Consider the following 72,089-nt stretch of genomic DNA (forward strand, 5'->3'; position numbering starts at 1 on the left):
TGTGTGTGTGTGTGTGTGCTAGACAAAGCGCAAGAGAGTCCCTTTGGCCAATAACACTATTAAGGCTTTGTACTACAAATTAGAGCGAAGTGTTCGCCATTGTCATGACTGATGAATAGTTCATCAAACTCAAATGCACTTTTCTTATGCAAGTGTGCTGTTGCGGTTGTAGACTGGATAACTCTGTGTGTGTGTGTGTGTGTGTGTGTGTGTGTGTGTGTGTGTGTGTGTGTGTGTGTGTGTGTGTGTGTGTGTGTGTGTGAGTGTGTGTGTGTGTGCACACGCACTAGATTTAGTACCGTTACTGTGTGTATATGCACATGCACTAGATTTAGTACCCTATTACTGTGTGTACGTGTGCACACGCACTAGATTTAGTACCAGTTACTGACGCCCTCCTGTCAAACCATGTGGGAGCAAACAGGAGTCAGTGTTGGACTCACCACTCTTCATCACTGATGCTGCTTCTCTTGGCCAGTTCTGCATGAAGCTTCTCGTTCTCCTGAATCACCTGCTCGGAGCGTTCCCTCAACCTCTTCACGTCTTCCTGAGAGGACGGCAGACAGAGACAGGCTCCAGCCCGTTGCATTCATGGCCGGGTTACGGTCGGTCGGTCGGCTTCACCGTGCGGTGCGAACCCGTGTGGCTGCCCCGTGGCGGGCGGGGTTGCCGTGAGAGCCATGCTGTTTCTGACTGACTCACACTTCTGGCACTGGTGTCATGTGATTGGATCATATTTGTTGGTACCAGATTTCATCACCACATGTGATTTCATCACCAAAACCTTTTAGCGCAGTGATGAACACAAGGTAAAAAGGTGTTTGGAGGTCTGTTATTTCTGATCTCCATGCATACGCATACTAGCTGGTTCATATATGTCACACTGGGAGAAAACAACACTGGGAGAGATGTGTTCCTTTCCACATCTCATCCTTCTGGTACAAGTCAGATTGGATCTATTTTGGCTGTACCAAATCTCAAACTTTATGCATATGCAATCTTACTTTCTTGTTCTTAAGGTTTACCAGTGGATTGTACCTCATATGGTTATATGGTTGTATTCCTACATTCTTGGCCAATGCCATATCTACACTTTGAACTGTTTCTGTTCTTCTGAATTGTTCTGGTCTGTTCTTGTTATCCTTCATGACTGAAAGTGTATATATGGGGACCTGCACAGCCCCTAAGTAAGGACCACATGTAGCCGCCCACTTCCCTTCCACACATACACTTTTTAAATAAAACCACTCTACCCACTGGTTCATGACTACACAGACCGACACACAAACTCTCACCTCACAGGATTTGAGGAGCTTGTCTTTCTCAGTCAGATGGTCCTCATAAGCCAGTAACAGAGGTGATAAATATTTCATGTCCAACTGCAAACAAGCAAGAAGACAACAAAAGCATCTTTAGGGAAAGGACAGAATGAAGCGTAACGGAGCTGCTCGGCAGCACTGTGGAATACAGACACGGGCCTTGTCCTTGGACAAAGTCAGTCACAAAGACAAAGGATTAGCAAAACTAAGTGCTTTCAAGTCAGAGACAATTAACGTTTGCTGCAGGACTTCAAATAGTGAGCATTCTTAATTTTATGCATTCTCCCCACACCTGCCTAAACCTATTTATATATATATATATATATATATATATATATATATATATATATATATATATATATATATATATATATATATATATATATCTCACTTCCCTCCCTACATTTTTGATAAGAGAATCAATATTCTTGTGCTTTTTGTCTGCAAGAGTCTGGTGTTCTCTGAGTGACAGATCACAAACTTCAGCTGCCAGCACAGCGTCATCAGTTAGAGGCGCTGGGGCCTTGACCACATTTGTAATACGGACTCATGTCGAGATATGAGGGCGCAGCCTGTATGTGTGGCATATGGAAGAGTCTCACCCACCAGCCACGGAGGAGCTGGTCCTCTGGACGGCAGACCCCTGCTCCCAGCATGCTGAAAACCAGAAGGACAAAAAAAAAGAGGTTTTTTTTGTCTACAACCCAAAAATTCCCCCTATTCTATTTACCATGCTGTCTCCAGCGCAACGCTCTTGGCTACGCAGTCACGCGTCAAAGCTCAGCTGATAACATCCTGCTATAGCCACTGTGCCCTTGGACAAGTCGATCCAAAGGGAATCTCTACATCTGGCTAATGTACTCTGCACCAGGCAATAGGCCTCCTTAAACGGCAGGAGAGACAGCATCACAGATAAGCACAGCTGCTCGTGTGGTGGTAGAGCATTCTGCTGTAGCCTCGGGTTCATTCCCATTTACACTCAAAATGGCCCAAGAAAATCCCCACTGTGTCATAACCTTTTCAGCACAGCCGCTCAGTTGTTGGGCGGTTCTCCCGCCGTCCACTCCGACGCTGCACGCGACAACATCCACTCAATATCATTCTGCTTCAAGCTGACCGAGGCGCCCAAAAGAGTTAGATATGAAAGTCAAGTGTCAGGGTGCTGGGCTTCAAAAGCGTAGTAAGAGGGGGAGGAGGGGGAGGAGGGGTGGTCTGCCGTTACCTGCTCAGGACGGCAGCGATGGTGATAAAGACGTGACATGGGCAACGGGGAACTGGACATGGCCGGTTACACAGAGAAACATCAGCAACAGATGGTAAAACAGATGAGCAAAGAGCTCAGTCTACTGTTTCCCAGTATGAGGGGTTATCACGTGAGATACTGAGAGGAGTACAGAGCAGACGTGGTCCAGACAGACTGGGTTCATCAGCTGCCTGCCGACACAGGCGTGTTCAGAACGAGCGCCTGGCTTTGAGGACAGGCTGCACTACATGTTAACAAGTGCAAAGATCCAGAACACTGGCGGTGGGTCACGTGCTTCCTTCTCCCACTCAGTACTTTGCACTTGAATGTTGTTATTCAAGTTTTTGTATTTTATTAAATGAAAATATTTCAGCTCAGACGGCTAACATTGTTTCCATCTAGCATATATTTCTTTCATTTTTTTGTCTCGAAAATGTCAGCGCTCTCTCTCTCTCTCCCACACACACACACACACACACACACACACACACACACACACACACACACACACACACAAAACATTTTCTGGATATGTCCAACATGATATACAGCTCCTCCAGTTCATGAATGGAGAAAACGTCATTTCCAAATATGCTTCCTATCATGCCTGAAATGGAACAGTATTTTCCATCTCTACCTTCTGCAGTTCTCCTATATGAAGTCCATGCACTGCAAGTGTGTGTACAAGCCCAAGACTGACAAAGATTAAGACAAACTGGCATTGTAATCCTATATTTTTCAGTGGCAGTAGTTAATGGTTGATGCATTCTCTCTCTCTGTATCTCTCCCTCATTGACACATTCATAGACAGACACACACGGGAAGATATGTAAAGTGAGATCAATAGATTACCCTCAAAATGTACCGTACCCTCAAAATGACCCATACAGACAGAGAGCTTTGCAAGTTTTAGATTATGATCTCTGAAATTAACGGACACTTCCGAAGACAGTTGGAAACACACACAGTGTGTGGGTCCATTTCTCACTATCCACACATCTGATCCTGTGCTTTTCCCTTCATTGACAAATAAAGGTGACATAGCTAAATCATAGGGAGTTTTTCCTCGCCACTGTCGCCTTTGGCTTGCTCATTAGGGTTCTGGACCCATAGTATTGTTAACCCTTTAAATCCTGTAAAGCGCTTTATGACAAAATTTGTTGTGAAAAGCGCTATACAAATAAACTTTGATTGATTGATTGAAATCACCTAGATTCCAAACATCTGTAAACAGCTCACACCTAAACACAGCAAACATTTGCCACCGTCTCTTTTGTGCTGAATTAATAGTGATACCTCATTAATGTTATTACTATTACCTCATTCTGATATTACCATAAGTGCACTGATATGTACACTGTTCTGTCTCCCTCCCTTCCTATGATCCCCTTTTCCATCCTTCCTTAGCGATCCCTTTGGCCCTCGTGTACGGTGCAGTCCTAGGACATAGCTCACCGCGTCTGAAGCACGTTTAACACACAGAATGAGGTGCTGGGCAATTGCAACAGCAATCAACAGTTCTGTGATTAGCCAAAAAAGGAGAAAGAGAAGTCAATCAGCAAGTGGCTGTCAGCTTAAAGGCCCGAGAGTCAATATGTGTGAAGAATGAGCAATTTCAGTTAACTCCCTGCTGACAAAAGAGAGAGAGAGAGAGAGAGAGAGAGAGAGAGAGAGAGAGAGAGAGAGAGAGAGAGAGAGAGAGAGAGAGAGAGAGAGAGAGCGCAGCTGGCAGATTTGAACTGAGAAAAGTAACAGTGGGAAGTGGAGTTCTTGCTTGGACGGGGAATAAGAAGACATTTCTCACATGGAATGCTGCTCATATGCTTGTGTTAATACCCTGGAATGGGCTCCACGGTACCCGGACCACCATGCCACCGATGACACACAGCCAAGGACTCGCCACCTCTACTTGTCTGAAGATTACACGCAGCTTTCAACTTCATTACATACTCAGCAGGGATTCCCCATTGGAAAGCCTTCAATTTGGAGACTAGCTTTAACCTGTACTCAGAGCCAGGGGCGTAGCAGCAAATTCTGGGCCCTGTACACTCTCAATGTCAGTAGGCCTATATAAATGCCAGTAAACGAGGCACATGAGCAAAATGGGCCCCTCTCCCTACTCGGGCTCTGGGTAGTCAGGTCCACTTTCCCCCCCACTACCTTGCCCTTGCTCAGAGCGGACAGATTTTTGTTGCTAGAATGCCATGGTCAGCTGATCCAAAACCTGAGATTTGCTAAAATGGAATAAACATAAATCTCTGACAAAGATACATTGACTGGGGCACAGAAACCTTGGACAAATCATAAAAAGTGATTTAGTATTAAAATATTCAGCCATTTATTCTCTAGACTTTAAAGTGAGCTTAAAATTGCATGTGCAAAATGCCTTTAATGTGCCAAATGGCGTGGTGATGCAGGAAGGCTCAGGCAGTGAGCTTACAAAGCATGTAGTGGGTGCCCAGACTGGCACAGGACGTTACAGAACAACCTGACCCTTTAATTGGTTCTTACTCCTCTTCAGTTCTCCTCTCGGTGGACGGTAACACAGGAGAACTACTGAACAGCACTCTGTCAAACTGGTATCACTATGGTTTCATATTCAGACCTAGCCGAGAGCATTTGTCATCTTCTTGTGCCCTGAACAGAAGAGACCGGAAGAGGATAGAATAACCGTAGTTAGACTGCACTAATCATGCCTAAGCTTTCTCCAGAAAGTTGTAGCTGTCTTTGTACCATTTACATGCAATTGTGCAGTAAGTCTCTACTGTCTCTTAATAATATTAATAATATTCTTGATTTTGCATTGTTTTGTTTTGTGTTAATTTTTTCCTCATTTCCTCATCCTCATCTGTTTCAATGCAAGTGTATAGATACTTAAATTTTATTTTTTTAAAAGTATATTTGATAATCGTATTACTGCTTTTGTCCTTCAAAACATAATGGATTTCACTAATATTTACACAGATGCCTTTCTTGATTCCAGTAACATGTAGACACACATGTAGCCTGTATAACCATATGATTGTGCTCATCATCTTCAAAGCAGGTTACACTGTCTGTCAATCAGAGTTAAAATGCGAAGGATGCCAGTGTGTTTGGGTGAATGTTCTGGGAGGGGCAAGCAGAGAATCTGCACGTAATAGTCTCAGATGTCCATGCTGAAACATTTGTTTGGCCCAACCTTTCTTGCAGGTTAACATGCTCTAAAATGAACATGCTCTAAAGTCATACCACACAACTATCATCTATTGTGCATCAATTAGACATGAAATATATAGTAGTATATCATTACTGTAATGCCAGGGCTCTGTTCAATGCTACGAATTTCAAATGTCTCTGCCTGTATGAGACGAATAGCTCCCAACCAGTGACACACACTCCACTGTCCCTGTTTACACGATGTGGCGACCGAGACTACTCCTCTCCCCATCCAGGTTGGTGGTAGTTATTGGCTTTTGCGAATGCTTAATTAAAATGGATACTCCCAATCCAGTCCTCGTTCAGGGAGGCATCTGGAAAGTCATCCATCATGGAGCTCTACGAGCACCACTAGACCACAGCAGAGTAGCATTTCTCTGTCTCCAAGTTCGAACCAATCTGGTGAAGCCATTAGCCTTATACATCACAATCCCTCTGGCACCGGGGAGTTCTCAGCAGAAGGTCTCCATGCAGCTCTCACCTCTTCTCTGCTTTCAACAGGTCTAATTGCTGCTGTTTCCATATTTAATGCTAGCATTTACAGTTGCATAAGCAGGAATGCACAAGTCAGATGAATAAATAAATTTAAAAAAAGCCTACTAAGGCCCTCCGAATTCTTCCAAAGTAACCAAAAACCTTCTATTTCACTCAAACTCAAAATGTCAATTGCGTATGATTCATGTGCCCTCAGCTCTTGGGATGTATATTCATAAATGTGCATGTTTGTTACGTTGTGCGTTTATTATAGCTGACATGGATGCTATCCATTTTGAGACACAGAGACCGAAAAAACATCAACGTTTTTCTCCCAGTCAGCTGTAAACATACTACTGCTCCATATATGTGGGAACACCTTCTGAACTAGTCTCAGTAGTCCATCACGGAACTAAACTGACAGGATCTAGCTAGCTATGGCTTAGCGTTCAGGGCATGCGTCAATGACAGGCATGCGGTAAGAGGTACAGCATGGGAAATGAGGTGGATTGAATCATCTGGATTAGATTTTACACAAATGACATAAAGTGATTGCCAACATCTAATGTTACATATGCAGAAAGTCATGAATATTCATGAGAATAAACCAGGGGGATGGATCAGTGCCGCACCTCCTCCTTGGTGAGTGGTCTAAAGCGGGCCTGGTATCTGCTCAGCTCCACGTTGAGCTGATGCACAGTCATCTTCAGCCTGTCATTCTCGTCCACCAGCTCCTGTGCCTGCTGCCTCAAACTCTGCAGCTCGGAGATCTCACCTGCACGCACACACACACATGCACACACATACACACACACACACACACACACACACACACACACACACACACACACACACACACACACACACACACACACACACACATCCCTGTCACTATAATACACAAACACTGTATTTTGGCTCACACATGCAGAAAAGCTCCTACATGCTGGGACACATAACCCTGTGTGTGTGTGTGTGTGTGTGTGTGTGTGTGTGTGTGTGTGTGTGTGTGTGTGTGTGTGTGTGTGTGTGTGTGCGCGCGTGTGTTTAGGGTAGCCTCTTTAGGTCCACCTGCGGAGGGGCTCCTCTGGCGGGGCGAGTGTGTGAGCTGATGCTGGAGGTGCTGTATTTGCTGGCCGTGGTCCCAGCACCTCCTCTCCAGCGCCTGTTTCTCTGCAGTGAGGGTGTGAGTCTGCTCCCTCAGCTCCCTCACCAGCTCCTGCTGAAGCTCCACTGCACAGCGGTACACATCGCTCACCTCTGCTCCGCACGACACCACGCGGCACATGGCAACACAGCAGAAGGCAACAGCACACGGCAGACGGGAGCAGCCACAACACGCCACACAACCATCACCACACAGCAGACAGCAACACAGTGCAACACAAAAGAGAGGGAAGATAACAGCTCACATCGCCTGGGAGATACACCATCATCAAAAACCCAACATGGCAACCGGAGTGAAAAGCACAGTGGGTCAAAATTCAGATTTACACAAAGACATGCTAACAAAGCTAAATAGTATGAGAGGCTAATACCCATATATTGGCATCATACAGAGGTACGCCAAAATTATCGCACGCATGCTCATGGTGTTCAGGGGTCTTTTGTGTGTTATCAATATATATAAACTTTTAAAGAGCTGCTCTTTTTGCCTCTGCTATATTTTTGTTTTGCGATGCAACATCAAAATCTCATAAGCAAGTCCATTTAAGATCCATTAACGGCTCAGTGTGGTGTTGAGCCTGCAGGAGAAGTAGAACATGCTGAAGTTTGCATGTTGCTCACAGGTGGGTTTTGTAAAGTCTACAGGATGTTCACAGGTGGGTTTTGTAAAGTCTACAGGATGCTCACAGGTGGGTTCTGTAAAATCTACAGGATGCCCAAAGGAGGGTTTTGTAAAGTTTACAGGATGTTCACAGGTGGGTTTGTAAAGTGTACAGGATGCCCAAAGGTGGATTTTGTAAAGTTTACAGGATGTTCACCGGTGGGTTTCTAACTCATGCTTCTAATAGAATATTTCAACCTGTCCAAGTTCTTTCACAACTAAAGAATTAGGTGACAAAGTAAAGCATAGCAATAAAAATGTGTTAATAAAAATAGGTTAAAATAGATATATTAATGCAGATATATTAGTATGGATATGTTAACATAGATATTTTAACACAGATGTCAGTATAAATATATAATTTATTTGTTAATTAATGTGTTAAAATAGACATTTTACATATATGTTTAAACTGATGTGTTAATACAGACACATTAATATAGATGTGTCACAATGAGCAGACAATAGCTCGGGCCATTGCGGCTAGCAGGACAGTGTTTTGTGGGCTGGGCAATGATGTGTAGACTTGTTAAAGAAGTGAGCAGCTCCAGCACAGCAGGGCCAGCTCTGCAGATGCGGTCATGGCCTGCCTCAGCCGCTAACACACACACATGCACCCATACACACATACAATCGTGCGCACACACATCATCAAGGCTCAAATGTCAGAACTGCTTGACATTAAGATTAATTAAGACAACCACAGGCACACACACAAACACAGAAACACACATGCACACACACACTAACATGCATAAATATACATGCAAACACGTTCATGGACACACTAGTGAGATAGGTTAGCGCATGTTGGAGTGTTAGCACAGACAAATGCTTATGAGCAAGAGTCAGAGGTTATACATTTCTTACCCACTGAATTATGCCATGAGAGTCAATAGCCATGGTGCAGTCATATTTTTTAAGTCTGCAGTTTTTAATAGTCTGCAGTGCCGAAAGATCTGAAGTGGTCAAATTTGGGCTTCAATAGCCTCTACAATGCTCTAAACTAGCCCTAAGCTAAGGTAAACCTAGATGTGTTATCCACTGGCTGACAGCAGGCAGTTTTAATTAAACTGCAGCCCCTTCATCTGGGATCTGCCACTGTAAACAACACTGCAAAAGCAGCAGAGCCTCACTCCTGGACATGACTGGGGTCAAAGTTCAAGGTTCACAACTTTAGTGGAGACTCTCACCTGTTCGGCCTCTCTCTTTGTCCCTTGCTGGACTCTTCTTCATCGTGGAAACCTTCCTCTTCGGTGTGCTAGTGGTCGGACCTTTTGGAGACTGAGGATTCAGCTCTTGTTTCAGATCTAAGAGAGAATGAATATACTGTATAAATGAACAGATAGATGGTTATATTCCAGTATACATAATTTATCCATAATTCTGCCTGCTTTAAACACTAGAGGTGGCATGCAAGCTGTTTACTGATAAATCCTGAATCTGCACATTTCTTAATTTCCTGGTGTGTTTAGAACATTGATTTGCTCTGAGCCAAATTAATAACTGTATCTATTGAAGACATCCTAGTTCCTGTGTACCTCATATTACGACACAAAGACTACCAATGCTAGAACGTTTAGTCCACATAAAACTGGTCAGACAACAGGGCAGTAATCACTTCAAAGAATCACTTCACCTGCTATGAAACACAACCAGTTTCTACAGAATCTCTGCCAGCACTCTTTTAGGGGCAAGGGAACTTGTGTTTTTTTTTTTTTCATATCAAAAAACACCCTTAGGCAGTTGTTTTTAATTTAGCATGAATCTGAACGATGACTCTTTTCTTCATCCTTTCATGATGTGCCTGTGGGTGCTCTGCTAATGAAGGGAAAGTACCACTCCCTGAAGACACAACAGCATTTACATTTGCCCAAAACAGAGGAAGCTACAAAAAGGTTCAACTGCTGAAAAGCTACTTCACCTCAACTTTCTGAAAAGCTGATTTTGAGGCCCTAATTACTTTCTTGCCAACAGCCACATTTTAAGCCCTCACCATGCCGATCACACGATGGACCAGCATGTCACTGATGCTGCGTGGCACATTTGCAGAGAAAACGCGACGCCCACTAGCACACGGTTATGGACTGGGCACCCCATCTCCATAGCAGAGGCTGAAATGGGTGTTCGACTGCCATCGAGGCTGTAGAGTCTCCTGATATGCGCTCTTGGTGAGTTTGGCTAGGAGAAGAGGAACCCTTCCCCCATAGTGAGAGCACGACCTGCTACAACCTCAGGGCCCAACCACCATGGAAGGCTGGCGTGGGGCTAGAGATCGAAATGATCGGTTCCAGCAACAGGACATAGCCTTCTGATGCAACTGGAAAACTCAAAGGTCAAATGTTTCACAACAAGACATTATTGCCTGCTGTTCCCCTAAACACAGTTGAACCTGAAAGGAGGGGGGGGGGGACCACTGTATTGGCTGCAGAACCACTGTACCTGGAGCTGTCACAGTTCTGTGGGAGGGAGACCGTGGTGACACACCCCGCTGTGGAGACAGAGGGAGCCTCTTAAACACATCGCACCACTGGTAGACATAAAATCATTACTATGGGCATTAGAGAGGAGTGGACAGTGCAGCGGCTGCTCTCTAAACAGACTGCTTGCTTCCTCAACACCCCCCCCCCCCCCCCCCCCCCCCACACACACACACACACACACTCTCTCTCCAACCACGCCCCCATTCTCACCAGACCTTTGTTATTAAGGCAGATTTAGGTGCAGATCACAAAGACCCATGTTTCATCTAGTCGGGGGAGGGGTTGAAATGAGCTTTCATTAATGGCTTTCAGCATTTGTATGAATGAGCATACACAGGGCGCTGAAGCGTAGTGTGTCCGGGCAGCAGACAACATGATATCTGTGTGTATGTGTGTGCTTGTGTGTGAGTGCCTATGTGTGCGTGTATATGTATGCACACGCGTGTGCGTGGAGATATAATAGCCTCAATGGTGAGTCAGACTGACCGCCAGAGACTCCTGTTTCATTTCACTATTCAGTTAGCCTCTTAGCAAACATGACAGGGATATTAATAACCCCCAGTCACCACTGCAGGGAGCTGGGGGTGGACTGGAGATGTCTCCGGTCTCCATCTCCCTCCCCCTCCCATACTCACGCTCCTAGCAGTCTCATTCTCTCTGACCCTCTCGCTCTCACACACACATCCAACACTTTTTTTTTGTATTTTCTCTTGACTCTCTCTTTCTTCCCCCTTTCTCTCTCTCTCTCCATCCCCCTCTCCTTCTCTCTCCCTCTCTCCCCTCTTTTTACTTCTGTTTATCCCTCTCTCCATCCTTCTCTCCATCCCTCTCCCCGTCTTTCTCTCCCTCTCTCCCTCTCTCCTCCCCTTTCTTTCTCTCCTTCCCTCTCTCTCCCTCTCCCTCTCTCTCATTTCTCCTCTGGCTACTGCATTGTCTTTCCTGTGTTTGTCTTTGTGGAATCAGTTCTACAGAACAAGTCCAACCCATCTCTCGACCCTCAGTCGCTGCCATGTCTGCAGTGTTTAGGAGAATTAGCTCGGGAAAAACCAAAATCACAATTATTGATCACTTAATTAAATGACAGGTTAAGGGACAACATCCTGATGCTATTACCTTTGAAGTTTCACCTTCTTCCAACTCAGTTTCTTCTGCAATACAGCAATTTTATCAATTATACTTACTAAGATGCTAAATTAATAGGAATAGCATGATCAGAAGCTTGTTTTTTAAACATATTATTTTGATTATCTAAGAAAAACAATGCATTTACATACCAATATTAGTGGCTATAATAAATTGTCATAAGTATGGGTGCATATGGTAATAAATGACAAGTTTCGTTTAAAGTTATACAACATACCTTCCGTGTTTAACGGAGAGACCGTTTCCAAGCCAGAGATGTCAGTATCATCATCCACTTTTAAAGGACTGGAGCACTATGGGGAGACAATTGTAAATTTAGACATTTATATTCAATACATATAGTCTCATTGTCTGCACATAAATGCTTACATCAATTTAGTGTGTGTTTTCAACAGTGAACAATGCAACAGGACAAAGCACGGTATTAACATTCAGCCCCTACAGCATGTAATTTACCGCAATTTGTTTTGTGTGTGCATGTGTGCATCTGTTTTGTGTCCAGAGAACAAATCCAGTGAACATATGGTGCCACCTGCAGGATGCCACCTCAAAATTTGTGGTGAATCAGTGAAATGCCTTGGGGTGAATCAGTTGTTTAATGCCTCATGATGAATCAGTAGGGTAATGCTTTATGATGAATCAGTAGGGTAATGCTTTATGGTGAATCAGTAGTATAATACTTCATTGAGAATCAGTAGTGCAATGCTTCATGGTGAATTAGTAGGGTAATGCTTCATGGTGAATCAGTAGTGTAATGCCTCGTGGTGAATCAGTAGAGTAATGCTTCATGGTGAATCAGTAGTGTTAAGTTTGATGGTGAATCAGTAGTGTTACGCTTCAAGGTGAATCAGTAGTGTAATGCTACATGGTGAATCAGTAGTGTAATGCTTCATGGTAAATCAGTAGTGTTAAGCTTCACGGTAAATCAGTGGTGTTATACTTCATGGTGAATCAGTAGTGTTACGCTTCATGGTGAATCAGTAGTGTAATTCTTCATGGTGAATCAGTAGTGTAATTCTTCATGGTGAATCAGCGACCTTCTTCAGTGGTGTAGCATACTCAGTGTGGAACACTGGAGCTCTGCTGTGTCTCTCCAGGGACTGGTATACATGGCTTTCTTCTCCCCCAGTGACTTCTTCTATATCCTCATGCTCCTCAACATCCTCCTCCTCCTCCTCCTCTTCCTCCTCCTCCTTATCATCATCATCATCAGGATGGGGAGAAGACAGGCGAGGTCTGTCTACCACAGGGTCTGTCCACTGATCTCTGGAAGGACAGCAAAGATATCTTTATACTTCATTTCGTACATTTTTATGCAATATGATATTAGAATAAGGAAATACATATTTATACTTATACTATTATACTATTACATAGTAATAAAATATGTAGAATAATACTGAAAGGAACAATTTCACTGGTTGAAATCCACAAACATTTAACTGGTGGAAATCCATATAAATCCACAGGAATTGTGTGGATCAGGTGTACCCTACCTGATTTAATGGGTCAGAATGGCTCAGCTAATTAACAAACCACTGCCAAGCTGAAACCCAGTTTATCGAACAATAAAAATTCTAGTCCTCCCAGGACTGGAATTTAGTGCTGGTTTAGTGCTGCACTTTTCCAAGCTTGCTCAGGGAGTTTCTCTTCATGAAATCAGTTCACGACATTGTAGTGTTTACACATTTCAGTGTGTGCTCTCCTTAAACAACAACACATAAATGCAGCTTTTATCAGCCAGGTGTGCTGGAAGCAGGCAAAACACTGTAAGTGTTCAGACATTTTAGTGCAGGGCCAGTTATGGAAATGCTGACCTAATGTAATGGGTACACAACTCAAACCCAAATCCTACAGATATACATGCATTGCCCCCTTGATTAGAGACACCTAGCAGTATAATGAGAGAACGGAACTATTTGTTAGCATGTACAGTGTGTGCTAGCCATTCTCTGACTGTTCATTAACAGTGAGCTTCTAAACAGTGTTGATTGGAGGTTTTTGAGTGGGACCATGCTCTCAACCAAGCAGGGACACACATAAAAACTACAGAAACTCTACTGTATCTGACACACAAATACCAGAACAACTGTCATCTCTATATCTCTACCATGCTCGATGGTACAGCACCCAAATGGTCCTGCCATCAGAAACTGACCAATGGAATAAGTGGAATACTTTGGGACTTAAGTACACCTGATGTCTCCCTGATGTACCTGGTGTAGAGGGCGGTGCTGGCGTACGGCTCGAACCCCTCCTGGCTGTCAGCATGTGAGCAGTCGCTCTCAGAGTAGGACCTGTGGCGTGGTGGAGGGATGGCCACCGTGCGGCCAGTCAGGGAGGATGATAGTATGGCCGCTGCCAGGGCTGATCTGGGAGGACCAATGAAAGGAGATGCTGTTTAGCTTGGTGCATGATACACAATCATATGTGTTGTTATATGATAAACTGCTTCAGTAATAGTAGTCATTAGTAACCTGACTTAGACAGGAAGGATTTCTCATAAACACCACAATGTGCTTCAGGGCAACAGGTTAAGTAACACCTTTTCCCATTATTTGGGGGAATAATGTCATCTTATAATTAATCAAAACCATAAAATATTAAAGTTACAAGATTAAAGTACATGTCTTTGCATTTTTTAACTGCAGCAACAAACTTACCATCTAGCCTATAATAAAATTGAGAGACATTTTGAGATTTTAGCTCATACAAGTTCTGACAGAAAAGGCCACGGATAACAAAGCTGCTAAGAATGAATCAAAAGATGAAGGTGTGGACAAGAAGAATACTACTAGAGGTTATAGAAAAGAGTGAAGGTTAAAAAGGTTAATCTGAGAAGCCAATGGCCAATGAGGGAGGGGAAACATTGACCAGGACGTGTGTGAAAGGTGGAGAGATGTAAGGGCAGTGAGGAGCATGTGTGTACCTGGGTCTCTCTGGTGAGGGGTTGGGGCTGCGAGGAGGGGGTGTGCGAGGAACGGCAGGTCTGGGGGCAATGGTAGCAGCCGGGATCAATCCATGAGCGATGTGCTTCTACAAAGACCACAGAGAACCCATCTTAGTGGTCTAACCCATAATCCAGTGGATCCCAGTGGCAGTACTGTACAATCCAGACTCTGCGTAGATCCTTCTAACCTAACATACCTGTTGCTTTATCTATCCAACTAGTATAACTTAGCTACGTTTCACTACAAACGTTGCAAACAGCAACAAACGGTAAATCATGATTATGTTTGAGAGGCTTGGCTGGCTGAACGGTAGTTATCTTATCAGGTATAAACAAGTATTGACAACTTACAAACGTCTTACGCTCCCTTCTTCTGAAACTGAAGTTGAATTTTGACATCATTCAAAAAAGTTGAAGAAAATGAAGATCTGAGCCCTCAGAAAAGCGAGTTGGGCAAATTTAGTTTCGGAATAATATACGTGAAAAATGTAACGTGCGTATAATGAAAAACTAAACATGAAACATTACGCTACTAGCTAATTTGTGACTGAAACTGTATTTAAATTGTGATGTATCTGCTAACCTATGTTTGCTAGCTAGCTGGCTTAACGGTTATCGTTACTGAAGTTCGCGTATCCAGACGCTTGAACTCTGTGTGGACATAGGAGTAAAGCCGCATCCTATTGGTTTACGCATTTTTGAACAGCCATTTGTGTTTGAGCTTCAATCCTCTTAGCAACGCAATCTCTCACGTCTTTGCTCAGAGTAACTTGGTTAGTGTCCAGTAGGGTGCGCTCTCCCCCCAGATTCGGTCCAACACAAACTGTCCATCTCTCACTAACCTGAGATTGTAGTTTCATATACATGTATACGGGAAAGTCTGGAAATAATTGAGTCATTTAATGACGCTCTCTTTAAATATGATCAAATACGATTAGTAAGTTTGATTACTAGTCCCAATTCTAGCTATTGGTAATAAGTTAGTAACACCATCTTCCCTTTTCAGGTAGGCTATGGATGATTCTGCTCTCTTCTCTGGGGGGAACCAGTGAACCAGCATTAGATACCAGTACACTAACACTGACAGCAGTGGACCAGCATTACACAGATACCAGTACACTAACACAAGCTTAATTATTGTAATAATTATGACGCAGGGTGCATGAGCCAGTAGCTAATTATCCAACTTTCCCACACTCACATCTTGCCTTTGAGGCTGGAAAAGATATCTTCTTTTGTTTTGTTAGTTGGCATTCAGATCCTGCCCAGCTTCAAGCACAACATGTAGGCTAATCTAAACTTGTTTTAAAAGCCTTAAAAGGCATGTGAATGCCAGACAGCACATGCACACACGGTTAACAGACAATAGTTAATAGATTAAACTATAGATAACTAGTGAATATGGTTTGTGTGGAGGCATAAACTGTATTTTATGAAATTATGACATCAGTGTGTGACGGCAGCAACCACCAGAGGTGTCAATTCCAGGTTCAGAAAGTAAAAGTCCTCACCAGGATTTTGCTCAAGCTTGCTAGATTTTCTAATTAGTGCAATCCAGGTAAAATTAGTAGAATCTACACAATCCAGAAAGCCTGAGCAAAATCCTGGTGAGGACTTTTACTTTCTGAACCTGGAATTGACACCTCTGGCAACCACACCTGGTCTTGAACTAAACATGTGACATAGACCCGCAAGCTACCAAGGTTGAGGCGCTGGTGGAACATCTGCGCCCAGCTGCACGGCGGGTGTGGAGAGAGAGTGTGAGGACGAGGAAGGGTGAGCCATGAAGAGGAGAGGAGGACGTGAGCCCGCCTCCCTCGGAGCAGTCCGGTGAGACTGTGAGAGGGAGGAGAGGCCCGATGGAGGGCGTTTCTCCATATTCCTCTAAGGAGAGAGCTATGGACTACTCCCGGTGCGAGACCCCAGTGGAGCCCATGAAATGGAGCTCAGGCGGAGAAGAGATAGAAGACAACGCTCCCACCACCAGGCCAGGAGGGCGATCACCGGGTCCTCGGTCCTACCCTGCGATACGCCCCCCGAGGGCTTCCAGAGCGACTGGTAGCGTACCCACCGAGAGGGCTGCAGGAGCGTCCGTCACCCAGCCACCCAGCGGAGGGTTTCATATAATTTAATGAATTGGCAAAATGCTGACAATTAAACTGCAAATGTAGCTATTTCTCCTATTTTAATTTCAGCAGGATTTTGGCACATATACGGAAAACAAAGTGGCAAATGCAGTTTTGCATTCTCATCATTTTATTGATTTAATGATTTTTTTTCCCCTGGATTTCCCTCCAATACTGGGGGGGTAGGAATCCAGCACAGCTGAACACCCCTTATTCAACTCACTGCTTGACCCCCAGGATTAGAAGGTTTGTGGGAGCGAGTGGAGCGCAGAGGAAATGATATGGAGTTCTGTTCCAGGACAAACTCAAGTCTAAAAACATGAGCGCAGTGGCTGAGCAGCTGCAGGTTCTGTCTTTACATCTACCTCTAAGTCAGGTCGATAAGGACCAACTGTCTCGCATGCGTCAAAGTCCTTGCCAGTCAAGGTGGTCAGAGCTTAGTGGTGGTGAAAGCCATCCTTGAACACAACCACCCCCCAGTTAAGGTAAAGATCTCATTCACAGATGTGCAGCTTTCCATTTGAAATATATGCAGTTATTACATATGGTCATTTAATCGGGTGGTGTTTAAGGTGTAAGCAGTGTGAGTGTTGCAAGTGATTTAGTTAAATTAACAAATTTCAATCTGCAGTAAGCCAGAGCTCCCTGGCTTGGGAGTACAATAGAGCAGTGATTCTCAACTGGTAGGTCGCAACCCTAACTCATACCAGCTTAGCAGAGTCTGAAACAGATCCAGGATCAGGTTGTTGGCACAGTGATTAGGATGGGAAAGCAAGGAAAAGGTGGTGCTGGTTAGAATTGTGGTGAGAGTGATCACGTGTACCGATGTAGGTCACACAATGAGGACTTGTATGGGGAAAGCCCACTGTACAATATGATATCAGGTACATAACAGGTACATGAAGGATATTTAAAGTGATTTTATTTCAAAGTTATTCACAAAGAAACCAAGCCAAAATTGTTTATTAATTATTTATAAAATGTTTTATAGCTTTTCTTTGCCCTGTTGGTTTTGAGAATAGTGACAATGTGTGTGTGCTTCAGGTGCTTCAAAGTCAGAGATGCTTCACAGAACAGAAAATGATGAAGAGTTTTTCAAAGATCAGGAAGAAACAAGGTGGTTCCAGGCCGGACCGCACCACAGCGCACAGTTCCAGACTGGACCGCACCACAGCGCACAGTTCCAGGCCGGACCGCACCACAGCCCACAGTTCCAGGCTAGACCGCACCACAGCCCACAGTTCCAGACTGGACCGCACCACAGCGCACAGTTCCAGGCCAGACCGCACCACAGCCCACAATTCCAGACTAGACCGCACCACACCCCAGAACTCCAGGCCAGACCGCACCACAGCGCACAGTTCCAGACCAGACCGCACCACACCCCACAGCTCCAGGCCAGACCCCATCACAGCGCACAGTTCCAGGCTGGACCGCACCACAGCCCACAGTTCCAAGCTGGACCGCCCCACAGCTCCAGGCTAGACCGCACCACAGCCCACGGATCCAGGCCGGACTGCACCACAGCCCACAGATCCAGGCCAGACTGCACCACAGCCCACAGATCCAGGCCAGACTGCACCACAGCCCACTAATCCAGGCCGGACCGCACCACAGCTCCAGGGCCCACAGCTCCAGGCCGGACCACTCTCTGGCTAAGCTTAAACATTATTCAGGTAGTTGAAACAGTAGCGAACCATGACCATTAAACCTGGGCCCGCTCCCCAAAACAAAAAAATTCCTGTTTCCTCTCCTAATTAACTGAAATAAAGAAAAAAAATTGAGACGACAGTAGGCAGTAGGTTCACAGCTCTGTGTTCCTCGGGAGCGGAATATGTAAACAAGGCGCACGAGGGCATCTAAGGAATGAATCGAAACTAGCTAGCGGTGGTACGCTAACGACAGCTAGCGTCGCCACAGCAGGTGGAAATTATCATACAGTTAAGCCCGCCCACTAATAGGGAAGATATGATTGGACAATTTTACTGTCATTTGAAACTGGTATTGCGCTGAATTATAACTGCCAGGCCCTCTGTAAACGAACAGCGGGCATCACACTTAACCCCTCACCTTCAAACACAGATTGAATAAACACGGTTGAATAATTTATTTGCTTATATTTTTGTAATTGTTTAGATGTCGATTGTCAAACTGTAAGTAGATAAAATAAAATTGGATAAATTATATTATATATATTTATGTTTTAAGAATATTTTTAGGCCCTCTGAGAGGGCGTAGAGGGCCCTGACGATTCCCCACTGAGTTGAAATAACTACTTAAATAAAAGCTTCTTTCATTGGTAGCGTTCCTTATTAGAAGTAACAACATTTCTGGAGGAATTAGCTTACAGTTCATAACGTCTTCACAGATGTAGGCATGGTTATCACATTTCTACCTTTTTCCACATTATCCACTATAGGCCTACAAAGTGTCACAGTAATGTCTTCATTGCCATTTTTCTTTCTTTCAGACTGTATAGTGGATGTGCTTGTTGATCAGGACCACATTCTGAAGGGCATCTTCTATCAGGATACTACTCTTCTTCTTTTTTCTGCAATTCCCGTTTAGGGGTCGCCACAGCGGATCAAACTCTTCCATCTGGCCCTGTCCTGAGTGTCCTCCACTGACACACCAGCCACTCTCATATCCTCTACCACTGCATCCATAAACCTCCTCATAGTTCTACCTCTCCTCCTCTTGCCTGGAAGTTCCATCCTCAACACCCTCCTACCAATATACCTCTCCTCCCTCCTCTGTACATGTCCAAACCATCTCAATCTCGCTTCTCTAACTTTATCTCCAAAACATGCTACATGTGCTGATCCTCTAATAAACTCATTTCTGATCCTATCTTTCCTCGTCACTCCAAATGAGAGAATCTCAACATCTTCATCTCAGACACCTCCATCTCCCTCACCTGTCTCTTTGTCAGTGCCACTGTCTCCAGTTCATACAACATAGCAGGTCTCACTACTGTCCTATAGATCTTTCTTTTCATTCTAGCCGACACCCTTCTATCACAGATCACCCCAGACACTTTATTCCATCCACATCACCCTACCTGCACTCTCTTCTTTACCTCTCTTTCACTTCCTCCATTATTCTGTACCCTCGACCCTAAGTAGGTAAACTCGTCAATCTTCACCAAATCAACTCCTTGTAATTGGACCTGTCCACCGTCTGCCCTCTCATTCACACACATGTACTCTGTTTTACTCCTGCTCACTTTCACTCCCCTGCTCTCCAAAGCATATCTCCATCTTTCCAAGCTCACCTCCACCTGTTCCCTACTCTAACTACAGATCACAATGTCATCTATCAGGATACTACAATGCAAAATAATTTTGACCTGTTTCCTGAGGTTCTGGTTGTGACCACAGCCTGTAGGCTGTCTGACATGCATGTGTATGCGCAGCTAGCCGTGGATGGTTATGGGCACTGTGAGCTTGTGTCCTTGTTGGCAGGTGGGCCTCTCTGAGCGAGTGGTTTTTCCACAGGAGGTCACCGCAGGAGACACGGCCGTGCTGGACTCCGCCTCGGACATCATAAATGTCACGGCCACGTCCTGCACCGGTCCGATTGCCACACTCAACAGGTTACCATGCAGACATGTGTTTGCATTCAGGGCGAAGTGTGGCCTGGATTTATTCTCAGAGGAGGGGGTGGCACCAAGGTGGTGTCTGAAACGCTACTGCAGTAACGATCTGCAGTCTGAGCGACCGCAGCAGGATAAGCACCATGGATATGGGGGTCAATCTGATGGATTATGGTTTACCTGTGAATAATCTGTATGATGTATATATTTTCTAATTTCATGGTCATATGATTCTTACAAATTTTTCAGCACTAGCGAGTTCCAATGTTTGTTCTGACTGATTATTATTAATTATAATATTATTAAGTATTAATTTGAAATACCACTTCAATTGACTTATATATTTTTTTGGTAGATTTTCTCCTCGTCTTTTTTCATCATTTTTTTGATAAACGGTTTATAAGGTGACACATTAAACCACTCTGTCCTACTTGAGCGGGAGCTGTTGGTGCAGGGTCAACACTCACTCCCTTGTGCCTGTACATGGCTCAAGATTATTACAGAAACTCTGTTCCACAGTAAGACAAGCACCAAGTCTCTTTGGGATCTCTAATCATCTAAGCTCCCCCTTTTGAAGAATAAAATGGTACAGTCTGCTCTGATGTCTAAGTCTGGGTTTATTGGTGGATCCTGCAGGGCTGTCTCAGGTAGATAAGGTGGTGTCGGAGGTGGATGACATCAGGCTCTGTGGGACGTCCTCGGGCAGGTCCCGGGGAGCGGCGTACTGTACCACGTTGGGCAGGCCCGACACCACGCAACAGCTCAGCGCACTCCGGAAGACACCCATGTCGTGGACCTCATTCCTGCGGGAGGCACAGGGGAGCACATGGGTTCATGGCACCGCTCACTCCACTATCAAATATGGCACATTTCATTACATTACATTTCATTTCATTTCATGTCAGACAGGTGGGAGCTCACCATTCTTGCGTTTTCTCATCGTAGCACTCCACGTTAAAGGTGGTGGTGAAGCCGTTGTATCCACCGACCACAAACAGGAGGTCTTCGACCACCTGTGCAAAATAAAAAATGTAAACATTTGGAACTTTAATATGTTTAGCCTAAATAACCTAAAAACGTGATCTGAATATCTTTTTAGCATGATGCCTGTATCTTAAATATCTATTAAAGGGCGACACCATATGTAATACTGTCCCAGTCATCAGCCACTATGAGTGTGTGTGTATGAGTGTGTGTGTGTATGAGTGTGTGTGGATGTGTGTGTGTGTGTGTGTGTGTGTGTGTGTGTGTGTGTGTATGAGTGTGTGTGGATATGTGTGTGTTGTCACCTCAATGCCGAAGTTGCTGCGTGTGTTGATCATTGCGGGCATGACTCTCCAGGTGTTGGTCATGGGGTTATAGGCCTCCACACTCCGCAAGCGATTGGCCCCATCAAACCCCCCCACCTCCAAAAACAGAAAAGACAGGGCAGATGTTCATTTGACTGTGTCATTTTATAGAGTGAAATGACTTTAATTATAGTTCTTATAGGCAGACATTTTGAAGATACTCCATCAGTAAAAATGGCAAATGACTGCATTATGCTACTATGTGTTATATAGAAGTGAATGTGTGTGTGTGTGTGTGTGTGTGTGTGTGTGTGTGTGTGTGTGTGTGTGTGTGTGTGTGTGTGTGTGTGTGTGTGGTCCGTACAGCGTAGACCTGCTGGCCATAGGTAATCACTCCCACTCCACTGCGTCTGCTCCTCATGGGAGCGATGAGACTCCACTGATTCATCTCAGGGTTGTAGACCTCCGCCGTCAACAAACACTCATGTCCATTAAACCCTCCACAGATGTAGACCTGCCAATCATATACACACACAATGCTGACTGTGTCAACCTTCACTGTCATACAATGTGGGCTACACAATATGATCTTTAAAGGAACATTTCAGTGAAAAATCCAATACATGTGTGGTGTCCACCATTTCTGAAGCCATGAGGCTAATCTATCTAGCAAGTATTGAACGCCATTTCATTCTAAAATCTTCATTGACATTATGTAAACTACATTGTTATGCTTCATGATTTCATATTTAAATAAAACATTTAGTTAAAGAGCTGAAATAATCCAAAGGAACACATTTAAGTTTAGGATGGAACTACTGTATATTATCATCTGTCTTACAGATGTAAGAATATACTCTAGTGTATAGTGGGGAATAAACTCAAGTATGTATGTGAGCATTTGTATGCATTGACATGCAGGCATTTCTCAGCTCACTGGTTTGGTAGCACTGAAATTGGTTGTGTGTGTGTGTGTGTGTGTGTGTGTGTGTGTGTGTGTGTGTGTGTGTGTGTGTGTGTGTGTGTGTGTGTGTGTGTATGTGTGTGTGTGTGTCAGTATGTGTTGCCACCTTGCCATGCAGTGTGGTAGCACTAGCATCACTGCGCCGTTCATGCATGGGTCTGATCATGCTCCATTGCTTTGTTGCAGGTTCGTAGCACTCTGCCGTGTTGAGGCGTATGTGGCCATCAAAGCCGCCCATGGCATAGATGCAGTCGTTTAGCACAGCTACGCTAACGTAGCAACGTGGAACATGCATTGATCCGACCTGCAACACCCACCCACCATAAACAACACATACACAACAATATAAACACTATAAACAACACATACACAGCAACCTAAAAACACACACACACAAACACTAAAAATGCACACACAACAATCTTGCACACATACACACTGTTACTGACCTCATGCCAAGTCCTGGCCACAGGGTCAAGCTTTCTTACGCTGCTGAAGTAATCAACACTGTCAAATCCTCCCACAATGTACACAAATCCATTCAGGTATGCTGCTCCGTGATAGGCTCGTGGACTCTCTTCCTCCAGTGTCACATTACTCCAACACTCTGCCCTCGCATCATAAGCCTCGATGCTATTGGTGGGACCACCACCACTCCAACCGCCTATAGCTAATAAGATGGTGTAGGGCAGGCGTGGGCGGGACAGAGGGTTTCTGAAGTCAGAGTTAGACGCTCCATTCATGTTCAGGTCGTACATGGCCTTCAGCGCATTGATGATGATCGGCTTGCAGTCCTCACTGTCTTTCACTAAAGCATTGCCCTTGACGTTGTTCATGAAGTACTCTGCTGTCATCAGTGCCATTCTCACCTGGATAAAAAAAATAGACTTGCCTTGAAAACTATTACCATTCTTACTTCATTTTATAATGAAGACGTAGACATGTAGGACATTATGCCAGCAATACCACTTTCAGACCTTTGACAACAAGACAGCAATGTATTCCTCCCTTTCCTGAGGCGCATGTGCGACCCAGCGCAGGACGGCCTCAAACACCACCTCTTCCTGTTTGACATTGAGGTCGTCCTTCTCAATGATGTCACACAGCTGGGTCAGCGGCACCTCCAGGAACTCTTCTGACACACGTGCGACCTCTTCAAAGTGATGAAGGACGAACAGGCGGGCTTTCTGCAGCAGGTCCGGGCACCAGTAAGTGTCAGCCAGTTTACAGATGCCTATGCAGTTCTCCACACCCATCTGAGCTTCTAGGAACTGGCAGCAGGAACGTACGAGGCCCGAGACTAAGAACTGGTCTGCAGCTGCTAACAGCTCCTCCATGTTGTCTTCATTTATGGGCACTGAGTGTGTGTAGGCATAATCAACAATCAGCTGCATCATTTGTGGGGAGACACCAGGGATGTTGTAGACGCGCTTCTCTGGAGGGCTCCAGCCACCGGTGAACAGTGTCCTGTGGAGGAAGGATACAGGTCACCCTTAGGTGTTTGAGTTTGTACTTTGATGCCTTTGGAATGAAAAAAAATGTAATCTATTTATTTATTATTCTTATGTTCTGGATCATGAAGTGGGTGCTGGGGGAAATGTAGCTTCATGGGCTCACTGTGATCATAATAAAACTTCACACTGAAAAATAAGCTGTACAAAAAACAAAAATATATTTACAAAAATATATGTGACAATCATTGGCAGTCATAGAAAGTTCTTATGAACAAATTCTAACAGAGAAGTGTTAAGATTTTAAATTTTAGTTTGTAGGAATGCTTAAGTGGTTATCCATGCCTACATGTTTCACTGGGGAATGAATATGAGATGACATACAAGTCTAAGTGAAGTCTCCCAGTCATCCAGCAACCAATCAGAGAATGCATAAATACATACACGAGTTCCAGATTTTAAATGAAGGTCTGGCAGAGTCTGCCAGGAAGCTACAATTGGGCTGAGGTCTGGTCTTTCAGCAGGACAAACTGCCAAGTTAGCATCCATCAGTGGGTTCATGATAAAAGAATCAAGTTTTATCATGTCCATCTGAATCTCCTGATCTGAACCCTACCGGAAACCTGTGGTGTGAATCCACAAGCAAGGACCCAGGACTCTGATCTAGAGAGGTTCTGTACAGAGGAGTGGGCCCAGGACTCTGATCTAGAGAGGTTCTGTACAGAGGAGTGGACCCAGGACTCTGATCTAGAGAGGTTCTGTACAGAGGAATGGACCCAAGACTCTGATCTAGAGAGGTTCTGTACAGATGAGTGGGCCCAGGACTCTGATCTAGAGGTTATTTTCAGAGGAATGGGCTCAGACGCTTGTCCTGGGCTCTCTCACTCCATCTAGCTTTACTGGTGAATGGCTGCTGTTATGTTGACTTAGGAAGGCTGGAGGCTACATAATAAAATTTTAAATGTAGGATTGTCTCACTTTTTATCTGATTTTGAGAATGATGATCATCTTAGTCATTGAAATTTCACTAAAAGGTTATTAAGATTAGTTCTAATCCTAATCATGAAATCAGACTTTTAAACTATTAAGTTATTTTCCATTTATGGAAAAATTTCTTATGGAAAAAACATTATCTTATATCCAATACATTTGGGGTTAATAACAACTAATAACGATACAATCTTTTTTAACACTAGAAATTAACATATGTATATCAACCTCTGAAATAGGCCTCTCTCACCTGAAATAGTCACTACAGACACAAAGGACGTTCTTGTGAGCACTGATCTCTACATCGTTGAATTTGAGGATCACGTCACAGAGCTTTCCCTCCAAACGAAGATCGTTGAAGGCAGTGCAGGACATAGCACTCATTTCGTGAGACACCTCTGCTTGCTCATTCATTGTCACCAGTTTTAGACACGTGTGAGTTTAACTAGGACTTCCTTCAACACTGTTAAGATTGTTAAATAGAATTCTAATAGCCACATAGGACTCAAGAGAGTTCCGGAATGAATCTCTATTACATCATAGTAACAATATGTTGATGAGATGAGCTTTATAATGTGCTTCATAAGGTCTGTCTTGAGTGCCTAATTTAAGACCATGACAGAGTACACATTTCATGCAATAGCCAGTACCATAATTTCAGATTGAAATGACAGTTACAGTTAAATGGGAGGGGAAACATAATTGATTACAAAATTGTAATTACCTAATTGTAATTACCTAACTATGTTATACTTTATGTAGTGATTTAGGTTTAAATGAAATTATCTGAAATTCAGATCTCTTGTAGATATGAGTGAGCTGGACAAAGAAAAAAATCTGTTTAGTTAAAAATTAAGAAATTTCTTCATTACATGATCTGTTTCAAATGGAAATGAAATTATGTTTGTATGTGGGGTCCCAGCTTTGTATAAACTACTAGCCTATATAAGTAGGACAGTTTTAACTGTACGAAAGAAGATTGACACTGACCTCTCTCAAGACCCGGGTACCTGATTTGATGCTGTTCTTTTGGTAATGTGGGAAAGTTGAGTATTATACATTTTAAATAAAGATTACAAACTTGGGAAAGTCAAGGGGTTAATCAAAATATTATAGCCAGCACAAGGGAGCTCAACAGAATACCAGGAGCCACCTGTGAGATTAAGAACACTTTGCAACACTTTGCAACACATATTGTGGAATAAAATTGATTGGGAACCACCCATAGCAGAAGCACAAGATGTTTTCTTCTAAAGAGGAGAAAGGGTCATGGAAAATAATTGGCAACTAAATACTGTAGAGTGTGCAAAATAGATCCATGATTGCTGCAAAAAAAAAAAAAAATACACAACAGTAAGTGGCACATGATTTGGGTGGAGTGACCAATGTATAAGTGTCTGTTTTAACTGTAAATTGTCAGATCTTATTCCCTCTTAAAGGAGCACAGTGTGTTGTGTTGTGAGGTCTCCGAAGATCTTCGTTTGCAAATAAAACCCAACTGATTTCTGACTCCAACTGATTTCCTCTCTACACATCAAATGAACACGCAAAGTGATAGTCACTTCAAAATTAATGAACTTAATATTGACAACTAAGACAGTGTCAGTGGAGACTTCTTTATCCATCATCACAGCATTGCTACAGAAGAATAAACCTCAAGCTAAAGTAAGAAGATTATTATTTTAATTGGTTAATACAATACACTATATGGATGAAAATTTTGGAACACCTACACATTACACCAGGAGAGGGCAATACATTTTTCCAAGGCCATAAAAATTACAATGATACAATGAAAATGTGGAGGACAGAATTATATCATTATTTAATGAACTTGTGGTTGTTTGGCTTTGAAGGTTTTTGCAATTTTAACAACACTAACATCACATTGACCACATAGCTGCCAGCTCCTCCGTCATCTCAAAGTTTATCATTAACCCACATATAGCTAAAGATCAGTAACCAGGCTGCATCATCACAGCCACACATATAAGGATCACTAACTGGACTGTATCATCACAGCTCCACATATATAGATCAGTAACTGGGCTGTATCATCACAGTCCCACATGGGATCACTAACTGGGTTGTATCATCACAGCTCCACATATATAGATCACTAACTGGGCTGAATCGTGATAATATAATTAATTACTTTTCCTGTCATTACAACGCCGTTGACATTACTGGTCATTAAAAGCGGTGCGTTACTATATATATTGATATACTAACAGTAATCTGAGCGGATCCCTGCCCAGGCTAGTGAGGAATAAAAGATCTCGATAGGTCACAGTTCTCGGTGTAACACCTGTTTAACTTAACAAGTCAGTAAGCGATTGGCTAAGGCAGCATTATGGTAGCCAATCAGAGCCAATGTTTTTACACGCGCGCCGAAGCACACCAGTGACACGACACAAAGGGAGAAGAGGCAGAAATGGCGAATCAGGAGCAAGACGAAGAAAAAATAGCACTTTCAAGGTGGCGATATAAACATTATTTAAGAAAATACTTGAAGTTCCTGATTGTCTACCAGACTGGGTATTTGATTTATTTAATTAAGAATAGAAGTTTTATTGTTAAGTTTACTTCTGTTGTGAACAAACCAGTTGTCTCAGGTTGAGAGAATGTAATTTAATTTGATAGATGTAAATGCACTTTATAGTGTACCTGTTTACTTGTGCTTTTTTTTTTTTTTTTTTTTTTTACAAAGATTTGGGATTTTAAAGGATTTTATCCTGCACTGGTCTGTTGATGTGCAATAAATATCAAAAGTTAAACACCTTTTTGATCTACTCATTTCAACTGACTGTGAAAACTGCTTTTTCAAAAAATCCTTATTCATTAGCATATAACTTTTTTTCTGTAATGCAAATAGTTACTTTCCTTGGTAACGAGTTACTTTTATTATAGAGTAATTCAGTTACTAACTCAGTTACTTTTTTGAACAAGTAGTGAGTAACTATAACTAATTACTTTTTTAAAGTAACGTTCCCAACACTGCTTACCACTTACCATATAAATACTTAAAATGCTTTTGTACTTACCCAAAACCTTTTTTCATCAGCTTATCAAAAGGATGGGTGCAAATATTTGCTTGAATATTTATAGTAAGAAAATTGAACTACAGAATTTTGTTGGATATAATTGTAATAACTGAGCTTTTTTTTTAAACTTTCCAGATAGACATAGTGGGCAGGGGTGTGCAGTGTTTCTCTGTCTTACTCTCTCTTCTCTCTCATTCTCTCTTTTGTTTTCTCATGCACTCTTTCATTCTGCCTGTCTTACTCTGTTTCTCTCACAGAAATGTCACATACTAATGCACACACAAGTTAAACCACTCTGACATCACTGTTGGCATAAAGAAGCCCTCTCTTTAGTAGCCAAACCACAGTTCAAAATCTCCCCGCCTGGAGATCATTTAAAATCCATTAGTCAACCACACTCTGTTGAGTATCCCCTAGTCCTAGTCTGTTCTTTACAGCATAGAGGAGTGAATGAATGTTGCTCAACTGAAAGACAAAGGAATGCTATTTAATCTCAGTCTCTCTCTCTCTCTCTCCCTCTCTCTTATTTCAATTGTAAGGTTAGGTTATTAAGAATTATGATCATCCAGGAAACATATTACTCTTACTGTAATGTGTCAAAGTTTGAGTTGCTATTCCACCAATCATTCTAACTTTGTTTCACCCTAAGAAGTGTTTTGATACAGTCTATAGATCTGTGTACCAAACCATCCTTTGGGTTTGTTAACAAATGAAACAGTTACAGATATGTGTTATTAATGATTTATCTATTCTTTTGCCATCTCTCCACAACTAAAGTCCAGCATATTCAGTTCTACTGTATACCATCAAAACGAATCAGAGAAATGCATGCGGTCATTATACAAGCTGGCTGTTACATGCCAGTGCCTGATTGACAGGAAAGATATGACTCATCACAGCGTAATCACGGTTGGTTACAAGCTGCTTGCTGTACAGGTTTTTGAACTCTTACTACTACTATTATTATTTTACTATAGAAGTAAACATACTATATTTATTTATATTGTTTCATCCTTGGGGAAAATTAGTACAATTACATCTAATGACTTATATTTTCTTAAGTTAAAACACTTTTATTTTTCTGTTTTATCAGGCCTCTCACTGTGAGGAAGCTGTTGGAACAGTCTGTCCACTGTTAACCAGATTTGCAGTATTTACAATTATTTCTGGAGTGCTACGCCATTTACATTTAATGCTTGGGTGATGACTTGGGTCCAGTTAAAGTCAGGGTACATCATTACTTAGTACTTATATTCAGGATAAAGCACCTAGGAAAATAAACAAAAGCTTGATACAAAAGTATTATCCCATAGTTTATTTAGCTTCAGGTTTACACAAATACAATATAAAGTTATAAAATAAAACATCACCAAAACATCTTCAGTTCCACTGTGCATAAACAATGTAGTGTCAAGAGAGCAGTGGTATTGTCCATGGAAAGGGCTGAGTCACAGGGCTGTGACGTGCTTAGACAGACACCTCATACAAAGGGCCTCATGCCAAAGTTCCCCTTGAATCCTGTACTTTACTTTAAGAGTATATTAATACTTATCCCTAAAAACACACATGTAAATATGCCTTTTTAAAATAGCATGCCATTATTTCTAAAAAGATGCATTAATCAACCTGCACACTCAATCACTGTAACACTATACCAATTTCCCTTTTATAATTTAATTCTTTTTAATATCTCTGCATAGATAATTCTACATATTGCTGCCCTAGTGAAGGTACTGAGCAGATGAAAATTCCTAACAATGTTTATAAGCAAAGGACAATAATACATATTAATAAAATTATACACATACACATGGAGACTCGAAAAAGACAATACTACACGGAAGTTGGGAGAGATTCAAATACTTAGTATCACACATTAAATGGTTTTAAAAGTAGTTAAGGATTCAGTTTGAGCAAAAGAACCAGGATGGAACCAACTCCTCACTTGTAGCATTTAAAATCTACTCATTAGCACATACACTTACTAGTTTCACTTTACCATCACTAAATATTAAAAACTTCATATGAATACATACTTTATTTATATATATTTCTTTGTGCATTTAAATTATTTGATTATCAAATGTGCATATGAATCTACTTTGTAGACAGCAAGATGATTCTAACACTTCAAAAAGCATTAGCAAATACGTTACAGGAAAAGTAAAAACAAGAATAGTCTGTCTATAGCAAATGAGGGCTTTAAACCTTCTTACTTGAGTTTGGCCTTATATTTAACTCAAGGACCACCGGAGTCAATCTTATCTTCAACATTCTACAGACACAAGTGAGAAACCGGGCTTGGATTCTGCACTGAACCATTACTACTACAGTGAACTTCATGACTTTAATTTTGTAAGCCTAACTCCTACACTCACAGTTCACATTACACTGCCAGACAATTCCAGAGTGACAGTCGGCTGATGCACTCCTGTGCTTTAAACCGTTCCGACTTACATTCCAGGAAGCCCTTAATCTCCTGCTGAAGACCATCAGAAGCGAGTAACAACAATAAATCTGTGGTTAAAAAAATAAAAAAATAAAAAAACAACAACCCAAGCAGTATCCAAGGTTCTGACATGAGATGGAGGTCAGTAACTCTTCATTCTCACAGGAACATTACAATTAAAGTGGTCTGTTTGGCACAACCGCTCAGGGAGAATATGCTGACGACCGTAGAGAGATTCCTTGTCTGGGATTCTCTTTGCCGACTTTGACAACAGCATTTGACTGTCGATAAAAGAGGTTGAGAGCCAATTCTAGACATAGTGTTTTCCAGAAAATCAATTCCAGAAACAGTTTTGCGCGTCATAGGCGGGTATGTCAGTAGCTCGGTCTACTGTGCCCCAGAGGACTGGAAGCCAGTTGTTTTTGGCAGAGGAATTAGAAGCAACTCAAACGTCACACACTTAACCGAGGAAGACGACTTCATCTAGCAGTCGTCGTCTCCAACTGTATAAAAATACAACAAAATATGAAAATAAAATATGTACAACAGCAGCACTTGTTCCGAGACCGGCAGAAACAGCGTCCTTCACCTTTACGTAAAGCTCCCGGTTATATTATCCATGTTCAGACTATGTTCCAATCTGTTTACACTTAAAATTTTCTACCATGTCCGGCACACTAACAAACCACTTCAAGAGGTCATTAAAATGAGTTCCTAGTACCCAGGTGATAACACAGTTTTTGCTCGTGTTAACCATCAACTAAAGGGGCATAATGTCTTTTTTTATGCCAATGACCCCATGGCTTATACATTTTTTATTAGCAAATATAACCAAAGAAAAACAACATGTCATGGGCTTCTGGCATTTCTAAAATCTCCCCTTAAAGATCCTGTGCAAAAGGTCCTTGCATTTCGCTTCCGTATTTTACAACTCACCCCTCCTTCCCAGAATGCCACGCCACAAACAGCTTTGTGGGGGTGGGGGGTGAGATGCTCAGGTTCAGTAGAGGCCGCTCTCGTTGAGGGAGTTGGGGAGGGTGGGGCCCTGTTTGTGCATGGGCGTGGCCCCACTGTAGTCTCCTGTGGGGAGACTCTGGGTGCTGGCGCTCTTGTGCCGGTTCTTCAGGCCCCAGCTGAGGAACGACGTCTTCTTGGTCACCTTGCGCGCCTTCGTGTTCTTGTCGTCGTCGAACGCGAGGCAGATCATGGAGTAGGTCTTGGGCAGGCCACCGGAATACGTGGCACTTTTCGCCGGCTGTTTGGGAGAGACGGAGGATCGGGGCCTGTCAGGACTCTCGTCACTGCTACAAATGTTTGCTAATAAGGACATTTTGGTGAATTTGAGCAAACAAAGAAGCAAAATATAACTAAGCCAATTAAGTATGGAAGGGTATTCCCACGGAAACGAAAGAATCACAAGGCCAAACACGGTAAAGTTCTCTGATTGGCTGAGAGGGCTCAGGCACAGGCGGTGCTATTATGCTCTGGAGAAGTCTACGTGTTGGAAGAGAAGAGTTACCATTGGCTGGCTGCTGCTGTCAATCATGCTGACGACTTTAATGTCAATGCCTTCCTCATCCACGTCCTTCAGCAGTCTCATGACATCACTAACGCCCATCCACTTGCAGTCTGTATCGCCCACGGCAACCAGGAGATCACCCTCTTTCAAGCCATCTGACTGGGGTTGTGTTGATAACAGCAAAGAGGTTCAGAGAGAAAGGAGAGAAGGTAACGTAGGTGCAGTAAAACACATACTGTGACAGCAATGCTTTGTACCATATACTGTGCAAATATTTACAGAGTGCTTATCAGGGGAACAGCAGACACACCCCCCCCCCCACCCCCACACATCCCCATAACCCTACACGTCCACCCCAACCACACAAACACACCCCACACACTCAGGACTGACTGATTCAACAAAAAGGATCACACACACACACACACACACACACACACAATCCCCCCCACCCTTGGCTATTTCCAACCAAATAGGCAGCTGCTCAAGACAGCCTAAAAGAGACCTCAAGGCAGAAACAGGTGTGCATGTGTGAACGTAAGAGAGAAAATTATTTTGTTTCCTTTTCTGTGGGAACCAAGCTGTAACCCAGGACACAATCCTTTGTCCCACCCATCCACCCACACACACACACACACACACACACACACACACAGAGAGAGAGAGAGAGAGACAGAGAGAGACAGAGAGAGAGAGAGAAAGAGAGAAAGAGAGAGAGAGAGAGAGAGAGAGAGAGTTTTAGTTACAAAGAAGGTCCACCACGAAGGAACCATGTGGGAGATCTTATGTAATCTTACTAATCTGTGTGGTCTTTTGTAAGCCTGCTCACAATTACACAACTATTAATGAGCAGACACAGAAAGAGAAAGAAAGAAAGGAGAGAGAGAGAAAAAGAGAAAGTGAAGAATCCTGCCTCAGGAAGAGGTGAAGCCCATTCATTAAACAAAGCCTCCACTAAAAACCAAAGCCAACGCATATACATTTTTCATCTTCGTTAAAAAAAAAACTGTAGAGTGCATTTGAGAGCATGCAGTCTACTCAGCCAAAGTGGGTCAAGTGTTTACGTTTGCATGCTTCTGATGTGAATTGATTGTGTGTATTTGTGTGTGTGTGTGTGTGTGTGTGTGCGCGCGTGCGCACATTGGTGCACACATACACTTACAGCTGCGTAACAAAGTGGATCCAGTGACTGGATCTGGACAGGCGCGTCACCCTTCAGGGTGAAGCCCAGATCTCGCTCCTCCACCTTCAGCCGGATGGTGCGTGGTGCGGTCCATCTCTGCTTCGCTGAGAACACGGAGAGTGGGCCCTGCACCGCATAAGAGGCACAAATGTCACCACGGCAACACTCCATGGCAACTTGCTCCCAAGGCAGCCTTGGAGATGATGACATGGCAATCACAAAGCACCAGTCATCTGGGGACAGGTCTCTCTCATTTACAGCAGCGGCAGGCTGGCTGATGAAAAAGACTACAGCAGAAATGAGTTCGTAACTGCTTCACACATGCACACACCCGGACACACACACACACACACACACACACACACACACACACACCCGAACACACACCCTACACACCTCCACCCTACACACCCACCCACTCCCCCTACACACCTCCACACACACCCCGACACAGGCATTTAATATGAAGCTTGAAGGGAACTCTGAAAAAGGCTCTTGCTGTCTTTCTTTGTGACGATGGTCAGATGTTACAACATAATGTAGAGGCAGAAGAGGACAGTGAAGTAAATCAAAACAGGACAAGGATCTTCATCTGACCTGCAGTGTGCGACTCAACTAGTCCAAATGACTAGATTCACCACAACAAAATGTAGATAGAGATGGAGAGTTGCAAATAAAGTGAATCTAGATTGGCTTAGTTTAGCAGTCAGCCCAAAACAAGGAAAAAAAACAAACAAACAGTAAACCAACAGGCCAACCTGTTTGTGCTGTTGGTACAGAGCATGTTAAGTCACTCAGCCAACCGCACACACACACACACACACACACACACACACGTAATATTAAGAACTGTCTGACACAGCAGCAACTCAGGAGCAGAATTTTTAACTGAAATTAAATGTGTGCATTATTCAGCTGTAGCTGATGAGATGGCTCCACAGACTTCGGATCACACCCTTCTAACGCAGAGGCCAAATGATACCATCATTACTCATGTTAGTACTCCCGAAATCGTTTCTGGCTTTTAGCCACTGTACAAACCACCTCGGCCACACTCATTAGAACCTCCTAATTAACACTTTTTTGTTATTCCAAGATGCAATGCAGCCTGGCAGAGTGTGAATGAACAGTGGAAAAGCCTTTGGAGGGGGTCTGGTGATCACAGCACGCGAGCCGAACTAAAATAAGCCACACAAGGCTTAAAAGGAGCATCTGTGTGCTGTGATCAGAGCCCACAAATGTTGTGGAAAGTGAAAACTGTTATTGGGAAAAACTAGTAGCCCACATACCAGTCGGTGGAAGAAGTCTTTGACTTTCACCTTAGTGGAGGCAGAGAGTTCTGGTTCTGCTTTCTGCTCCGTTTTAGCTGACCATGGGAGGAAAAGGCAGAGTTATTTTCTGTTTGTACTGTACCAACAGCACAAACCATGGGAGGAAAAGGCAGAGTTATTTTCTGTTTGTACTGTAAACAAAACTGATAGCATCATCGTTCTGCTCAGGGTCAAGACTGTGCATATGTGCTCTTGCTGTAACGGGAATAAGTAGTTATATTTTTACAACATAGTTTATTTTATGATTGTTAATAACAACAGGGTTAACTAACTTATGTACAAGTAATGATCTTTGATTTCATCAGCACTACTACTGTGATAGTTTCTTCTATGCTTAATATGAGATCCGAGAGGTTCTCGACCTTAACGAGGTAATGAATGCCATAAAATTAGAACTGAGGATCGGCAGCATTAAACAGTAAAGGAAGGTTGTCTCATTCATGAATTGTGTAACTAATCTGCTGGTAATCTTAATTCCAATTTCTCATCTGTGCAAAAGAGATAAAATTGCACCATTCATTGCTCCAACTGTGCTCTTAACTATAAACAGGAAGCACTTAACACCTAAAAGCAGCATCCCTGCACGCGTGTTAAGATAAGAGATAAGATAATCCTTTATTAATCCCTCAGCGAGGAAATTTGCAGTTATGTGAGGACGGCGTCATGGCTGGCCCGTGTTCCACTGTGGGCCAACTCACCCACGATGTCCGGCGCCTCCATGTAGTCGGTGAATTCGCCTTCGCTGTCGTTGTGACTGAACTTGGCCAGCGAGCGTTTGTGGCTGGCCTCCAGGATGTCCTTAAGAACGTTGATGTCACGGAGGTGACGGCACAGGCCCTGGATGCGCAGTGCCTCCTCCTGGCACATTATCGCACGCCTCAGGTGCGCCTTACCTGCCAGGGGGCGGGGAAAGGTGAAGCCAAACCGGGGCGGAGCAAATGGAACGTATTCCTTATGGAACACGCCCTTATGTGATTTCTGAAATTCACGTCATCATAGTGAGGGGTCACTGGGACGTCTCACCTATACGCCGTCTCTCGTCTTTATTCCGCAGGATGTCGAGAGGTGAGCGTCCATCTGGCATCGCATCGTACAGCTGAGACAGAGCTTTCTCCTGCTTATCTTCATCATCAGTGGTGTTTACTGTACACACACACGCACACACACACACAAAAATGACACCTCAGCTACTATTAAACAGGATCTGATGCTACAGTTGATAACATAAGAAAAGCTCTCAAGGTGCCCCATTGCCATGTCCTCCTGATGGAAGAGAAGACTGAAGAGCCCCTGAACGGCGCCCAGGCACTGGGGCTGACCCTGCGGGGGGGCTGTCTAAGAGCAATGCCTACTCGCTGCAGGCATACGTGGGAGACTGCTGGCACTCCAAAAACTGGTGTGTTTGCACAGCAGCAATGATGAACCCCACCCTTGTGCTCTGCCCTCACTGTCTACCCTTCCACCCAAGTCCTCTCTCAGCAGAAGGACAAATAATACTTCCACACACCCTCAGGGCTTCATTAGTGTGTGACACTGTTCAAATCTGCATCACTGGTCCCTCGAGTTAAGAGTGAGAGAGCGGGACACGAAAATAACTTTTAGAGCTCGTCTTTGGCTTTCCGCCAGTCGGCCAAGCAACTCTTCTAGGTGGGATGTAAAAGCCAGGTCTGGTTAATCGACTTACGCCGGTGGTCCAACAGCGCGGTGGAGACAAAGTAATGCGCTAGAGAGCAGTAGTGGTGCGTCTTCACTTGGGCCATTGTGGACCAGAAGAAGGGTACGTTGTCTTTAATGGGCGTCTGGATCATCGACTGATAGACCTGATCATATACTTCTCCCACCTGTAACAGGAAGCAGAACTGGCATAAGAACACATTTCCTGTGCGCACAAAACAATGCAAGCAAGAAACTGCACTATAATGTCTGATAAAAAATAACTTTGCTAAGGTCCCACAGCACCACCTAGAGTTTAGGAAGAAGTACTGCGGTACCTTGGCGGATTCCTGTGCCATTCGGAGTAGCATGAAGAACTCATTGCGGATGCCGGGCAGAGCGATCTTCTCAAACAGGCATTCCTGCACCTGTGCCAGCATCATCTTGATCAGCATGCTCAACATGGCCGGACTCATGTCGTAGCTCGGGGTGTGTGTGAACGTCTCCTTCAGCTGATGGAGAACGCCTATGGTTGAAAAATCACAGACACATAGTTTAGGACTAATGTATTCATTAGTATGTGCCTGGTCTGTGACATCTTAATTATCATCTGCTTATTGTATGAAAGATTATAAAATAAATCCACAGTGTTATTTAGAAAACAAAACCTTACTCATGTAAACAAGCTCCAAACCCTCCCACCATTCATTCATGAGCTTTTCACATGACATGTAGCTGACCTTTCTCTCCCTTCTCATTAATGCATTGCTGCAAAGGTATAACTTACATGCCTTACATAACTGACCTCGGAGCCATTCATTATAAACCAACAAAATACTTACTGTTACCAATAATGACCATTCTCCACTACCTGAGGTCACGGTGGGGGCTCTCTAGCAGTCAGTAACACTGACATATTGTCTCAGGCAACTAGACCTTTTAAGGCCAACTCCTAGAAAAGAAAGGTCTACTTCTGTTGCGCATGCCTGGAATGTGTTTAGGGTTCTTTCAACAGCAGTGTTCAGAGTGGGAGATAAACTGTGATAAGCTGGCTATGCTACACACGCAGACAGCCAGTCTGTCATCTGTCCGTCACCGTTCCCCTTCCACAAGTGTCAAAGCAGCAGAGTTGGACTGGAGCCATCTGTGGTTCTTCCACCTCATACTGACAAAGAACTGTGTGTGTGTGTGTGTGTGTGTGTGTGTGTGTGTGTGTGTTTGTGTGTGTGTGAGAGAGAGAGAGAGAGAGAGAGAATGACTGAAGCATGATGATTCAGGTTCATTCTGATAGCGTTCAGAGCCAAAACAGTACAAGTCTTCTTTTGGTTGGTGTTTTACCAAGAAGGACAGGTGGTCAGTGGCATAGCGGTGCAGTGGTGGTGTAATGCAATGGTATAGTGGTGCAGCTTTCTGTCGCACTGTCTCTCTTCACCCTTTTTACACACACACACACACACACACACACACACACACACACACACACAAGTGCACCCTCTCTTCACTAACAGTTCTAGCATTTTTATGTTACTTGGTAACCTAAACTCTCAGCTCTGTGGGAGATGTTCAGCACACCCAGGCCAGAGTGTTCAGTAACTCGAGATGGACGCATTCAACTGAAGTGTTCCTTAGAAGCAAGACCTTGACCAAAGCATGGTTCTCAGAAGTAAGAAAGACTTCCAAGAAACACTGTAGTTTAAAGACACTCTGAAAAGTGATGAGGAAATCATAAATGGCTTCGAAGCCACATGAAGACGTTTATGAACTTATGTCGAGAGCTGCAAGTGTCATTACCACAATACTGATAATGTCTGATGTCATTAATGTCTGTGTGATGTCAAATGTTCATATGTAAATAGACATCAGATACAGGATAATGTGAGTACGACAGCACGCTCCCTCTCTCTCCCAAAAAAGAGCGGTGTAAAGCCTGTTTTGGACTGACCAGCTGACTTCTGGAAGGCTACGATGGCTTCCTCGAGGCCGGCGAGTGTCTGCCTGTTACTGCGTGTGCCAATCTGGGTGTAGAGAGCGGCGACGTTGAAGAGGAGGCTGGCTTTCTCTAGTGAGATGTTCTGCTGACACACCGGCACTCCCGTGAAAGAGTCGTACCTGTGCGATACAGCGGGGCAACATTGTTAGCGTTAGCGCAAAGGACCGAAACATCAGGGCTGCCAGTGTCCCTGTGTTTTATGAGTCTACACTCTAGGAGAAGGTCAACAGTTCTGAGAAAGGAGGAGGTATGTCAGACCTCTCCAGTTCTTGTGCCCGGGGTGTATTTACTGTTAACACATGTGAGACTCTTTTTTTTTCTTTTCAAGGAATCAGAACAACCCTTATAAGTGTACATTTACCAGGGCCGCAGCGATACATTACAATCAAGTCATGGTCTGTGTCAAAGTTTACACAAAAACAGGAAAGTTAGGAACAGTCATTGATTGTGCAGAAAACCGGGCGCCATGTTCAGTCCTTCTCCAAACTGCTGCCCTGCGGGCAGACTGACAACGTACCATGTGAAGAAAATGCCCATCTGGCGGGTGGGTGTGAAGAATCGACTCTCTACGAGGGAGAGCTGGGCCACGTAGCTTGCTAGCAGCTCCACGCCAGCCTCGTTACGACTCGGGGTGCGGCATGCCTATTCCCCCCCAACACAACAACACACACAAGCACACAAGAAGTGTGTATCAGAGGCCATGTTCATGCGAGGTAATACAATATGGTTTAAGAAAATATAGTGTTACTGCCACTTTAAGGGCAAAAACCAGTGTTGATACCCGTCTGAGGTCCATGAGGTCATCGATGGCTTCCTGAAAGTTAGCACCATCCTCGCTGTAATGCTCTAGAATGAAGTCCTGCCAAAACACAGCAGCCTTCGATTGAAAACATTACATTACACAAGTCTTTCCCATTCACACATGCACAGATCACTCAAAACGCAAATCTGCTGATTACATCCCCAGTGAAACGTCTGCAGGTGTGAACACACCGCCGCCATCCCCTGTGTCAGAAAACCTCATCACTCACTGCTGAAGCAACAGCTTAGAAATGAGGGCAAACACCCGGTCAAGGCAGCGTCCCTCCCTCCTGGCTTAAACAGGCTTCTCTGTGTGTTTTACATTAGATTTGCAGCAGAGCATATAAAAATATACTTATTTCCTCATTTGTGGTTTTCTAAGAGCTGACCTACTTTCACACTGCCTGGATACGATTTATGGACACCTAGCTTTTCAAAATATTTTTTTAAATGTTTTTCTGGGCATTTCTCAAAGACGCCCGGCACGTTTTCAGCAGCATCAAGGACCAAAACAATGTCCAGTCATTACCTAAGAAAAGCCTTAGTACTCAGAAAGAAACTTCAATGAACATGAAACGACATGTGGTGTCTCCTGGGGGGGTTCTTTTTTTACCCAGACAAAGAAAGACAGATAGACTGATACAGAGTCAAAGAGTCAAAAAAATCTGGACAGGCAGCCTATAGATGAAAATGCTTCTGCGTGTCACACCATGACAGAGCACCATGTTACTCTCAACAGAAGGAAAAAAACACAAAAAAAGAATCTGGAATATTAAAAAGACACAATGACACTTCAAGACATGAACAAAGACTAAAAGATGTTTCAAATGTTTCAATTTGAGGAAGGAAACCTAAAAAGACAATGAAAAAAAAGAAATGCTAAAATAAAATTAGTGTTAAAGAAAAACCCACAAACAAACCTTGAAAGGAACGGAGAAGTCGACATCTTTAGTCTCCTTCAGACCCAGAGGGATGAGGGGGATGCTGACAGAGCCTCTGCACAAAGGACAAAAAAACAAAGGAACTTTAGGGCAGACAAACACCAGGCACAAAGAGCTCTGAAGCTACTCCCACCATGACTGGACCACACACCTTTTGTGGAGGTTTTCATGAAACAGTTAAACTGGGGCTTAGATATTCAAACTAGCACCGAGACAAACGTTCTGTCTGTTTACACACGCTGAAAGCACACAGGGTAACCATTACCCCAGCACCGTGGCAGAGGCTGGACATTGGCCAGGTGACAGCTTCACACGGAGCTGCAGTAGATTCAAAACAACAGTGACCTCTGCTACAACCACTTAACAGAAATGTACAGTATACAAATCATCACTAAATCGCCACTATTTTTTTGCCCTGTACTATGCTGTATATTTTTTCATTAAAACTCATGATTAAAGTGTTTTAGTATAATATCGCTCATCAGGGTGTTTTAGTATTATATGAAATGGATTCTCATCAAGGTGGTTCAGTATTACACAAAAAATAGCTAACAAACATTTCCGCATTTCCTAAAAGCATGGTGGTGTTAAGATTATCTTAAAGGAGAGGATGGGGGTGAGATAGAGATAGAGAGAGAGTGTTCAGTTTCATACTTGCTCTATCATTTGACAAAGATCCTTACCCAGCCTAGATAAAAGAAATGCTGACCTGCTTTTAGGTGGTAGAACTGACAGAAACCAGGTACAGAGAGGCCTGTTCTATGTACAGAGAGGCCTGTTCTATGTACAGAGAGGCCTGTTCTATGCATGCACGCACACGCGCGCACACACACACACACACACACACCACTGCCCACTAACTCCTCCACTCCCACAAAGTAGCTTGAAATTACTGCAAGTGTGAATCATTTGTTGGATTATTGTTAGCATTGTTAGTACTGTTACTATTATCCATGCTGTGTTAAAGCAGTATTCAGTACTCTCTCATCTGGACACATGGCCAGTGACTTCATCCAGAGTTTCAGCATTACACAGTAAAAAGATTATTATTCCACTCCACGCCTGCTGACTCAACTAAACAGCATGGCAACACCCGCAGGTATTGCTACAGTTTTTTGCAGTCGCTAAACTGGTACTTATAGCCATGGGTTGAAATTTCTGGCGTCTAAATCAGTGCCGCTACGCTGTAGCACCATCCAGACATTTTGAAATGTGAATAGGTAAGTATCATGCAACCAAACTCACAGAACTGAACCGTGTATAACACTGCACTACTGAAGTGTTATACCATATCGGCAGTTTCTGTAAGTTATAGTGAAGTGAATAGTGAATGTAGTGAATGTTTTTGCAGAAAAGCATACTTTTACGACAACTTCAACAGTATTTCAACAACTGCTATGAATGCTCAAGAATGCTGTGCAGTCCTCTCACTGATGTGTTATTCCAGAACATCATAGGACACTGTGCCATTGTCAGAGTTCCTGGGCAGCGTGGTGTCAACATCACAACGTTTGCCAGAACGGAGATGTCATCATGATGCCACTCTTGGTGCCTACAACACTGTGCACGTCATCACCTTCCTCAACACAGAGCACAACATACTCATTCTACATCACTAGGGGGATGAACCAGAACAGTCTGGGTTTACCGTTGTTTCCACTGGGCTGCTCAAGTACAAAACTGGCCCACTGAACACCCACGATTTGTGGTGCTTCACCTCCACTGTACTCTCCATGCTGAAGTGCTGAAGAGAGACCCTCATGCAAGGAAGCATGCCAGAGAATCTCAAGGACATGCGCGCTTTTGAGGGCAGGAAGAAGGGAAACAGAGTGTCCCACATGCACACACGCACGCACCCACACACGCACCCACGCACGCACCCACGCAGCTCCCTGCTGACTGCTGTCTAACTCATGATTCTGTTCATTTTGGTGATTTGGGGAGATGTGGCATCTGGATAATGAGAGTCCTTCTCCCTCTATCTCCCGCGCCTGGCGTGTCATACTGATGCAGTCAGGGGAGGCAGAGAAGTGGTCGCATGCACATGGACAGTCATGCACGTGAACATGCATGTGCACATGCACATCTCCACCCACCACCAACAAGTGGGAGGAGCTATACAAACCACATCTCTGTAGAAGGTGGCACACACCCAGACACACACACCCACTCTATTCCGGAAACTTTATGAAGTAGGAATTTAATAAGAATTCCTAAAGCCCATTACATCCTACCAATTTAGCAATAGGCTTGATCTGGCCTTGTTATACTTAAATTGCAGCTACATTGTACAGTTGAAGTGGCCATGTGAAGCTATTTTGTAGTATATTAGGTGCGTGTGTTTACATCTCCGCTGACTGACATGCCTCATCACAATAATTCACACGCATATGGTTAGATTAACATCAGCCAAAACTACAAGGAATAAGGAAATAAGCAAAAGCCAACAAGGCGTCTCCCGGAAGGTGTGATAGCCTTTTGGGCCTTCTCTCTGGCTCTGTGCCACACCGGAGGAGGGCGTCAACCTGTCAGGGTGTATACCTGCCAGGCAGGTCCGTCGAGCTGCGAGAAACGGCGGTCCCCGCGCAGCGTCCGAGGACGCACATCTGAAGGCGTTGGTGTGACGTGGCATGCGGGCTTTCTGCTTAATAAGCCCATCTAGCATTTTCCATCAACATCAGCCAAGTATCCTGAGCTGAGTAACTCACCCAGAAGTGTGTGTGTGCGTGTGTGTGTGTGTGGAACGGAGGCATCTGCTGAATCACTATTCTGCAAAATTCTATGTAGATGCCAACCTCAACCTACATATAAACCTGACCCAGCTCAACAACAGCAAGACACCCATAACATTAATTGGCTGAAACACTATCTTCAGTAGATGGATGAGTGCATGTGTGTCTACTTACTGTAAATTCTGATAAACCTCCACTGAGCTGTTCAGACCCTCCAACTGCTCCATGAGAAGCTGCAGGTTTGAGTTCACATAACTCAACTCCAGGAGAACCATGTCACGAACTTTATTATTCGATGTGGCCCTGAAAAAGAAAGCCAGTGAGTGAGACAGTGAGTTTAAAATGTAACACATTGCAGTGTCTTTAACAGCAGATTCTTAATTTGACTTTGACTAAAATTTGACTGAAAGTACCATTTATGCCCAGTCAGATTTGATAACCAAATATCTAGCTCAAATGCAACACACACACACACACACACACACCTCATCTGTCCTCAAACCCTGACAGAACTTGCTTTTGCTGTAAACTGTACCTGTTCAAAATGAAGCTCTGGTTGAAATTCACAACATACCAACAAGCTTAGTCTGGAAGGAATGTCTCCGTCTAAGCACATAAAGAACATTCCTTCATCCTGTCCGGAAGCACCCAAGCCCCTGATACGGACGCACATTTCTTTCTTCCAGTCAGTAGAACTGTTAAACGTCTCCATTTTAAGTGACAATGCCTTAACACAAATTTTACGCAAGCATGTCAAAACGCACGTACAAACCTCTAATTTACCGACACCCAGGGAGGGGTGGTCTAGTCTGACCCAAAGTGTCAAGACATTTTCTGGTAAACTGATGTCACTGCTTTCACATGCAGATTGGGTCAGCACTCGTGATGACATCACTAGGCAACAAAGCTTCCCTGACCCCGTTACTCCTGGCTGGGCAGCTGAGGCGTGCGGCCCCACAGGCTGCAGTGCACAGGCGAGTGCCCACACTCTACACCAGAGCCCAGAGAAGTGCGTGAGAGAACTCTCAAAGGTAAAGCTCGCATCACAGCTCGGAGAAGAGTGGCAGGAAGAGCCCCTGTAAACAGGGATCAGAGTACGAGTATCATTGAACTAAAAGCAAAGAACAAAAAGGTTGAAAAAGAGACAGGAGGAGGTCCACTACATATCCGATCGGTACCAACACGTTCGACTTCGCCAGGCAGGAGCATCGCAGCTGACAGAAAAGGCCAGTGAGTCAGTCTTCTCAGTGGATACTCCACCGTTTCCATGTAAGCAAGACAGCAAAAAGCATTCATCAAGACCCTCCTGCTCCCACAGTTGGGCGGAGTTCTACATGGGGTGCTGTATTGCAGCAGAGAACCTATTCACACCTTGTTGGCAAATACAGATTTGAGTGGGAATAGAGTTCAGCACTTTGATGTTCCATCTCTACCTGCTGCATCCTGACTGGGACTGTAGCAAGGGATTGTGGGGGTTGTAGTTTTGCGACACAAACCGCACTGGTGGCTGTGGCTAGAAGATCAAGTAACAAACAGTAGGAAAGCAAAGACTCAGATGATATGGCAAAATCAGATGCAGGTCACGTGTATATTAAACTCAGCGCACTGACAAGAATAGCGTTACTCAAGCAGAGAGTAGGAGTGTAGAAAAGCAGGTCAGCAGAACCAGTTCAGCTTGTGAGCAGATACAGAGGAAGAACAGTGACATGCCAATGTCATCTGACTAAAGCCACACGCGAAGAAAGAGGCAGCAGGAAAGGACTTAAAACGGATGCAGGCAACTGTTGACACTATATCAAATTCCACAGTTTGTAAAGTCACCTTAAAACAATGTTTTTATTTTTGGTTTTGATTCACCCCCCCCCCACTCAAACGCATGAAGTATAATAATTATTTTATCTCCAGTTTGGCTTCTGTGTGTGGACAATTCCATTATATATATATATATATATATATATATATATATATATATATATATATATATATATATATATATATATATATATAAAATGTGTACAAATTCTGTATAATATAACAATGCATGTGTACTCAAGTATGTCGACTGTGTCCCGTGGTTAATTGTAAATGTTAGGGGCTAGTCTTTGGCGTGGTCTATCTGGGGAGGAGATGGCAGTACCTGTTCAGAACGGCAGACACTCTCATTCAAGAGACGCATTGCAAACTTTAACTGACTAGCCCAGGTCCCGCTAGCGTGTGCTGGTCTGGGACTAGCCCAGGTCCCGCTAGCGTGTGCTGGTCTGGGACTAGCCCAGGTCCCGCTAGCGTGTGCTGGTCTGGGACTAGCCCAGGTCCCGCTAGCGTGTGCTGGTCTGGGACTAGCCCAGGTCCCGCTAGCGTGTGCTGGTCTGGGACTAGCCCAGGTCCCGCTAGCGTGTGCTGGTCTGGGACTAGCCCAGGTCCCGCTAGCGTGTGCTGGTCTGTTCGCGCTTTAAGATTCTCTGTAAACATAACTTGCAACCTGATACAAGTTTGATCAGCAGACCTGTTCTGTCAAAGAGTAACAGATACACATAACACCAGGTGTCACATCTCCCAGGAACCTTCCTTTGATGTGTATACTTGAATGTACTCTTCACACACTGTTAGAACATTGTGTCCTCAGCAGTAAAGCCTCCAAGGGGAGCTAGCCAGGATCCTATCCCCACAGCAACAATAGTCTGGTGGGAGTTTCATAGGGAGGGTAGACTGAAGTCAGGTTGTCTTCATTCTCCCTCACTCGCCTCGCCATAGACCAGCCACACATGCATCCACACACACATATTCCACACACACATCCACATATCTCCACAAAGCCTGCACTAAATGCTAAAGAGGGCACGGAGCTAGAAACCTAGGCCCTGGGAAAGGCAGCAAAGTGGAGGGTGCTGTAGACATAACAGCAATGCTACACCACATGAATGTAGTTTACCTCTAGATAAGAGACCTTGGAACACACTGCACACTGTGTTATTGTGAGGGAACAGCACAGGGCCCTGGGCACTACAGATCTCCCAGTGCCTGGCTGCATACCAGTCTCCCAGGCCTGGTCTGAAGAAGAAGAAATATGCTGGCTTGGATACTGTGTGTGTGTGTGTGTGTGTGTGTGTGTGTGTATAAATGTGCCATATTTTGTCAATTGTGATTTTTCCACCACAATCGAAATTTGTCCTCTGCTTTTAACCCATCTGTGCAGAACGAACACACACACACACACACACACACACACACACACACACACACACACACACACACACACACACACACACACACACACACACACACACACACACACACACACACACACACACACACACACACACACACACACACACACACACACTCACTAGTGGTTACTAGGGGGCTGTGGATCACACGTGCCCAGAGCGGTGGGCAGCCCTAGCCCGGCCCGGGGAGCAGTTGGGGTTAGGTGCCTTGCTCAAGGGCACCTCAGTCATGGCCTCGGGTCTGGGAATCAAACCCACGACCCTCCGGTCACAAGACCAGTTCACTACCACCAGGCCATGACTGCCCCCTGACTGACTGTACGCGCGCACATAACATGCTCGCTCAGGGCTATTTGAAACAAGTAATGCTGGGTAAAGGTTACATCACCAGTGTGTACACAAAGCTTTGGGATTTAACACACACACACACACACACACACACACACACACACACACACACCTGCACACATTCACTGACGTGTAATTGGTCGGCGCTGGGATGTTTTAACAGTCTGTTTCACTGTTACCTTGAGTTGCAACATGTCAGACAACAGCACATAAAGGCCAAGCTGAAATTCAAAAGGCAAGAATTACACAGGCTGTGTGGGACATTCTGCTTGTTATCTTAGCTCATGATCCTTAGCTAATATACAGAGGAGAGGAGGGGAGAGGGGAGGGAGAGGAGAAAGGGAAGAGGGGAGAAAAGAAGGAAGTGTCTTTCAGATTAGAGGTCACAATGACGTCAGAAGAGCCAATCACATTCCTCACTATAAAGACTGGCCCAGCAGGTGTGTCCATCGTTGCCGAGGAGACCGCACATACTAAGCATCACTATAGTAACTGATAAGTACAAAGTTAGAGCATGTGGTTCTTGTAATGACAAACGTGAGTCTCAGCAAGAGGAACAGGCACAAAAACATCTCCAACGGATGCCGATGTTCAGGTCTCCTGCTGCTACAGTAACGTGGTGCTGTAGGGTATGCAGCCCACAACTCAAACTCAACGACTGCATCATACCACCAAGCTAAAGCCGTATTAAAGCTATGGCTAAAAAGATGTGGAGGAGAGATTTTCAGAGCTGATGACGTCTGAGCATCAGCAGGACACATCAGCGGCACGGCAGACGTGAGAAAGTGGAAACCACATAACTCGTTGCGAGGTTGAACCACAGACAAATTAATACGCCATTACGGTCATGAAGGGTTTCGACACAATCCAACAGGGGTCCTTCCTACACCTGACTACCATACTAACTTAACTGGATTTAACTTTTTATTCTGGGCAGCGGATAAACTGGGTGGGATGGGATGTTTATGAGTCAGATATAGCAGACACAGACCCTGGCACACATCCTGATCTCTGGTAGAAGACAGATCACAGAGGGGATGACTAAACGCAGTGCAATTCAAGATAACAACAGACTGATTAGCAGCAGATGGTTGGGAGGCCATAAAAAGGTGGTGTGTGTCCATTTCTGGAATCAGGTGGGGAAACTCTCACTTTAAAGTAGAAATGATGAAGTCAGTCAAGCGCTAACCTCCTTGAGCACGATTACAACAATGTTGCTATCTTTTGGGTGCTTGGTTGGTTTGTTTCCCTAGTTTTCCACTGATAGGGACAACAATCGGAAAATGCACGGGCTACTATGATCCCTGCCTGAAGCTGTATTCCAGATTACAAGAGTTAAGATGCTTGAAGCTGCATTTCAGATTACAAGAGTTAAGATGCTTGGAGCAGCAAACTCAAACTATACAATGAACACAACTGAACCACAGCCACAGGTGAGTCTGTAGCCCCACACATCACCAATCAAAACAAAGGCATGCTGTTACAAATCTCACTTCAACATCAAATCATCTGTAACACATTGCATACATTTCAGTGTGTCAATCGTTTAGATCGAGACACTGTACACAGACATGCCCAGGTCTTACATTAGATAGACCATAAGGTCAGGCAAAGTGGCAACTCAACGTAAACAGGACCAAGTTTTGCTATCACCCATTTATGAGAGAGGGAGAGAGATAGTTTTTTTTAATCACCATTACATTCATTACCGAAACTCATCAACATGGGGGTGCTACTAAGCAAACAGAGGAAGCTGCGTCAGTAACTGGTTGTTGGCCACACATTCACAAGAATGAGCTTTATGAGCATAGGTGTGGCTGTGTGCTGGGTGTGCATGTGTGCTTAATGTGTTGATGACAAGTGTGACGGCTGTGTGCGCGTGCGTGCACGTACTTCAGGAGATTCTCCGCCCCCGCTCTCAGACGCATCTCCTTGATGATCTGATGGTTCAGGGTGGCCCTCTGATTCTGGAGCTTGCTGCGCCCAGTCTGAGCCAAGGGGTTACAACCCTGAGAGAGAGAGAGAGAGAGAGAGAGAGAGAGAGAGAGAGAGAGAGAGAGAGAGAGAGAGAGAGAGAGAGAGAGAGAGAGAGAGAGAGAGAGAGAGAGAGAGAGAGAGTGAGAGTGTGTGTAAAAATCTGCATTCAGATTTAGGACACAAACATTTCACTGACATAAAACAGGCAGTATCACATATCACTATTATTAACAGCTAAATATTCTAATACTGTGCAAAACCACAAATCCAAATACACATTGGGTAAATGGTATAGTTTTTTCTCTCAAAACAATGTCCCTTCCAGTATCTTTCCCGTTCACACTCACACACACTCTCTCTCCCTCTCTCTCTATCTAGAACAATCTGTGAGTCAGTAAGAACACTATGCCACTAGGTGTGTCTCTGTAGTGTCGTATATTTGGATACGCAGGAAGGGTATGTGCCAGAGAGACGGCCCCATTCTGATGGAATCAAGTCCTCCTTTCAGACACACCTGATCAAGACGTCTGAATAACCCTCAGTGAATGGAGGATCACTTTAATCATTGCGGCTTGGGGACAAAATGATTGAATCTTGTTAGGAAAGGACTCCCAACAATGATCTAAGCAAATACTTAATGCAAACCCATTGTGATGAAGCTTTGAAGCTCTCAACATTTAGAGGTATCTGAAGATAGGCTAACTGTAGACTTTAAGCAATAATGCCCATCCCTTCCAAAGCTCATCATTCACTCATGAAATACCACCCTCACCCCAAAACCGTATCTGAGAATTTAAATATAATATATGACTGCAATGTATTGAATGTTAAAATATGCTTTAGAGACCAACTGCTTTTGATAATTTGTTACCCCACTTAAATATAGCAAAATTGTTGAGGGCATCATTAAAAATAAATTACTTTTGCTCTGCCTTTCCAAACACACATGCATGTGCGCACACACACACAAGCACAGAGAAAAGCGGAGCCCAGAGTGAATGGCATTCTACACAATCAATAATCAGCCCACTGAAACTGTGTCAAGAGACTAATGGGGTCTAAACAATGGCTTAGCTGTCATGCTCACACATACACACACACACACACACACACACAGAGAGAGAGAGAACAGTTATGCCTCCCAGGAGGTTTAGGACAGCAAAACCCACTGGGGACACCCCCCTCCCCCATACCACTGTAGATAAAATCAACTATACGAGATGACAGGCAGGTATTAATATGCAGGGTAAAGAGCCCTTCAGTGTTCTGTATGGTAAATCCCCCACTAGTCTCTCTTCAGATCACATTATTGTGGAGCCCTAGCTGTGAAGGCGGGTCCTTGACCACAGATGAAACTCTTTTTCTCATTCAGATCATCACTGGATTTTACTGCTCTAGCTGCCACACAGAGGTAGCAGCATGGCCGTTTTAACACTGTACAGTTTATCCCAGTCTCAGCAGAAGCCCGAGCATCTGTACCGCATTAGCGCGTGCGGTTTGGCCGCACTCAGTCTTTGGCCAGATGCGACGTCAGCGGCAGAAAGACGAGAGGAACATGCCGAATATGCAACTCTGTCTCTTTGGGCACAGATGCAGCTCTGAAGCTGGGCTCCAAAACCAATCTGCGACATCTGCCATCTACAGTATATGCCTGTCTCATCACCCCATTCTCTGCTATACCAAAACGTTCCCACTGCCTATGCATTAGCTACCACGCCATGTAACATTGACTGGCCCAAAAATTATCATTCCACTCCACAACATCCATCAGTCTAAAACCTCACACCAAACCATACTATCTATTACTCCAAAACTAACTACCTCTCTTCATCTACTAGCCCAAACCTATCCATCTAATATCCCAAATAAACACATCTCCCACTATACACTTTCATACCCATCTCCACTTGCTCAGTTATCCGTCCACAGGCCGTTCTCTTCTGGCCCAATGTGGTCACTGTACCTGGTCCAAACCCAGAGTCCATGGAGGACGTTTCTCATTGAACATTCTGTTTCTTTTCAGATTTATTTCTCTACCTACTGGCTCAAAACTACCACTCGTTCTTTGTTATATATTGGTCCAAAACTGTGGTCAGGCTTGGCATCATCCTTCACCCCACCCAAGACTGAAATGCCTGACCAAATACACTCCCGCCACCATTTTGAGACAAACACCCTTTCTAGGAAACAACAGCAATGTATTCAATAAAAAAAAATGATTGAAAAAAATGTAAGTACATCATGGCCACCATTCAATTTAATAAACCCAGGAAGCATTGGACAATATAACAAAGCAGATACAGTTCACAAGCAGCCTTGCATAGACAAAGGCTCTTTTCAGTACCTCCATACACTTGCTCTTAGTGAAAAAAAAAGATGCAAATATGTGCCCGTACAGGTTATACAACTCAGGTCAGACCACCTAAGCCAAAACTCAGTCATCAGGCTTGATAACTACACTCTTTAATTAGAGCAGGCCTCTTATATTTGAGCAAACACTGAAAATCCCAAATTGTCATTTTAATTCAGCTGATCGATGAATGGCTGTTTAATGATTCTTCTGAAGTGTCTTCCATAACATCAAAGATGCAGTGAACAGAAGCATCATAATTTTCTTTACCACTGTATCTCCAAGTTTCTTATAGTGTCGTAGAAAAGAAATACAGATATCAATGTGTGCACCCTCTTCCCATGTTAAAAAGGCATCAGGTTAAGACTTTAGAGGAATGTGTAGGGGGGCACAAATCCCTCCATGGAATTCACAAGTTATAACTCAATATGCCTGCCTCTCTCTCTCTCTCACACACACACACACACACACACACACAGAAATTATCAAATGAATTTGTATCATAATCATTTCTTTCTTAACAAGCTTTATGAGCGCCAGGTATTATTTTATTTAATAACAGGCTAGAGGTCAATTTTAGTAGTTACTTTGTTTGACATTAAATTATAAAGAACATGACAAAAGTGATCAAAAGAAACCCTACAACACACTCTTCGTTTCAGGATGCTTTCGCACACAGAAAACAGCCTGGCTGGCAGCAGCAGCCCTTTAGAAATCTCCTCTCGGCCAAGTTCGCCCACATGCCCGCCAGATGCCCCCTACCAATCAAACATTTCACCAAGACTTCAAGAAGCAAACAACACGTATGGATCGGGACTGGACAGGAATGAAGAGATCTTAGGATCTTTTTTTACTCTACTGCTGATATACCAACCGTTAAGCCTTTCAGGGGGCTGTATTCACATGTCACGCAACCTTGAAAATAACGTACAACGTTTGCAATGTTAAACCGAGATACAAATGCATAACACGCACTGAAATACACAGTGGAATAATACCCCCAAGTACTGGAGTCCATTCACACTGCCTGTTTCAGAAACAAAGCCTTAATCAGACCATCGAAACTTTGAACCATCGAAACTTCTCGACTCTCACCTTTTTGAAGTAGTCATTTTCAACAACGCCGTTGCTCTTGCACCCGTTGGGAATTATCGCGTCCGTCATTTCTGAAAATCTCAGTCTCAGCTGTCCGCTTCGATGAAATTCAGAAAACAAGGTTGGAGGATGCCCCTGTAAGTCAACAGGTGCGCTTTTAACGTGAGTGGACTCGCTAACGCAACTCTACTCTTGTCTCCTGAACTCTGACAGTCTTTACTAACAACCTTTTTCCAGCTGAGCTCTCCGCCCCTGAGAGTGACGCCAGTTGGGCGGGGCGGGGGGCGGGGCGTCTCTCACCTGCGCACCAGCCCCGCCCACGTCCCCTATAAACGCGCCGAGTGCATTATATTTAGAAACAGTGCAATTGAGTAACTTGTCCGTGACAGCCAGTATTTCACTTACTAACAACGGAAGTATTCCAGGAAGAGATGTATTAAAAGATATTTAAATTTATCTAAAATGTAGCCATATCAAAACTATTTCAAATATATGCACCTTACGTCTTATTTGTCAAATTCTACATTTTAAACTTTAGTACTGGGCAGGATCCCTACATAGTGAGAGAGAGAGACATACATACATTATATATATATATATATATATATATATCAACTTGTGGGAGCGGCTTCTATATATATATATATATATATATATATATATATATATATATATATATATATATATATATATATATATATATATATATATATACTACCGCGTTCAAAAGTTTGGGGTCACCTAGACAATTTTGTGTTTTCCCTGAAATCTCATACTTTTATTTATCAAATGAGTTGCAAAGTGAATAGAAATATAGTCTAGACATTGACAAGGTAGAAATAATGTTTTTTTTTATTATTTGAAATAATTTTCTACTTTAAACTTTGCTTTCGTCAAAGAATGCTCCCTTAGCAGCAATTACAGCATTGCAGACCTTTGGCATTCTAGCTGTTAATTTGCTGAGGTAATCTGGAGAAATTTCACCCCATGCTTCCAGAAGCCGCTCCCACAAGTTTGATTGGGTTAATGGGCACTTTTTTCGTACCATACGGTCAAACTGCTCCCACAACAGCTCAATGGGGTTGAGATCTGGTGACTGCGCTGGCCACTGCATTACCGATAAAACACCAGCTGCCTGCTTCTTCCCTAAATAGTTTGTGTATAATTTGAAGGTGTGCTTTGGGTCATTGTCCTGTTGCAGGATGAAATTGGCTCCAATCAAGCGCTATCCACAGGGTATGGCATGGTGTTGCAAAATGGAGTGATAGCCTTCCTTATTCAAAATCCCTTTTACCTTGTACAAATCTCCCACTTTACCAGCACCAAAGCAACCCCAGACCATCACATTACCTCCACCATGTTTGACAGATGGTGTCAGGCACTCATCCAGCATCTTTTCAGTTGTTCTGCATCTCACAAATGTTCGTCTGTGTGATCCAAACACCTCAAACTTTGATTCCTCTGTCCATAACACTTTTTTCCAATCTTCCTCTGTCCAATGTCTCTGTTCTTTTGCCCATATTAATCTTTTTCTTTTAAACCAAAGAAAAATTTTCTGCTTTGGCAGGACAATAAAGTTTTATTCTATTCTATTCTATTCTATTCTATTCTATTCTATTCTATTAGCCAGTCTCAGATATGGCTTTTTCTTTGCCCTGAAGGCCAGCATCCTGGAGTCGCCTCTTCACTGTAGACGTTGACACTGGCGTTTTGCGGGTACTATTTAATGAAGCTGCCAGTTGAGGACCTGTGAGGCGTCGATTTCTCAAACTGGAGACTCGAATGTACTTGTCTTCTTGCTCAGTTGTGCAGCGTGGCCTTCCACTTCTCCTTCTACTCTGGTTAGAACCTGTCTGTGCTCTCCTCTGAAGGGAGTAGTACACACCATTGTAGGAAATCTTCAGTTTCTTGGCAATGTCTCGCATGGAATAGCCTTCATTTCTCAGAACAAGAATAGACTGTCGAGTTTCAATTGAAAGTTGTCTTTTTCTGGCCATTTTGTGAGTTTAATCCAACCAACAATTGTAATGCTCCAGATTCTCAACTAGCTTAAAGGAAGGTCAGTTTTATAGCTTCTCTAATCAGCAAAACTGTTTTCGGCTGTGCTAACCTACTTGCACAAGGGTTTTCAAGGGTTTTCTAAATATCCAATAGCCTCCTTACACAGTTAGCAAACACAATGTACCATTAGAACACTGGAGTGATGGTTGTTGGAAATGGGTCTCCATACATCTATGTAGATATTGCATTAAAAACCAGACGTTTATAGCTAGAATAGTCATTTACCACATTGATAATGTATATAGTGTATTTTTGATGCATTTAATGTTAGCAAAATTGAAAAAAAAACTGCTTTTCTTTCAAAAATAAGAAAATTTCTAAGTGACCCCAAACCTTTGAACGGTAGTGTATATATACACGGACGTAATTTGGGGGCGGGGGACGGGGGGGATGTCCCCCCCACTTTTTCAAAAGCCGGTTTTGGTCCCCCCCCCCCCCCCCCAGTTTTTACGGTTAAAACCAAATATTTAAATAGCGACAAATCCATGTCCCCCCCACTTTTTATTACACTTTTTATATATATATATACCACTGCTTCATATTGGTCCCCTTCGTAGCATGTAAGAAGCTGTATGTAAGAGGCAGTAATTTATCTGACAGCCGTCCCACCGCACCGTCCACCTATGCCAAAAGCAGTGTCTTTGTTACAGAAATCTTTACATCTTCAGCCATGGGCCATTGAAGCTATGCACGTTGTCATGGAGTCTGTGATCTTCAGCGCCAACACCTCTTGTAGGGCTCTTATGTTTATCATTTAAAGAACCTCACCAAACGGCCCCTCTACTCCTCACCACTCGCCTCTGCTCTGTCACACAAAGACTCTGAATGATGGGGGCACGATCAGTAGTTGCTTAGTAACGATTTTGTACACAAACCCAAGTGTGTGTGTGTGTGTGTGTGTGTGTGTGTGTGTGTGTGTGTGCGCGCGCGTGCGTGAGTGTGTTCATTATACCGTTTAAAATAAGAGCTTTTACTAGCGTGATTTTCAAAAAAAGGAAACGAAAAATTTGACTTTGGGACATTGGGTGGCCCAAATGTGTCAGACCATAACGGTTTGTGTAGCCATAATGGACTTGTTTACATAAATAATACTACTGTAAAACTGGAACTGAATCAGTGGATTTTTCCTGAAATTTACCTTCAACAATTCACTAAGTTGGCACAACATTTAAAATGAATTTTTGTTCTCCCAGTCAAGTGTTGTCTTCCACTTTGGTATCAAAACCTCTAACATAAAAACCTGTAACATAAGCTGGTTTATTAAGTAAGGAAATATTTTTTTATTCTTTAAAAGAATCCCCTCTAAGACCTTGCTAATCACACCCACAGAGTTTAGAGCATATAGTGTAATTCTCATGACACCTGTGGAGTAACCACCGGTTGCTTCACAAATTACTAGGACTTCCTTATGCTAACTTGATTTCTGGCACCAAAACTACCTACTGTTATTATCATGCCATTTGGTATTGATGTGTTAGTCATGTGATTTTATTTGTACAGCATCTTACTTAAGAGAGCCATAATAGCATCATGCCTGATATCATTCCCTTAACTTTATTTCGGTCACCTCTAGTCACATGTGTAATCGTGACTTATTCATTAAACACCGACTAATGTACACACTGACAGATGAGTAATTGGTGTTTGCAGTTGATGTGGAGGATATGAACTGTGAAATTACAGTGCCATCTAGTGTACAGACAGTGAAGCGCCATAAAAGTTCATAGAAGCCAATGGATTGTGCCCCACAAAGCAGACAGGTTTAAAAGCAGAGGTGTTCAAAACAGAGGTATTCACATATGGAACTACATTCTAAATCCAGTTCACTCACTCCTAATTCCTTAAATATTACTGGACAGATAATTTTTTTTGTTGTTGCTTTAAATCCACTATTCTAAACTTCATGCATCTCATTATTGAGTGTGCGTGTGTGTGTGTGTGTGTGTGTGTGTGTGTGTGTGTGTGTGTGTGTGTGTACACGCGTGCGTGTGTGTGTTATGTCTGTTCCTCAACCACATGAGATTAAGGGTCTGGCTGTTCCAGACTCCACTGTATTTGTTGTCTGCCTTGGAGACCAGTTAATAATGTCTTTAATCCTGGAGAGGTTTGCTGGGACTTTTTCCCAGAACTGGAGTCCAATGTCACGGACAGGAGAAGGAAAATACACATACATAAGCACATGCAGGCACAGGTTCAAACACTTGTTCATGTGCACATGCATGCGCCCACACACACACACACACACACACACACATACACAAACAAAACCCATCATTACCAATACTACTGCACCACCCGCACACACACACACACACACACACACACACAAACACACACACACACACACACACACACACACACACACACACACACACACACACACACGCACAAACACACACACACACACACACACACACACACACACACACACACACACACACACACACACGCACAAACACACACACACACACACAGAGTCAGTTTTGCCAGCTGGATCAGGGTTCTCAGACAGCAGTGATATTATAGCTGGTGAAGTGGGGTCCGAGCTGTGGTTTGAGGCACCAGACTCTACGACTGCCCATATGGGACCTGCAGGAGGTCAATGCTACCATTTCAGCGGACTTTAGGTTCCTCACAGGATAGTGGCACACATTTGACACTTAAAATTAATCTTAAAACCAATTCACAAATGACATTTTAACTAATGGTCTTAACTAATTAATTAACTTATTTTAGTACCATGAATTTCTCTTCTCGTCAGTTGTTAGCATAGTGATCAAAGGTCAACAGCTCCGTTTTATGTTGACACAAAGTGAAGGTGTCATTGTACTACAGTATTACTGTATCACTGTACTACAAAAGTACTGTATTATTAACCCTAACCCTGGTATCAGAGTTCTGCATTCTGTCAGTGCTGACTGCAGTGCTTGCTGCACTACTGCCTAATAATTACTCCCACCAGTAACTCCGGTACACCCTGCATTTGTGTTCTGTACACCACACACACACACACACACACACACACACTTGAATTTGTCTCACACATTCCTTTAGACATATATGGTAGATATGACCCATTTCCCCTGGCTTTGGGCTCTTGTATATGGAAATAGCTTCGGTGACCCCACCTCTGATTATGTCCCTGTTGCATAGTTTAATAGCATCTTATGAGAGAGCCCAGAAAAAACTCACTCAGCAGTGGGTGTTCCTCCCATTACAAAAATCTACACTCCATCGTTCTTTCCTTGTGACTAACAAGCACATTTTTCATTGCAAGCATTCAAGTGTAGTGAGGCTTTTAGCATTCAGCAGCGATGCTAAAGCACACTCATTCAATAGCTCCATACCAAGATAATAAACCAATACCCTTTCTCTATCCCAAATTCTCCATTGATGGTACAAATTAATATTAGCTGTATACAAAAATGGCTAAATGACCAAAATAACAAAATAATGAGCCTCGTTTAGTATGGTAATACTATGCCACCCTAAATGATACTGTGATGGGCGAGCAGTGCAAAAAGCAAGTGATCACGTCAGTTGCAGGGAAATGGGAGGATTTAATGGACAAAGTACACAAACTCAAAACCCATGAACTAATCCAAATTAAGGATACAGCAGTCAACTGGTACAAAGACAAGAAATATATAGACAGGCAAATTACCCTCAGGTGTCGGGTTCCCTAATCGGTCCCGCCCACCTTAGGGACAAAACATCACAACAACCAGACAACATGAAATACTGCCGCTGCTGATGGGGGCCACCAGCAGGGGGCCTCCGTACCGTGACAATAATATTGGTATGACAATATTTGTAATATTGTCATAATAATAATATATGTAACACTATTATTGTAAGACATTTGCAGACTTTGCAGCCATAGTTCTATAGTAATTTGCTTTGATTTTATAGATACAATAGATACCCACTATGCATTTTGGATAGTACAACACTGTGAAATAACAATAAAGGAGTGTACACTGTACATTGGCCATGCTGTGTAATTTATTTTGACAGCAGTCTTGACAGGGTTATATCACTTTTATAGCTGACTACTACTGTTTAATTGAATAAACTCTACATTGGCTTAGATCCTACTGGCATGAATCCTACCGTAAAGACAGTAGTCTCTTTGTAACGAGGGAGAGAGGCGGCCGGAGGCACTGGTTGCATACCATGTTCTTTATGGTCCATCATACAAACAAGGTAGTAACACAAAAGCACGAGATAAGCAACTTAAAGCAGAGCTCACTACTCGGCGAGCAGAAGAAAAGACAACGTAGCTTTAGCAGTCTCTATGAAGCGAAGGCAGGAGTGCAGCTCCAGTAAGAGAGGCGTGGTCCACGTTGAACGTGCAGCACTGGACTGCACGACCTGTGTGTGACTGGGTACAAGCGCCCTCTGGTGGCCTCCCGGCCGACCTACCTGTGACACTCACAATAGCTCATCTGTAATAAGTCTTTCCCTTACTATAAGTCACTGGGTACAGAAATATATTTTTTGCATCCCATTTTTTTTCTTTTCTGTTTATTATATGAAACAGGTCTCCTCCCTGTTAGATTACTTGATGGTCTTGGTGTTACCCATTTTCACATAATTTTCAGGAAGATGAGGTCTGTTTGACACAATGGTATCCAGTCTAAACAAATGAATGTATTACTGTATATTAATTATAATATTTGTATATAATTATACACATATTTATATGTCTACACTAGATATTTCTGATGTAACATGAGGCACAATGTCTGAACATGAATGCAGAGAGATGGTCACTGCAAATGACAGAGCAAGGGAAACAACAATGATGTCATGAGAGATTCCACAGAACCTTCTCAATGCAATAAGATGGATGTGTTACGTTCAGATGCCGTTTTACATACTCACAGATTGCCAGTAGAGGGCACTTGAAACGTGCCCTCAAGGCCCATAAACCCTGGACCAGGCTGTCTAAATCAGCCTACTACATGCCAAAGTTACTTGCAAGCTATTTCAATAACAGTTAATGACATCATCTTAGCCCCAACACTGCAACCAAGTACCGTCTGTCCTAGTTTAGTTTGTTTTGTCAAGGATATCATAATTGTTTCAGTCAAACCTTATATTTCACAATTTAAGGTCCACAGCTAACCCTAGCTAAAATGCTGCAGCTGACTGTCATGAGATCTTCCACTCTGATGTTTTCCACGGCTCATTTATAGACGAGGTCCCACGGCCAACTGCGTCCAATCACGCAGACCTCCCCAGGCAGCTGGACAGTCAGATAGCTAGACAGGCAGCTGGACAGACAGACGGCACACACATGGGTCACCTGGGCACCTCCACAAGAAAGAACCAGCCCAGATTTCCCCTCAGGCCCCGTTCACTGTACTGCACAGCACAGTGCAGCAGGCTGTGAGCACGGGCAGTTCACCAGACACACCTCCCGAGGTCCTTCCTCTCAAAGCCCTGCCATCTCTTTTCCAGAAGAGAAGGTCCTCCTCCCTTCTGCTGAATGACTCCTGCCACAACAGGTTTCCGCTCGTTCCTCTTTTTTATCCGGCTAGGCACAAAGCTGATCGGAGGTCAGCACTGGTCCCACTTTGAATTGAAACGGGCTGAGAAATGGCCTCCGGGGCTGATGGCAGATCAGTCAGAAGGCAGCAGACCTCACGCCTAGCGGACCGGGGCAGCGTTCAGTTGCTATGCAGCCCGAGCCTGGGATCCAAGAACTTTAGCTGTTTTCTTAACAAATTATGTTTTGTGCAGGAGCATGGCCCGCTATTCGGAGTGGAGAGAGGTCTGGTTGAAGTCTGAAGAAGTCTTTTTTTCTCTTACAAAAAGGAGAGACTGATAGTGTGTGTGAGTGTTGTGTGTGTGTGTGTGTGTGTGTGTGTGTGTGTGTGTGTGTGTGTGTGTGTGTGTGTGTGTGTGTGTGCGTGTATGTGTGTGTGTGTGTGCGTGTATGCGTGTGCATATGCGTGTGTGTGTGTGTGTGTGTGTGTGTGTGTGTGCATGTTGGTTTTCATTCATTTTGAGGACTATGTAGGGAAAACAGATGGGGCTAATAGGACGATTTTTGACTTGTCTTAACAAGGTAAAACAGAGGTAAAAGAAAAAATATTATATTTATTATTTAAGACCGAAAGGGGAAAACATTCCATTTAGCTTTCAAAGATTAAGAGTGGGGTGAGCTTTATGGTTAGGCATAGGAAATTCTTACTGTATTTCAGTCCGAGTCATTCCTCTGTCTGCATCTGATGTCCATCATTTTAGCTCAATGTGCTGATTACAGGAGGGGAGATGTATCTGTGATTGACAAACACCTTCTAAAAAGCCTGCACTATTCAAACAACTTAATTCAGAATGGCAATTTGATATGGTCTGTCTGCTTGTAATATTTTACAATATGTTTTTTAAATCTTATAAACATTGTAATTACAATATATGACACTGTCATAAAAGCAAGTCTCAAGCATAACCTCCTCTTTGTTTGAGCACCTTGGTTGGATATTGAATTGTGGTTGGATATCCTAACTGCCATGATTACCCAGCCAGAGGTTTTCTATCTGTGCATGTTGTGTGTATGTGTGTGTGTGTGTGTGTTGGAGTGTGCACATTGAGTGAGTGTGTGTGTTGGGGGGGAGTCTCCCTTCGAGTTGTGATATATTTGTTTACTGCCTGACACCTCGTCTGGTTCCCTCAGACCCTCTCCAGCACACAGGGGCCTCTGTTCTTCTCTTCCTGTTTCCTAACAAAGACGTCGCTCGTTCTGCGGGCCCTCGGCACCGGGGCCCGAGCCAAAAGGGGGGCCCTTGCCATGTTCGGTCGCCGATGTTAGCATGAGAGAAAAAAGAATGGAAAGGGGGAAGTGAAAAAAAAACCCCACAAATCAGAACAGTCACGCTGCCCCATGGGTTGTGTTCAGAGACGGAGAAGAAGACAAGAAGACAGGTCTGATCCTCAAGGAAACACACACACATGTGCACACACATATATGCGCAGATAATGGTCTAGCCCTGAATCCTGGGGCCATACGTCTACGTTATGCCGTAGAGGGCAGTTTGCTTGCATGGTTTGGTACGTCTCTGCAAATCAGCACAAAGTTATTCTCACTGATCATCTTTACCCTATAATGAAAAATTCATGTCCTGATGCCAGTATAGGCTCTCCCAGCATAACAATTCCCCACCCACAGGTTATGAGGGGTCATACGTTCAATGAGTATACAGATGTGAATCGAGTGCTATGGCTTTCTCAATGACAAGGTCCCAACCCTATCAAACACCAACAGGCCCATTTGGACTTACAGTATGTGTAAGACAGACCACATCTGCTCTAGAGGCTCAACTATAGCCCAATATCTTTAGACTTTATGTGAGTTTTATTTTTAATATTCACCCAAAAGTAGGAAAGCAGCAAACAGAGGCCTGAAGCCATCAGAACCTGAAGCTCAATGGACTGACATTTACAGATATCATAAAAGAGTAGCAAGACAACCTCACACAACAATATGCAGTTCAACAGAAAGGACCTCAGATGAAACATTAATTACACATTGGTTGTGTCACATCAGTTTCCAAACGGCACAAGTCTGACTGGAATGACTTGGTATCATATTTCACTACAGACAGTAAGGAGCAGCTTAGCAGCATACAGCGGAAACCCTCCCTGCAGAGCACGAATGGCCAGACCCAGCAGAGCAGGCTGCACAAATAGCACACAGGAAAGCAGTCAGTGTTCGATTAACTCCCACACCGCTCCCGAGAGTTGAGAGAGACACCAAGTGCTGTAGAAACAGATGGATTCCTTTACCACCTTTAACAAGCATTAGGAATCTACTGTAAAACAATATACATTCTGCTCACCTGAGTTCACCGAGTTCAAAGATATGGCATATAAAACAGATAACTAGGTGATTTATTGTGTGTGTGTGTGTGTGTGTGTGTGTGTGTGTGTGTGTGTGTGTGTGTGTGTGTGTGTGTGTGTGTGTGTGTGTGTGTGTGAATAAAAAATCCTTGCTGTAAGAAACTTCCAGCAGGAGCTCAGCGGTAGATCAGTTGTTTGTGCAATGGGACCTTCATTCCCCTCTGAAACCAACACAAAAACAGACTAAATGCACACAAACACCCCCAAGAGAGAAATAGAGAGAGAAAGTCTGACAAATCAAAGCTTTGAGCTCACAGCAAGGCCTACAGGATTGACTTCAGTTACTATTCAATCACAACCTCTCCCTCATCCACACGAAATACCGGTTATTTATTTATTAGCCAGCAATGCAGAATTATGAGTCATCAAGCAGAAAACTGAAGTCATAGAGTCATAGGGCATAAACAACGGTAACTCATTCAAACCTTTGCACCACATTATGATCAACAACACTTAGGCTAAAAGCCCAGCCATCAGCTTCATGGTGAGGCAGGAGTGTGGGATGTGGAGAGTGAACAGGCTTCAGTCTTAAGTACTGGCTGCCGTTTGAGACTTTTTCCATAATGCATGTGCACAGCAATTTTGTTTACATATCCCACATCATAATGCAGCATCTCTCTGTCAGTGCTGTAACAGTGCGTCTGTGTGTGGAACCTCTGTCTGAAGCAGGTCTTAAGCTCTTAAGAGAGGTCACTTGTTTGGGAACCTGGTGGGAGAGTTTGGATAGCGCACGAGCGATGGTTTTGTAGTTTTCTTAACCGTCGGGTGCAGTGTGTGGAGACACGATCCCCCCCCCCCCCCCCCCCCCCCCCCCCATTACAACAGACACATTAATGTACGTTTACACAACAGCAACACATACAGACCTGTCAAAGGTTCCAGTTACGTACCTGCTAGAGCAAAACAACCTCCATCTGCAGTTTGATCCGTACCCGGCTGACTTCTCCTCCACAAGAATGCATGTCCATCCATCTCCTCCACCCTGTAATTCTAAACACAACTGACTTCAATTAGTGCATGTTCTAAAAATATCACACCTCACTCAAGTCATTTTTTTAATTAGTGCATATTCTAAAAATACCACACCTCACTCCAGAGTCATGACTGGGCATTGATCTCTAGAATGGGTCTGAGCATTGATCTCTGCAGTATAACTCTTCTCAGTATATCTCAGTATAGCTCGTTCACTTTCCACAGCCTGTCTCTGCTGTTACAATCTGGGCTGTCAATAAATTGCGAAACACCAATATTATGCCAGCTGCAGAAGCTAATGATAGTACAGCACACGTAAGTAAGTGTTTATTTATATAGCACTTTTCCAAGTAGGCCTACAAAGTGCTTTACAACAAATACAAGCATAAAAAATAGAATAAAAAACTACATAAAACACAACATAAAAAAAATAAAATAAGACATCACATGCATAAAAAATGCTAGCCATGACCAACCTCAAATGCTATGCCGTACAGGTATGTCTTTAATCTCTTTTTAAACAACTCCTTAGACGTGACGGCATGATGAGCATGGGAGCACACACACACACACACACACACACACACACACACACACACAAACACACACACACACACAATGGCCCTACCTTGAATGTTACACTGGGGAGTTCAACTAAAAATGTAGCCTTTGACATTTATCCTTTAACAACAAACTCTTTGCAGACAAGGCCGTCCGTGTATTTCGACTTTGCATTTCCATCTCAACATCACTCTCAGAACAGAGAACGAACCAGACTAAACTCCACTACACAATCAAGCCTTCACATATCGGCAGATATAAAGGGACCTGAGGAGGCGCATTCGTACAGTGTATGCGCTGCGTTCAGCCAGCAGGTGTGATACAGGTGGGCGTCAAGTTCGTTTCCCAACATGTGACCCAGCGCTCCACTGCTGCCTGTTGGTTACTGTCGAGGACCAAACGTTAACGCATGCGCGCCCGATCCGCCGTGCATCAACTCGCTATATGAGACCGAACGCGGATTCCGGAGCTGTTTAAATTTTTTTAACAGTCACCGAGATGGACGTGACCGAGGCGAACCGGAGAAACTGTGCGAAACCGGAACAGAGGATATCGGATTCTGTAAAAAACAAAAGCGAGTCAAAGGAAAGAGTAACATTAAAAAAGGAAATCGGTTTATTGAGCGCCTGTGCTATTATTATAGGTAAGCATACACGTTCGTTTTCTTTTGTTTACCTCTGTTTTGCAACAGTCTACTGGTTCTGTAAACTCCCCCCCCGGATTGTTTATTTGTTAACCAGATTCAGGGTTGTCACGGTACCGTGCTGACCCGTGAACTGACAGCTGCCTGTTTGCCGCAGGTACAGAACAAAGGAAACCCTAACTTTATAGCTTTACAACTTTACAGCGGTAGTTAGAGGAAAGGCTGGTTGTAGTCCATTACAACAAGACTATATGATAGTTATTTGTGGAAACGTGGTGGCAGAATGCGAGGAAACGTTGCAGGATAACGTTAGCCGTATTTCCTCCTCATCTCATCCGAGCGCCGATTGCATCATTAAGGAAGAAGTGAACTTGGAGTCTACGTGGCTGTAATGCACTGCGTTTTACATACACTCGCCATTGACTCTCTTAGCTTTTACAGCCCGGGTCGCCTGTAGATGAAATTAGATAACAAACTCGGACCACCACTGTAATGTTTTACTTTAGAAATTAGTCCGACATATGCTTCGTTTCACTGTAGAAACAAATAATTAATTGGCGCACGTGTCGTCATACTATACTCATTTTGCCCAGTAGTGTGAGGACGCCACGTGGTACTATTTATCAACTCACATCTAGCACACATATGGACTTTAACGTGGTTTCCTGATTTATAATCTTATCAAAGTCATTGACAGTATCTCTCAAGTAAACTTGATAAGGTTGTAGGATGATCTATATAACATCTTCATGTTCCACAAAATGCTTGAAACATTTTCAGTGAAAAGGTTTTAAAGAGGCCAATTTTTATTGTAAACATTAAACGTGTTGTCATTCTGTGCCCCTTCCACAAACCAAACAGGAGATTTAATATGTCTAAACACTTGTCTGAATCACATCCTACAGAAACAAACTCAAGGACTTTCACAGTCTTTCTCCATCCCCTTCTATACAGGCACATGTGGAGAGAAAGAGTGTGTGTGTGTGTGTGTGTGTGTGTGTGTGTGTGTGTGTGTGTGTGTGTGTGTTGGATTAATGAAAGTAGACGTTTGCATGACTTTCATCCAAGATATTCAGATACATGATTAGGCAAACAGAAGTTTAGAAAGATAATGAAATGAAATAACGCATAAATATGTCAGTGCCAGGGTATTTCTCATCTGCCCAAATGAAGGTCATCTGAGTTTAATCTGCTAGTATATGTTAATAAGTTCTGAGGTTTTCACCAGCAGAAGTACGGTGAGCATCTGAGTTTTACTCTGCAGTGTTCACACACTTTTCCATCCCCGGCAGCAATAATGTACTCTTAGATGTCAGCAAAAGCCAAAATGTAATCAGACAACAGTCACATTTATCATGTTTTTGTGTATAATGACCGGAGATTTAAATCCAGGGCAAGAGTTTTACAATGCCGAGGTCGAAAGTATGACAGTTTATACTCAACGGCAGTGGGGTGTGCGTGTGAGGTCTGTGTATGAGAGAACACCTCTGTGTCTGCAGCAGGGATCCAGAAACGAAAGGAGGCACCAGTTCTGTAACAGTGTTCACACCCGACAATAACGGCTTCCCTCCCAGTTTGTGTTTCTCAAACACCCATGCTTAATTAGATGGAAGATGAATGAGCAGGAGAGGCTAATTCCAGAGCTAAGCAAAATGGTTAATAAAATACTAGAATGCAGTTATATTGCTACATAAGTTTAGACTGTAGTAATTTGCAGTACATTTCAATACATGGATGACTGTTTGATGTGACATGGGTAAATGATAGGTTTGCATGATGTACATTTGTGGATCAAAAAGTAGATCTTGTAATCTGGAATTACAATCTGGATCACTTGTGCAGATTGCTCACCTGGAATTCTCATACAAAACATTCATCTGGAAAAAAATCTGAAATTTGTGCATGTATATGCACACACACACGCGCGTGTGCACGTTCACACACTCACAACAGTGATTTGTCAACAAGCCCATTCGCATATTATACCCTTCTTTGATATCAGTGTTGCAACATTTGATAAGCAGCATAATATTAAGGTAATTTCGCATGAATTTTTTGGTAACTGGTATTTACTGGCTCAGAATAAGTAACATGGACAATAGACCAGAGCAAGACATCCTGAGAAGGCTCAGGCCATTTACCGTGTACATGAGACTCGTAACAAGCGTAATTTCACTTGTACCCAGTGTAACCTCCCACATAACTTGCATAACCACACTGGTAACTAGTGTAACCTCATCTTTACCTTTTAAACAGCTGGTTGGCACATAGATACCACATGTAGGGCCCTTTACTCAGTGAGCTGATCAGGAAGTCCTGTGCAGTGGGTCTGACACTGGCCTTCAGCCACCGCCTTATTACTCTGGGGAAGAATTCATGGTTTTCTGTCTACCTGGGTTGACTAAAGTTGACAAACAGGAAATTCCTCTAACTTGAGAAAGCTGTGAAAATATATATGGCTCAGTTCATATGTAAAGACATTGACATTTGCTCCACCCTTCCATACAGCTATTATGGAAACATTTGCATGAATTTGCACGAAGCTATGAAATATATATAGCTGAGTTTGTATGTAAAGACAGACAGATGTTTGTCATACATACATTATTTCATTCATTTATTTTGCATGAATGCATGTTTAAAAAATGAATAAACTCTGTTTGCTCTATGTGTGTGTTCTTAAATAAATACGTTATCAGTGCATTGGTTCGCTGCTTTCTGGGCCTGTTATTGTGCTGGATCATCTGATTGTGCATTTCAGATAGGAGAGAAACGAGGTGGAGGAGAGGTAAATGTAAATGTGCCGTATTTTGTCAATTGTGATTTTTACACCGCAATCGAAATTTGTCCTCCGCTTTTAACCCATCTGTGCAGTTAGAACACACACACACACACACACACACACACTAGTGATTACTAGGGGGCTGTGGATCACACGTGCCCAGAGAGGTGGAGCTGCTCTTAGTGTCTTGTGTGTCCACTCTGTCATACAGCTGCGCCTCCATCCTCTGCTCCACCTTTTGCTCCTCTAGAGACGTCGAGCAAAACAGAAACGGAGAAAATGCTTTCTGATCTATTCATGACACACAGTGTCTATTCTTTGTTGTTATGAAATATAGCAAACAATATAAGCACAAGAGTTCCCTAGTCATTGCAAAATAGTGTCACTTCATAGATACATGGTCCCTAATGTGCAAGACAAAGGTGAAGGTGGCAAGAAAAACTCCCTGGGTGGAATTAAGAAAGAAACATTGAGAGGACCAAGACTCAAAGAGTGAACTCATCTTCCTTGGGCAGCCCAGCTAATAAACACTTCATGCTTGATTACATTACATTTAGTACAGACAGTGTACTACTGTGGAACTGAACCAGAACGAAAACAGCTTGTAAAGTAAAGCAAGCCTTGTTTTTCATCCTATATCCTGTGCCCAAGATTGCCTTCTATATTTTTCTGTATATTTTTCTATATATTTAGCTACCTTAATAGTTAAAGGTATAATAAGTTTACAGTATATTTGTAGCCTAACCATTTTACCTAACAGCTGTGGTCTCTTTTGTAATGTTGTCATCAACAGTGTTTGCAACTGCATCTGACCAGCAACGGGCAGATGTTGTTATTGGCAACATTGTTCGAAACATGGCTGACATCAGATACAGAATGTCTAGCCTGCATGTGGCTGCTATTATTTACATATACAAACTGAGGGGACTACATCACACCCCCTTCCAACTGACATGGGCCTAGAAGACAGATCTAGTGAAAATGTTGCATGGGCATGTAAGGACAATCATCACCAAGGTGTAGTTTTACCAAGCCGATTATGAATCACCAAGGTGATCGTGGATTGCTTTGAAATCCTTTTACCTTGTAATTATTGTGTATGAAAACAGATCTTACTGGAGATTTACACTATTAAGAATCTGTCGTTTAGTTTCTAGTCTGAAAAGCAACTGAGCATGTACTCAACTGACGAGCCCTTTCCATGTGTACATGTCCCCATGTGTTTTACAGCAGGTCTGAAAGAACCAGATGTTTGAAATGGGCCCCCCATTTACAGGATATCAAAGAATTAATTTAAACTACTGACTTGCTTAATGTTTAACAGTTTCTGTATTTTCCTGTATGTTGCCTGAGTGTGGAATTCATCTCATTCAGAATAGGCAAAACCAGTTTTTCAGCATCAGCTTCCTCCGGGGTTAAATTTTATGCTCCGACCATAAAGTAATATTAGATTCGCACCACCATTTTCACACCAATATTACATTCCAACAAGTGATATGTCACATGACGTGCTGTACATATCAGCCAGAGCCCAAAACATTGTATGTTCAGTTCAGAGCTGCGTTATGCAGAAGTGACTTTGAACATCGGCTAGGTGTGCCAGCTCTAGTATCTTCAAAATACTGGACTCCTGGACTTCCCACAAATAATTTTTTCAAGGGATGAGCAATTAAAAAAAAGGAAACATTACCAGTGTAAGGCAGTGGTTATGAATGACATGGCTAGGGAATCAGATGGGTCAATGGACAGTAAGGAGAATCAAGGAATAAATAGGTAGGCCACAGGCGAATTGCATCTGAATTTAATAGTGGTGTGCAGAATATCATCTCAGAAGCACAACCTATCAGACTTTGTCTACAGTGGGAGAGAAACCCATGTTAGCTGCTGGAAACGTGACGGAATTTCCCATGTTTCTGTGCCATATACAGCTGGCGGTTTGTCCATTCCTAATCAAGCACTACTCTATACACATTGTGAACTGGTATTGCATATTCAACATTTGTGGGCAGTACGGTCCCTGTGCCTCCAACTCATCACAGACACCTTTGAAGGTCAAGGTCAACGCGCTAATCACGCTGTAATCTGCACAAAGAACCACCAGAAACGATTACACAAAGTTAGTTTCACTGACGGTCTTGAGTCTCTGCTCATGACAATAATGTTCAGAGATTTTCGGGGTTAGTGGACTCAATCACAGGACACTATTGTTCAGACATCCTCGGGGTTAGTGGACACAATCACAGGACCCTTTGACCTGGCCTGTTCCTCACCAGTCGCTTCAGTTGGAGTTTATTACCTGTGGACTCTGATCCTGATTTCACAACCCCTGTCTCTGCTGACTTGAAGTTGTTGTTATTGTTATTGTTGTTTTTGTTGCCTCGCTGATGTTTTACCAGATAGGAAGTGCTGAGAAAAGCGAGATCTGTCTGCTCATGCAGGAAAAATAAATCAGTGTCGCTTTTTAAAGATAAGGTTTAAGTAGGCAATGGTGGACAGGTAGTGACACAGGACTAAACCATAGACCACACTGTACAGGTAGTGACTCAGAGGACTAGATCATAGACCACACTGTACAGGTAGTCACTCAGAGGACTAGATCATAGACCACACTGTACAGGTAGGACTAGACCATAGACCACACTGTACAGGTAGTGACTCAGAGGACTAGACCATAGACCACACTGTACATGTAGTGACACAGAGGACTAAACCATAGACCACACTGTACAGGTAGTGACTCAGAGGACTAGATCATGGACCACACTGTACAGGTAGTGAATCAGAGGACTAGACCATAGACCACACTGTACAGGTAGGACTAGACCATAGACCACACTGTACAGGTAGTGACTCAGAGGACTAGACCATAGACCACACTGTACAGGTAGTGACTCAGAGGACTAGATCATGGACCACACTGTACAGGTAGTGACTCAGAGGACTAGACCATAGACCACACTGTACAGGTAGGACTAGACCATAGACCACACTGTACAGGTAGTCACTCAGAGGACTAGACCATAGGCCACACTGTACAGGTAGTCACTCAGAGGACTAGATCATGGACCACACTGTACAGGTAGTGACTCAGAGGACTAGACCATAGACCACACTGTACAGGTAGTGACTCAGAGGACTAGACCATAGACCACACTGTACAGGTAGTGACTCAGAGGACTAGACCATGGGCAGTAGACCACACCACACAGATAGTGACACAGAAGACTAGATCATGAACAACATTAGACAAGCAGTGACACTAAGAGATGGGAAGAGACAAAGAGGCACAGAGAGAGAGACAATCTCAAAGCTTTTAGCACCAATCATCAGTCACAAATAAACCACAGCACACTGGAACAACTACTGAGGCAAATGTCATGTAGGTGGTCTGAAACAGGAAGTGCAAAATGAACTTCTCAAGAGAGATAAGACCTTTAACAACAGACCCAGCCTAGCAAATCAGTTTTCGTTTTGTTTGTGGAAAAAATATGAAGAGGCTTTGTTTAGTAAATATCAAACTCTTTTGCCCACAGGCAACATCATTGGTTCTGGTATCTTCATCTCTCCGAAGGGGGTTCTAGAACATGCCGGCAGCGTGGGGTTCTCGCTGATCGTCTGGGTCCTCGGTGGAGGAATCTGCGCTCTAGGGTCTCTGTGCTATGCTGAACTCGGTGTCACCATCCCAAAGTCGGGGGGAGATTACTCCTATGTGACAGAGATCTTCGGGGGCCTGGTGGGGTATGTGTGTCCTTCTGCTTTCTATTGGCATGTACAGTAGGTGTTTTTATCAACATTATAGGATGGCGTACTTCTCCAACCTCCAACCTCACCTTGGCACATTGGTGGGGTTTTTTTGCAAAGTGATTTTATGAATAATAAAGTGCATTGTACAAAGTCAGGTTCTCTAAAAAGTACTCTAAAAGTGCTGTATATGGAGAATAATCCAGTAATCTCTGTCAGGATCAGAGTACAGAAATGGAATCGCACACAGGGAAATTACAGGGAACAACCAGATCCAATATTCAACAGGGAACAGGCGATAGAGCCAAAACGGAGAACCCAGGCATGAGTCCAAAACCACCACCAAAGGGAATTACCACAAACTACGACTTAGAAACAATCGATGTAACCTGAGTGATACTTTGGAAAGAGAGATTGACACAGGGAGCTATACGCATCTGGGGATAACTAGACAAAGAAGAAACAAAGAGATGGGGAATTTGGAACAGACAGGAGGATTATGGGGAATGTAGTCCACATGAAGCAGGGCTGGAGGCCAAATCCATTACAACTTTAAACTCTTTTTTATTTTAGAGAGAATAAGTAGGAGTTGCAAGTTTATATTTAATTTTAGGAGACTGTGACAGATACTCCGAAACCCATTTGTGATTACCAAGACGTAACAGGTGTGTTTCTAACAACAGGTTCTTGCTGCTGTGGAGTGCGGTGTGGATCATGTACCCCACCACTCTGGCTGTGATCGCCCTCACCTTCTCCAACTACGTGCTGCAGCCAGCGTTCCCCAACTGCCTTCCCCCTTTCATCGCCACACGCCTCCTCTCCACCATCTGCATTCGTGAGTGCGCCAGCTCCCACTCTGTGTGCATGAGCTCATGAGGTCACCTGTATAGTAAACTCAGACTGACACGTCAGCGTCAAAACATTTATGGATCAGGATTAAACCAGTTTGGTAGAGACTGCTGACAGATGTGTGTGTGAATGAAAATGGGGAGTGGGGGTGTGTGTGTGTGTGTGTGTGTGTGTGTGTGTGTGTGTGTGTGTGTGTGTGTGTGTGTGTGTGTGTGTGTGTGTGTGTGTGAAGTACCCTCGTGACTCAGCTGGTTTGGGCATGTGTGTTCTGGACTAGAGCATATGAGAAGGTGTGTAGGGTGTATAGGGTGTTTGTGTGTGTGTTTATGTGACGAGTAGCCTTGTGACTGCTGGTTTGGACATGTGTGTTCCGAACTGCAACATATGAGGAGGTGCGTAGGGGGTGTATGTGTGTGTGTGTCTGTCTGTCTGTCTGTCTGTGTGTGTGTGTGTGTGTGTGTGTGTCTGCGTGTTTGTGTGAGGTGTGTAGAAGGAGTGTGTGTGTGTGTGTGTGTGCTTGCATCTGTGCCTGAGCAAACTTCCAGCACCATGTCCACAGTGTCACTAGAAGAGCTGGCAAACTGGTGCCTAGCTTTACAGATTTTTATGCAAAAACATCATATTTCTAAAAATGCCCTTTGATAGAAAAGCAAAAAGTGACAAAAGAAACAAAACAAACAAAATATTGTAATAAATATTAATAGAAATTCACCAGTATTATTAAATGTGTCATACATTCCATAGATATTTACTATTTTTTTATGGACATGATGTGTAACAAAATTTCATCTCAACACATCTCGTACGTTTTTTGTGGCAATTTCATTTGTACCTTAAGTTTGTTACTTAAGGTTTTCATGCATAAGAGAGTGACTCCTTAGA

The 72,089-nt window shown here is 43.5% G+C and overlaps 4 protein-coding genes and 1 long non-coding RNA gene across 10 annotated transcripts in view; 1 reads left to right on the top strand and 4 right to left on the bottom strand.

Moving 5' to 3' along the window:
• cep89 (centrosomal protein 89) overlaps positions 1-15,293 on the bottom strand; it is a 61,003-nt gene extending 45,710 nt beyond the window's left edge. For 3 of the 4 annotated variants that reach the window (XR_013129898.1, XM_076999097.1, XM_076999093.1), the window contains exons 1-13: positions 14,990-15,293; positions 14,618-14,724; positions 13,905-14,060; positions 12,726-12,954; positions 11,906-11,981; positions 11,659-11,693; positions 10,505-10,553; positions 9,256-9,372; positions 7,306-7,494; positions 6,867-7,009; positions 1,926-1,976; positions 1,296-1,379; positions 444-547 (exon numbers count right to left, since the gene is read on the bottom strand). Coding sequence is in view for 3 of the 4 variants with exons in the window: in XM_076999097.1 (XP_076855212.1) it covers positions 444-547; positions 1,296-1,379; positions 1,926-1,976; positions 6,867-7,009; positions 7,306-7,494; positions 9,256-9,372; positions 10,505-10,553; positions 11,659-11,693; positions 11,906-11,981; positions 12,726-12,954; positions 13,905-14,060; positions 14,618-14,724; positions 14,990-15,040 (1,391 nt within the window). In the remaining variant the exon portion in view is untranslated. The remainder of the gene's footprint in view (positions 1-443; positions 548-1,295; positions 1,380-1,925; positions 1,977-6,866; positions 7,010-7,305; positions 7,495-9,255; positions 9,373-10,504; positions 10,554-11,658; positions 11,694-11,905; positions 11,982-12,725; positions 12,955-13,904; positions 14,061-14,617; positions 14,725-14,989) is intronic. The other variant, XM_076999086.1, reaches the window with a different exon arrangement.
• A 5,594-nt stretch (positions 15,294-20,887) lies between these two features.
• On the bottom strand, positions 20,888-25,546 carry LOC143526805 (kelch-like protein 10). The gene is made up of 8 exons (XM_077021476.1): positions 25,304-25,546; positions 23,590-24,079; positions 23,062-23,481; positions 22,719-22,916; positions 22,013-22,162; positions 21,649-21,765; positions 21,281-21,372; positions 20,888-21,162 (listed from the first exon to the last, which is right to left on the bottom strand). Exons 1-8 carry the CDS (start codon positions 25,465-25,467, stop codon positions 21,003-21,005), a joined length of 1,791 nt encoding a protein of 596 aa, XP_076877591.1. The 5' UTR covers positions 25,468-25,546; the 3' UTR covers positions 20,888-21,002.
• Positions 25,547-29,397: 3,851 nt separating this feature from the next.
• Positions 29,398-51,925, bottom strand: rhpn2 (rhophilin, Rho GTPase binding protein 2). Of its 2 annotated transcripts, none has more exons than XM_076999133.1 (15): positions 51,691-51,925; positions 48,162-48,277; positions 42,871-42,999; positions 39,944-40,019; positions 39,004-39,081; positions 38,740-38,864; positions 38,175-38,341; positions 36,571-36,758; positions 36,264-36,420; positions 35,603-35,722; positions 35,278-35,472; positions 34,568-34,614; positions 33,228-33,374; positions 32,066-32,224; positions 29,398-31,801 (listed from the first exon to the last, which is right to left on the bottom strand). In XM_076999133.1, exons 1-15 carry the CDS (start codon positions 51,757-51,759, stop codon positions 31,547-31,549), a joined length of 2,028 nt encoding a protein of 675 aa, XP_076855248.1. In that variant the 5' UTR covers positions 51,760-51,925; the 3' UTR covers positions 29,398-31,546. The 2 variants fall into 2 exon arrangements, with proteins under 2 accessions (XP_076855248.1, XP_076855239.1); XM_076999124.1 differs by having other exon boundaries at positions 34,538-34,614.
• An 8,281-nt stretch (positions 51,926-60,206) lies between these two features.
• LOC143510128 (uncharacterized) lies at positions 60,207-63,389 on the bottom strand. Of its 2 annotated transcripts, none has more exons than XR_013129913.1 (3): positions 63,260-63,389; positions 62,550-62,649; positions 60,207-61,820 (listed from the first exon to the last, which is right to left on the bottom strand). It is a non-coding gene; the product is annotated as an uncharacterized LOC143510128 (long non-coding RNA). The 2 variants fall into 2 exon arrangements; XR_013129914.1 differs by lacking the exon at positions 63,260-63,389 and adding an exon at positions 62,746-62,814.
• Positions 63,390-63,516: 127 nt separating this feature from the next.
• The window catches only part of slc7a10a (solute carrier family 7 member 10a), a 20,471-nt gene continuing 11,898 nt past the window's right edge, over positions 63,517-72,089 (top strand). Inside the window, exons 1-3 of the mRNA XM_076999152.1 lie at positions 63,517-63,835; positions 70,151-70,355; positions 71,042-71,193. Of these exons, the coding sequence (XP_076855267.1) occupies positions 63,691-63,835; positions 70,151-70,355; positions 71,042-71,193 (502 nt within the window). The 5' untranslated portion in view covers positions 63,517-63,690. The remainder of the gene's footprint in view (positions 63,836-70,150; positions 70,356-71,041; positions 71,194-72,089) is intronic.

Source organism: Brachyhypopomus gauderio, chromosome 1, assembly GCF_052324685.1.
Source record: "Brachyhypopomus gauderio isolate BG-103 chromosome 1, BGAUD_0.2, whole genome shotgun sequence".
Classification (NCBI taxonomy): Eukaryota; Metazoa; Chordata; class Actinopteri; order Gymnotiformes; family Hypopomidae; genus Brachyhypopomus; species Brachyhypopomus gauderio.

Coding starts and splice junctions, on each gene's coding strand:
- LOC143526805 (XM_077021476.1), bottom strand. CDS start 25,467: ATGAATGAGCAAGCAGAGGTGTCTCACGAAATGAGTGCTATGTCCTGC. Junction 23,482..23,589: donor TTGCTGTCTTGTTGTCAAAG/GTCTGAAAGTGG, acceptor TTTTTTATCCAG/GTGAGAATGGCACTGATGAC. Junction 21,766..22,012: donor ATGGCCAGCAGGTCTACGCT/GTACGGACCACA, acceptor CTGTTTTTGGAG/GTGGGGGGGTTTGATGGGGC.
- rhpn2 (XM_076999124.1), bottom strand. CDS start 51,759: ATGACGGACGCGATAATTCCCAACGGGTGCAAGAGCAACGGCGTTGTT. Junction 35,473..35,602: donor AGACGAGAGACGGCGTATAG/GTGAGACGTCCC, acceptor GCCCCCTGGCAG/GTAAGGCGCACCTGAGGCGT. Junction 34,615..35,277: donor GGAGGCGCCGGACATCGTGG/GTGAGTTGGCCC, acceptor TCCCATGGTCAG/CTAAAACGGAGCAGAAAGCA.